This window comes from Lolium rigidum, chromosome 5, assembly GCF_022539505.1.
Source record: "Lolium rigidum isolate FL_2022 chromosome 5, APGP_CSIRO_Lrig_0.1, whole genome shotgun sequence".
Classification (NCBI taxonomy): Eukaryota; Viridiplantae; Streptophyta; class Magnoliopsida; order Poales; family Poaceae; genus Lolium; species Lolium rigidum.
Window position 1 is genome coordinate 36,165,217 of NC_061512.1, and position 72,089 is coordinate 36,237,305.

Sequence of the window (72,089 nt, forward strand, 5' to 3'; positions counted from 1 at the left end):
TTTGAATACGAGGTATAATCACTAAACAAGCTCAAAGGCTACACTAAGCACTTCATTACTTCACCCAAACTATGCTAAGCACACACATAAAATAGTTAGGTGCATTGGTTATCTTTATTCAAGAAAAGTAATTTCCTCTCATTACATATGTAATTAATACTTTACATTTAGTTCTTGAGAAAAATAATCTCCTCTCATTGAAATCTTCTTAAGATTTAACTTCTCAAATAATCATACATGAATTCATATTGACCAAAGTCAAACATTCATTATCATTATTTGAGAAATGATTTAAATGAGGTAGATCACCTCATACCATTTTTATAATTCCACAAATGCTTTAAATCTCCAAATATTCATATAGGAGTGTTTGGACCAGGGGTGCAAACATCACATGAATTCATTTGGTTACAAGATTTAAATGAAGGGAAATCCTCCATATGATTTACATAATAATTTTGGGACAATATCACTTACTAAACTAGCCATATTGTCCATTAATTAATCTAGGGAATGATCATGCAAAGTGACCACACCATTTTCTTGCCGAAACAAATAGTGTAAGTCAAATGTGAACTATTGGAGGTGGAATCATTCAAATATCTATTTTGGTTGATTTTTAATAATTACTCTAAGGCAGAAAAATCACTGTCTTGTTTATTTTTCCAATTTAATTCTATGATAGATCTAGGGTTCAAACCAGTGGCATTGTGTAGATAAATTCCTAAGCTTTCCAAATATATAAAGTTTGTTAAATTTGGCCAAGCCAAACAGATTCTATGAATTTTCAAAGTTAGGTCCAGTATTGAAATTGGTTTAAATTTATTTAAACAAGATTTAACTAAAAGGGCCGGCGGGAAAAGTTAACGGGCCAGGTTTTTAAACTAAAGGCCTGCTCAGCCCAACAGCGCATCCAGTGCGAGTGGGCCGCCTAACAGCGTGGGTCCCGCATGTCAGCGGCTCTTAGTACCCGAAACGGTATGGAGCATTGCGGTGCGTTGGATTAGAATGAGATCGAACGGCACAGGGCCGTCGTTGTCGACGGCGAGAGAGGGGCTCGCCGGCGACTCGGGTAGGGGGTCGGAGGCTCACCTGGGCTCTAGCTAGGGTCAGGAAGTGTGCGCGGTGAAGTGGTGGACGACGGCAAAGCTCCTGGTACCGGCGGCAGCTCCAGGGGCGGCATCCTTCTCCGGCGATCGTCGGCTACTGTGGGCGGCGGCGAGCTTGCAATTGGGAGCGTCTTGTGGCTAATCGAGCATGGTGAGGTGCTGAGGAGGTCGAGGAAGGAGAGGGGAGGGTGGTGGTGTGAAGAGATGGTCGGGGCGAGGCCTCCTTTTATAGGCGCGATGGTGGCCGGGGTGCTGCGGTAATGGCGACAAGGGCGCGGCCGCTCCGGTCGGCTAGAGGGCTAGGCGACGATGCGGGCGTGTTCACGACGTCACGTCGAAGCTACGAGCGTGAACGGCGCGGCAAGGGGACGCGTAGGGTGGTCGGGGCCGTGCACGTACTGTCGCGGCCGCGGCGGGCGCGTTAGTCCTCTCCGGCGACCGTGGTTGCCAAGGCGTGACGCCAGTTTGTCCGGCGAGCTCCGCGTGGCGAGGAGGGTACCAGGGCGCGCGGGTTTGGTCTGGGTACGGCGAGGTGCTGCGAGCGACGCGTGGCCGTGTCGCGTGCGGCCGTGCACGGTGACGTCGCCCATGCCGCTCGCGTCGTACCTGGGGCGTACTAGGCGCGACCGTGGCGAGTCATGGCGTCGTCCTCGCGATCAAGGGCGCGTACGGGGAGATCCAGGAGAGCGTCGTCGACGTGTTTGGCATGGTGGCGTGGGCTGCTGTGGAGAGAGGAGAGGGGAGGCGTGCCGGTGGCGAACGTGGCCGGCATGGCCATGTCCACGCCATGTTTGGCCTCTCCTGGTGTTTCCTTGGCATGGGCTCAGTGTAGGGGTGTCCAAGGGACAATGCTAGGGCCAGTGATGGTCAAGTGGTGGCCTGGTTTGATCATTTTTGAAAAATGGGGAATGTTACATTTGTTTCAAAGTCTCATCTTCTCTTGATCATATCTCTTGATCCAAACTGAATTTTGTGTGATGCCCTTTACAAAAGTTGTTCACCTTGTTGTCTACTTGGATGACATGCAAAGATCTGACTTTGTTTAGTTTAGAAATTTTGAAATAGAGAGGCTCAAAGTGGTGACCAGAATATAAAAGTCAGAAATGACCATTATCTCATGTGGTCACATTTTAATTTTTGAATTTGGTTTAAATGGTATATTTTTTATTCTCCAAGTTGTAATTACTGTTTAGTATCATAGTACAAGTATTGGTGAAGATCAAATGGGTCTATGGTCAAATTTACAAATTTGACATAGACCATATGTTAGGGTTTTTAGGATTTTATTAATATTTGATTTCTTTCTCTTTTTGATTTATTTGTTTGGTGATCATCACTTGATCACTCTAGGGTTTTGGAATTCATCACATACACAAAATAACAATCATCATGGCATATCACTCAAAATACACAAGTCCTATGCAGGGCACTATATGCAATTTGAAAAGTTTTTGTTGGTTCTCAAATTTGGTCTCTGGAATTCTTCTTTCTCTTTTATTGAAATTTGAGGTGTTACAGTCGGCGAAGGGAATGTTGACGAGGACAGTCTGCATCTCATCATGGAGTCCATTCAGGAATCTCTCCTGCCTCTTCTCGGTGATGTCGGTCTCGTCGGGGGCGTACCTTGACAGTGTAAGGAACCTTTCGCGGTATTCTACCACCGTCATCCTGTCTTGCTTGGGTTCACGGAACTCATCCCTCATCTTCTTCATTAAGCCTGGGGGCACATGGTACTTGCTGAACTTGAGCTTGAAATCTGTCCAAGTCATGACTTGACCTCCGTTCATGGCACGGGTGCTGGTCCACCAAGCTCTTGCTGGTCCTGCTAAGTAGTGCGTGGCAAACAGCACTTTCTCATTGGCCTCTACTCCAGCTACTTCTAGGTTGTTTTCCATGGTCTGCAGCCAATCATCAGCATCCAAGGGTTCTTCGGTCTTGCTGAAGATAGGTGGGTTGGTGTTCTGGAAGTTCTTGAGCTTTGTCCCAGGGTGATCATGGTTGCCATGGCCATAATTGTTGTTGGCCAGCTGTTGCAGCGCTGCTATGTTGGCTTGACGTTCAGCTCTGTCAGTCTCCCTGTCTGCCATCAGGGTTTGCAGCAGTTGCATCATTGCATCCGGATTCGCGTTGTGATTCGGACGAGCCATCTGAACAGGTAGACAGATAATGAGATAAGAGGGAATTTCTATGGCTTGTTTGGGTGAGTTGAAAATATGGAAAACTTGAAATCTTTCGTGATAACACACAAACATTCATTCATTCATTCATCACATATTACAAGCTAACACACCCATGGTTTTAAGAACCATTCTTCTCATGCTACGATACAAAGGACGGGATACAACTCACACCTACATAAGTGATCTAGTGCAACTACTCCTCAACATCTACATCCACATCGATCGGGATGATTCCATCCTCTACGGCCTCCAGGAACTCGTAGTCCTCCTCCACGGTGAACCCGTCCTCCTCAAAGTCGTCATCGTCAGTCAGGAAGGCTCCTCCTCCCTGAAGGTCGATACCTCCATCATCATCCTCCATCTCTCTCAGCTGGTCCTCTTGGGCCTTGACAGTGATCTCCAAGGCTGCTATCTTGGCGCGAAGGTGCACGATGGTAGCATCCTTCTTGGCACGCTGCAAGCGGAGCGACTTGTGGTCATGGTTGAGCATCTTGATGGCATCGGCGTGTTGAGCCAAGGCCATGTGAGTCTGGTTGGCGTAACCACGGGAGTTATCCAGCTCCTTCTGAGTCTGGAACAGCATGTAGTCCAGATGGTCCACATGCTGCCTCAGCTCAGGGTGCATCTACACCTCCATGGGTGCTCCAAAGGAGTCACGCCTTGCATGGTGAGCAAAGCGAGACGGAAGTATCACCATCACGTTCTGTCCGCACAGATGTGCAAGTGATTCCTGAAGAGCACGAGCGAGTCCGTCCATCCAGCTGCTTTCCCTGAAGGAGAAGAGGATCCTCTCAGAAGTAGGAGGCTCCACCTTGCCCCTCAAGTCAGCGCTGATAACCCACTGAAGCTCCCCTCCGTGCTGGTCGTTGACCTCGACTCCGTGAAACTCGGGGTGTGGGCGCCCAAGGAAGTCTGATAGGGCGTCAAGGTCCCTCTCGAAGATCAAGTCACCGCCGTTCCGGAGCTGGTAAAACTTGACGTTGGTCGGCTCCATCTGAAAGTGAATTGGATGAGCAAGTTAGAGAGTGAACAAGTGTGTCAAAATTTTAAGTACTTTTATAAGGAAGAGCATGGCATATCATTTTAAACAAATCTCAAGGAAAAGAGTGTGTATAAATTTTTGCAAGTATTCACTTTAGTTGTTTTTGTGAAACTAAATTTTTCATAACGCCCGTTCTAAACTAGGGTCTCCTAAGGTCAAACAATGGCTCTGATACCAACTTGTCAATGACCGGATTTTTAAGTCCAGATGCCTATTATGTCATTCATCGCAATCCCAGGAATATTGTTGTTGCGAGGCATAATAGTTATGTATCACAGTCATCATTCATTACAAACCATGTTGTCTTACAACTTGAATCACATGATCCATATTACACAAATAGTTGATCTATTGATCAACGAACAAACACAAGTTCATAGCGGAAGCGTAAAGATAAATGGACTCTCTAGTCCACAGGCCAACGCTTGATGTCAGAAGACTCCTAGTTGTCGTAGGCGTCCTGCTGGTCATCTCCTTGGTAGTTCTGTTCATCTTCATACTCTGGCCATTTGAATAGCCAGGGACAAAGCCGTGAGTACTTTAAGTACTCGCAAACTAATACTAGTGTAAGTGCTAGCAATTCTAGTAAGGGGTGCTAAGCTCTAGTTTATTTGCATAAAGCCAATTTTAGTTCCCAAGTATTTGATAAAAGACTTATTCATGTGCTAACTATCTCAAGTGGGAACATTAGTGTCATTCCCACAACTCAAGTTGTGATCCAGAAACCAGTCACCAATTCACCATTCATTTCACCAACATTTTCAAGACTCTGACACTAGAAACTATATGGCTTTTCCAACTGTCCGTAACCGTGGACACGGCTATTCGAATAGGTTTACACTCTGCAGAGGTTGTACACTTGTGCCACAACATTTGATTTCATCCGTCGGGAGAACCCCGAATCATCATAACACAGTACGCGGATCATCAACCATAACCTTTCATTTACAAACCCTAGTATGAGCACCTCTCCCCATGAGCTTGGCCTCCCAGTGAAGACCAACTCGTCAACTCGGGAACTGCACAGGGCTTGGCCGTACAATTCACCACAATTCACATCATTTCTCAACAACGGAGGCAGCCTCGGCATAACCCCTATGATGTGTGTTCAGAGGGAACCCATACTAAGATACATAAATTTCTAGTTACGCCCTTACCCATAATCAGGTATTGTGGGGGTACTCAAGAATTGGAAAGGTATCGCATCCAAACCAACATCAGTTTTTAATCAAAAATCACTATCTTCTCTTGGTCATATTCACCTTCAAAATTCATTCAATGGAATGCATCATCATTCCAAAGTTTCAATTTTATTTCAAGTCACATGTTCCCATCTAGAGTAGTCAAGTTTTAATATTAGCACTAGCAACTAGTCATGAGGGGTGCTAGCTACTTGTAATGCTTGTTAGGCTAAGTTTGATACTCTTGTAGTATTCTAGACTTAGACCAAGGTTAACTATAAAAGGAAACTTAAATATTCAAAATTGAAAACTTGAAAAGTAACACTTGGGATGGGTTCATGAAGCATAAGAAAAGATGAGTGTGCCTTGCTCTTGATAGAGCTTTGCACTTTGCAAAAGTATTAGCTTGCCTTGGTAGTGGTCAAAGTTCTCCTCTTCCTCCTCTTGATAGCAACCTTCCTCTTCCTGGTATTCTCCGGTACTAGCGTCTAAATTTGAATACGAGGTATAATCACTCAACAAGTTCAAGAGCTATACTAAGCACACACATAAATCACACAATATTCTAGCATTACCACATTGCCATCATGTTGGTTGATATGGTTTTATTCTTAAGAAAAATAATTTCCTCTCATTATATATGTAAATGATAGTTTCCTTTTTGTTCTTGAGGAATAATTTCCTCTCATTGAATCTTCTTAAGATTTAATTTCTCAAACAATCCTACATGAGTTTAGGTTGACCTAAGTCAACCCTTCATCATCATCATTTGAGAAAATGATTTAAATGAGGTAGAGTACCTCATACTATTTAATAGTTCTCAATAAGATTTAATATCACCAAGTATTTTATATGAGGGTATTTGACCAGTGGTCCAACTTCATAAGAAAGTACTTGGGACAAGATTTAAATGAAGTAGTCTATTTGAAGTCCAAAGTGCATAGGCCTTACAACCGTTTCGCGGCCCAAGTCCCGTTGGGCGGCCTAACTTGATTTTGGGAGTAGCAGCCCTAGAACGAAAATGGACCTATCGGACGTGAAAAAGGCCTTTTAACGGGAATCGTCGCATGTTCGGGAAGGAGATGGTTGTTGGTCTGTTAGATTCTCCGATCGGATTGCTCACAAGCTCAGATCACTGTGGATAGGCCATGCTGATTCCATTATACTGTGTTTGTATTTTCAGCAGTAAGCAATAACAAATACGGAGTATATTCTTATATGCATAGAAAATTTATATACCTAATATAAAGCAAAAAAGTTTTCGCCGTCCGTCCGACGTTTTGCAGTTTAGACCCTCATAAATTTGCAAACCAACCCGGAGTACAGTGCAAAGCTGGCTTTGTGCTCGTAAAAAACCAAGTGGGCCTGAAACGCCGCCTCCGAGCACGACTACCCTAGACCTACGCACCTCAATCAATGTCCAACGGTGACCAGAAAACCTTCATCCGAGCGCAAGTCCTACGCGCGTGGTACGTACCGTGCCAGAGTCGAAGTCTATCGCCCCCTACCCGAAAATAATTAGCCTGCTTGGTCCCTGTTCGGGTGCAGATCGAGACCTCTCTGGAGCTCCACGACGGCATGCAGTCAGCCGATCCCACCTCTCTGGAGCTCCACGACGGCATGCAGTCAGCCGATCCCACCTCTCTGGAGCTCCTCCTCCTCACCAAAACAGCCGACGACCCAACGCCGCCGCTCCGTCGGAGACAGCACTCCACTTCCTGGACTCGCCAAATCGCTCGCCATCGTGGAAACCTTGCTGAAGCCCCTGGGCATCGCCCGCCCAGTCTCGTGCGTGCCGTCCTCGCGCGCGTGGTCTCGTGCGTACTGCTCCTACGCGCCGCACGCCCGGGAGTGGACCGGGTTGTCGTCGGTGGCAGCGAACTTTGCGGTCCTGGAGGAGAGGCCGGTCGCAGGCGCTGCCGACCATGGAGTCCGCCCCGAGTGGTTTCACGTCACGGCGGTACCGACGGCGAGGGCCAGACTGCCAGGGCTAGGAGGGATACGAGGAATTCGATGACCTCCTTGCCACCGCCGCTGCCCCAAGCCCAGGCCGCCGCGCCGAGCTCATCCTCCTGCTACGCGGCCGTCATTCCGAGACGATCTGGATGCGTGCTAGGAAGCTAATGTAGACCCTACGGGCTGCTGCGATGACTCGGCCGCATCGTCGGTGGTGTTGGAGTAAACCACGTCAGGTGCGCGCGTGTGTGCGTGCTCGTGAGTGGCACAGGTCCATGATCAAGTTGTTAGCTAGCTCCTTCTCGCACGAGGCGAACCGCTGGCGAAGCGGTTCGCTGTGCTCTTCTCCCACTGCACTCGTCTCCACGCTTCGGTGGCTACGGTGGCCCCCCACGGCCTCGACCTTCAGGCACAACTCTCCTCTGTGGCGGAGGGGGAGCTTCGCCGGGTCCTGCAGCACCTCCGCGCCACCCCTCTTCGGGAGGGCCCGGACCTGAGGCGTATAGCCTCTCCGATCGCGCCGCTCTTCAGCACCCGGCAGGCGTACCGGCTTCTCTCGCCCGTTCACCCGCAGGATGCTTCTGCCTGCCGTTCGTGGGCCTTGCGCCTCCCCACGAAACTGAGGATCTTCGCCTACCTTGGCGACATCGACCGGCTGAGTACTCGGGCTAACCTGTTCTACAAAAGTTGTGCACCTTCGGATGTGTGCGCGGCTTGCCCGCAGGTTGAGACCCGTCGACACCTCTTCTTCGACTGCTGCCTCGCGAGAGAGACTTGGCGCTGCCTGGGGTACGGATCCCCCCGGGGGCCTTTTCTATCTGGGAGTTCCCGTCACCCCTTCCCATCCCTACCCCGGCCGGTTTGGCACGCCGGTGTGGCTGCCGTCCTCTGGGGGCTGTGGAAGGCCCGGAACGATCTTGTCTTCAATGCTTGCACTCTTACATCGGACGTGGTGCTTCGGAGGTTTTGCGACGACCTCACCCTCTGGAGATGGCGGTACCGGCTAGATGATAGAGCCTCCCTTGACCAGCTCCCCCCCCCCCGTCATCCTCGAAGAAAAAGTTGTTAGCTAGCTTAGTGGAGTTTGTTAGCTAGCCCATGCAGGCCGATGTGTTTGTGTGTGGATGGCTGGTGTGGTGTGCGTGCATGTAGGTCGTCAGTTAGTGGCAGGATCAGGTAGTTGCCTGTGTGCGTGCGTGAGTGTAGGTGGTTAGTGGCTTATGCACAGGTCTTGCCTATATAAGGGGCTAGAGTGCATGGCCGTGGGTGTGGCGAGAGAGGCAGATAGAGAAGATGTAGTCTCCGATAGGCTTAGCGGGGTTCGTGCACCGGCCAGGAAAACTATGTGTCTCCACTCCATCGTCTCCTTCCGTTCGTTCGTGCGAGTGAGGAAGAGCAAGGTGCAGCCGAGGTGCTGCACCAACAGGCGGCCGCCGCGAGGGGCTCCGCAAAACTTCACCCGCGGTTTTGTGAACGAGATAGCCGCGAAGGTTCCGCTGCATATTGGATATCTGCATCTATTTAATTTCGACATGATGACTGGTATCTCTGGTCATGGATATCAACTACTTCATCGGTTAGGCGAGGATGCGAGGCTACGAGTATTTTCTCAACGATTTCGACGATGAGGCCTTGAAGGAGGAGGAGATCTGGGAATCCTGCCGGTCACCATCTCTCGATATTAATTGCCACCGGGGCGGAGCCAACAGGGTGGAAGGGTGAGACCAGCCCCACCCTAAGATTTGGCCCAGCCCCATATGTCTTATATAGAAAAAAATAAAAATAAATACAAAAGCCCATCTAAGTAAGGTCTGCCCCATCCTAACGAAATGGGTGAGGATCCTGGATGTGCCTGAGCTGTACCGTAAGAGGGGTCTTGTTACGGAATTGGCGAAGGATATTGGCGAAGTGATCGCCATTGATATGAACAACAATGGCTCGGGGGAAGGTGACTTCGTCAGAGCGAGAGTCTGGATTGATGTTCGAAAGTGCCTAACACGGTTTGTTTCTTTCAAGCCGGAAGAAGGGGAGCAGGTGATCATGAAAGTTAAGTATGAGAAGATACCGTTGTTCTGTGCGATATGTGGCTTTCTCGGGCATGAACAGGAGGAATGCGGGTCGGGAGTACACTCTCCTGGTAGAGTGAGTTTTGGAACCTGGATGCTGGCTGACACGCCCTGGAATCGGGCTCGAATTCATGGCAGAGGTGACAGTCGGCAGGCTGGGGGTGTGATGCATGGGGCCAGGCAGGAGATGCCGCAAGGGAGAGGAGGGGGAGGCCGGTCTGGGCGCGGCAACAGGGACGCTGGGCGTGGCCTTGGAGGTGGAGCGATATTTGACAGTCGCAAACGTTCGTCCACTGATGCAAGTTTGACGGAGGTGAGCCCTGTTAAAGAGGCTACAGGTGGTACAGCAGCTACTGAGGTCTTGATGCTGACTTGGAAGGAGCCGGGGGTCATAGCGGAGGGGGGCCAGGGCGGAACGCAGAAAAAGTTGGACTTTGGTGGCAACGAGGGGGAGAAGCTCTATGCCCCGAGAGAGGGCACACCGCCTCCACCACCATCTGCACGAGAACAAAAGCGTTCGAAGAAGCAGCCTGCCTTGAAGAAGAACACTACCGTGACTGGTCCGGCGGCCTCAGATGTGGGTCGCCAGTCCCAATGAGTGTTTTGGGAATTAACTACCGTGGTCTGGGAGGTCCTGCGGCAGTCCGTGATCTCCGTGTGTTGGCGGAGAAATATGCACCGTCCTTGCTCTTTGTCGTGGAGACCCAGCTTCAAAGGGATCGGGTGGAGTCTTTAGCTCGCAGTTTAGGTTTCAATAAAAGTTTCGCAGTTAGTAGTGTAGGCCGCAGTGGCGGTCTGGGTTTGTTTTGGAATAATGATGTAATAAAGATCGAGATTTTACCCTATTCTCAGTACCATCTTGACACTGTGGTTACGGAAGAGGGGAAGGACCCCTGGCGCCTCACTGTGGTATATGGTGAAGCTCAGGTGGATGAGCGCCACAAAACATGGGACATGCTCAAATATATCCGCGGTTCAAACGACCTACCATGGCTCTGTATTGGTGACTTCAATGAGGTGCTGCACCGTGAAGAGCATATGGGTGTCAATGAGCGGAGCTGGGCGCAAATCGCGGGTTTCCGTGATGTTGTGGATGTCTGTGGTCTGTGTGACTTAGGCTACAGAGGGGTCCCTTGGACCTTCGAGAAGAAAGTGGCGGGCGGCTCCTTCTGCCGAGTCCGCCTTGATCGTGGTTTGGCTACGCCGACGTGGTGTGAGAGGTTCCCGGAGGCGGAGGTGCACCACCTACCGGCCTATGCCACCTCGGACCATTTACCTATCTTGCTGAAATTGGATCCGAGTAGCGAGCAGCATGCACGTCGACGCTCGGCCTTGTTTCGGTACGAGGTGATGTGGGAGAACCATGAGCAGTTCTCCGATTTTCTGGCGGACTCCTGGAGATCGAACAGGAGCAGAAATGCATCGGAGCTGAGAAGCAAACTAGAGGGTGTTTCTAGGCAGCTGACCGTCTGGAACCGTGAGACCTTTGGCAGTGTCCGTCATCAAATCCGCACGCTTCAGCGAGAGCTGGGCGAGCTAAGGTCACGGCCGGGTAGACATGGTCCATCATACGAGGAGACAAAAATTGTGGAGAGACTTGCGGAGCTGCTGTCCTGTGAGGAGGTCATGTGGCGCCAACGGTCTCGCATACAGTGGCTGTCTGAAGGAGATAGGAATACGAGATTCTTTCATCTGCGAGCTAGTCAGCGGAAGAAGAGAAATAAAATCTCGGAGCTGATCAACCAAGATGGTACAGTGGTAACTGGTGAAGGAGAGATGGGACGTGTTGCCAAGGATTTCTACCAGCACTTATATACTTCAGAGGGTGTGGCGAACATGGACCAGGTGCTGAACTGTGTCCCAAGAAGGGTCGGGGAGGCGATGAATAGGAAGCTGGACGCCCCTTTCACGGCTAAGGAGGTAAAGGACGCGTTGTTTGAGATGTACCCGACGAAGGCGCCGGGCCCGGATGGTTTCCCCGCGCATTTTTTTCAGCGCCATTGGGACGTCTGTGGCGATGAGGTTACTATGGCTGTCCTTCGAATTCTAAAGGGACAGGATACTCCGGAGATCATCAACAAAACTTTCATTGTTCTGATTCCGAAGGTAGCAAGTCCGAAGGAGCTTGGGGAGTTTCGCCCGATCAGCCTGTGCAATGTGATATACAAGGTAGCATCCAAGGTTGCTGCGAACAGGTTGAAGGGGGTCTTGCCAGAGATCATATCAGAGGAACAGTCTGCCTTTGTGCCTGGTAGATTGATCACTGATAATATCATTACTGCCTATGAATGCCTCCATTTTATGAAGCGCTCGAGAGCCAAGAAGGACCGGTTCTGTGCGCTGAAGTTGGATATGCGGAAGGCGTATGACAGGGTGGAGTGGCCATATCTGGAGGCGATTATGCTCCGACTTGGCTTCAGCTCGGCATGGGTATCGCTTATTATGCGGCTCGTGACGACAGTATCCTTCTCGGTCCTCTTCAATGGAGTACCGCAGGAGGAGTTCCGGCCTTCGAGGGGGATTCGCCAGGGAGATCCCATCTCCCCTTATTTGTTTCTGTTGGCAGCAGAGGGCCTTTCGTGCCTATTAAAATCACAAGATCATTCATCAGCGCTTAATGGTATTCAGGTGGCCTCTACAGCTCCGGCTGTGAACCACCTCCTTTTTGCAGATGATAGCCTGCTGTTCTTCAGAGCTTGTTATGAGGGAGCTGCGGAGGTAAAAGAGGTTCTGACAAGATACTGTGATGCATCGGGTCAGAGAATTAATATGGACAAATCTTCTATCTTTTTTAGCAAGAGATGTCCAGCGGCAATAAAAGAAAGTGTCAAGACGGAGCTCGATGTTAACAGGGAAACGTTGAGTGAGAAATATCTAGGAATGCCTTCAGGAGTAGGCCGGTCCAAGAATGGGGCCTTTAAATACCTCAAAGATAAGGTTTGGAAGAAGGTGCTGGGTTGGTTGGAGCAATTGTTTTCTGTGGGCGGAAAGGAGATTCTCATCAAATCTGTCGCGCAGGCTGTGCCAACCTTCTCAATGTCCTGTTTTAAACTACCTCAGGGGCTGTGTGATCATATCAATGCCATGCTGCGGAAATTCTGGTGGGGCAGCAAGGATGGAAAAAGAAGAACAAGTTGGGTGTCATGGGAGAAGATGACCCAACCGAAGTATATGGGAGGGCTGGGGTTCCGCGACATCGAACTCTTCAACCTCTCTCTTCTCGCACGCCAGGCGTGGCGTCTCCTGCAGGAGCCGGCCTCGTTAAGTGCAAGAGTGCTTAAGGCGGTGTATTTCCCCCATACGGACCTCCTGTCGGCATCGTTGGGCACACATCCGTCCCAGATATGGCGGGCGATCCTGGAAGGGCGGGATACCTTGAAGCTAGGCTTGATTCGCAGGATTGGAGATGGTTCCACCACTGATGCGTGGCGCGATAACTGGCTGCCGAGGGATTCTCGGCTCACCCCGGTGGCACCAATCAAGGCGGATGCTCCAGGTCTAGTAAGTGACTATATTGACCGCAGCACGGCTGCGTGGAATGTGGAGAAGCTTCAGGAGTTTTTCCTCCCCATGGACGTGGAAGTAATCAGAGGTATCCCACTATGCATGCGGGTGCAGAATGATTTCTGGGCTTGGCATTTTGAGAAGTCTGGAATTTTCACTGTCAGATCAGCTTACCGAGTTTTGGTTACGGTTAAAAAGACTCGGGAGGATTATTTTGAACGGCGACCAGCGGCGTCGTCGCCTCAGGTGGAAGAGAGGGAATGGACAAAGTTGTGGAAATGCAAGGTACCATCTAAGGTACGGATTTTCTTGTGGCGGCTGGCTCACTGCTCCCTTCCCACGGGAGATGTCCGTCACAGAAGAAATATGGCTCCTTCTCCTTGTTGTTCGATATGTGGGCAGGAGGACTCATGGCGCCACTCACTCATTGAGTGCAATATGTCGCGGTGTGTGTGGGCCCTTACAGAATCAACCATCGTGGAGCATATAAGTCTCACGACAGAACCTTCGGCTAGGCAATGGCTGTTTGTCATGATGGAAACTCTCAGCCAGGACGAGTTCGTGCGTATGGTGATCACCCTTTGGGCGTTATGGCATGCGCGGCGAAAGGCGATCCATGAGGAGATATACCAGAGCCCTTTATCGACGCATTGTTTCATCGAATCGTTCATAAAGGACCTGGGTGAGTGTGGGAACAAAAAGGTGAAGACAACGGGGGGTGGACAGCCAGCGGTGCCGCGTTGGCTTCCTCCTCCGAGTGGGCAGCACAAAATCAACGCTGATGCAGCTGTTGCTAAGACGAGGTGCAGAGGCTCGGTGGGCGCTGTTTGTTGGTCGCCGGAGGGTGTGTTCCTTGGGGCGTCAGCTGTGGTGTTTGAGGGCGTCATGGACCCGGGGTGCCTCGAGGCAATGGCCTGTCGGGAGAGCTTGGCGTTGGCAGCGGATCTGGATATTGGCGACGTGATGGTTGCCTCGGACTGCATGGAAGTGGTGCAGGGGCTGTTGGGCTCTTCTCTTGGGCGGTTCAGTCACATTACCAGGGAAGTTCAGATCATGGCGAGGCGGAGAGGAGGCGTCTCCTTCCGTCATGAAGGCCGGAAATCCAATACCGATGCACACAATCTTGCTCGGATGGCGACGACGCTCCCAGCTGGACGCCATGTGTGGTTGGGTTTATCCCCTGTGGGTTTTAGTTTTCATGTAATGAGAGAGGTCCATGCATCTTAATGGACGGTAGTTTTCTCCTCAAAAAAAAAAAAAGCCAACCACGATATCTGGATGGCTTTTTTAATCCAATTTCCAGTGATTTGAAACACAACGCGGTGTTGTGCTAGCTACTTCATCCTCATCGATTGTCTCCATCCTCGTCTCGATCGGTAATTCACTCGCCTCTCGTACACAGCAGACACAACGGCATAACAAGACCCGGACAACATCAATCAGTTCTGATTTTTCCCGTGTGGTATGGGCCATGGAATGGAACCACTGCAAGATTATCGGTGTAGATGTTGATTGCACTTGCAGACATCTTATTTATGGTCAGAACATGATCCCTCAATCGATAGAGTTTCAGGCATGAGCTAAGTCGAGATACTCTCTGGCGATAGTCGTCAAAGTCACTGAAGAAGGAACATGTTTGTCTCTGTTGTTTTCGTGGATGGGTCTAATCAGCTAAAGGTTTAAACTGGCTTCCTTGCATAATAATGGCAGGACAAGCACACATCCCTAACACAGCGGATGTATTAAGGTGTAAAGCTGAGCAGTAGATGTTCAGAAAATCCTCTTGCAAATTTAATATGTAAAAATCAAAATATGGCGATCAATACTGGGATTGGACATCAGTGCTCAGTAACGCCTCCTCCGGGCTGCTAGCTCACCTAAAATCAGTGAGAACTTTCTGAACTCCATCAGCTGCAGTTGTTGCTATTGCAGTCAGACAAATCACTACGCAGTATGTGCCATCATATTGGATAGTTTGTTTTCTACTTTTTTCTCTGTTTGCACAGATTATCAAGTGAACTTACTCCCAGTTCAACATAATATGATATGTGCAAGAGGAAGTGATTCAGAAAATGATATACAACTCTACACAATACAATAAAATTCATATTTTGTGTAGCTTCACGATCTTCCACCGGAAAGTTCCCGAACTTTTTCGAACCCCGAAAAATAACTTGCCTTATATGAATCTTATTCTCCGGACCATTCCGGACCCCCTCGTGATGTCCTAGATCCCATACGAGACTTCAAAAAATATTCAGTCTCCAACTCATATTTCATATCTACTATACGACATCGAACCTTAAGTGTGTCACCCTACGGTTCGTGAACTATGCGGACATGATCGAGACACCTCTCCGATCAATAACCAATAGCGGGACCTGGAGATCTATAATGGCTTCCACATATTCAACGATGACTTCGTAATCGAATGAACCATTAAAATACGACACTGATTCCCTTTGTCGCGCGATACTTTACTTATCCGATGTTCGATCATCGGTATCTCTATACCTAGTTCAACCTCGTTACCGATAAGTACTCTTTACTCGTATAGTGGTATGTCATCCCTTGTGATTTTGTCACATGCTTGCTAGCTAATTAGATGACACTAGATTTAGATGTGCGCCTTGGCGCACGATCCTGTGAAATTCATGTTCTTTTCTTATGAAGATAAATACATTGGACTAAGGCGTTTCAAAAAGAAGTGCATAAACAACTAAGCACGAAAAAGACGTTTCAAAAAGAAGTGCATAAACAACCCAACACGAAAGAATGACAAACACTGAAAGATAACATTGCAATAACATTCAAATCCAATGGGGCAAATAAGCATAACAATCTTACTATTGTTTGTTGTTATGGTTCCAAGTAAGTGACTAATAATATAGGCATGCACAATTATAGCGAAGCTCCTACTTGCTTCTACTTTTGTACTACACCAAGCACAAGCACGGAGCAAGATTGCTATAACAAACCAATATTCAGATACGGGAAATATTCACATAGACCTCATTTTTTGCTATAAGTTTAGCAGAACAATTATTAATTTTATTTTCTGGATACAATGAAAAATTATCAGCTTATGAAGAGGAGAAAACAGGAAAAATATGTTACGTACAGATACTAATACATGGTTCCAAAATAACACAGAGGCATCTCATCTGGGTTCACAGAGAGTTGTTCCATTATTTACATATAATTCGGACAAAACATTAAACACGAATGATTCAGATTCAGTCATATATAGAACAAGTCCCTATGGTCTTGAGCATGTCATGTGACTCCAGCGCTTATATTGATTAAGATCAGTAGCCACAACCTGTGTGTCATCCAAGGTGCTGCAGTTTGGAGTGAGGTTCTGAGAAACTATCTTGAATGCGATGAGTGAAAACCAAGGAAAAAAATAGCGCGCTATAACAAAATAACGTCAGCTGAAAAATAGGCTATTAGCGTGCTATAGCTCACTATAGCGCCGAAATGATGTAGCGTGGCATGTCCAAAAACGCTACAGTGTGCTATTAACGCCGTAATAGCGCGCTATTTTTTTTCATGGTGAAAACACACACAATATTCATGTAGCTACCATAGGATCTGGCAACTTCTTTCAGCTTATTGGACTTCTCTTCATGTTTTGATCATTTTCTTTTATCTGCCAGAAGGACCTGGCTCGCATTCTTCTGTTTTTCCAGCTCAGCGTAGTTCAAGTCCTTCCGGACATTTTCGACAGTCTCCATGTATCAGAATGCTTGGACTGCAACCAAATTTTGGGGCGCAGCATAGCGCGGGCCCTGCCTTTCGCTTTGGTTAAATGAAAAGAAAAAGGCACCGTTTCATTTTATTTGGTACATAGAAGAAGTATACGCTAACAAAGAGAACCAAAAGAACACATAGTTTGTACATCTGGGTCTGCTAGTCAGGTGAGTAGTCACATAGAAAAGAATATGGAAGTTACCTAGAATTAATATATCTACAACCTTTCTGCATCGGCTAGTCAGTGAGTTTTTTATACTCACCAAACCACATCAGACTGAAAAATGAAGGTGTTCTACTCATCAGGAAGCAACAACAAATGGGAGAACAGTCAGATTTGTCTAAAAAAACACTAACCTCAGACTGGAGCTGTTTTAGTAATCTCTAATTGCAGACCAGAAGCAAAAAAGGCAAAGACAAAAACTATTTGAAGGAAGGATATGGAGAAGTATAACCACACTAAAACACCGATTGTGTATAGATGCTCTTTATGAAATGGTTGATATGCACAACCAGTCTTAAAACCTAAGCTCCAGATACTTGCACAAAGCCCTGTAAACATTTGTATCTCGTGAAATGTCTTCGACACTGCACAATGGTGTAATGAGTTTGAGTAAGAATTTACCACTGGCTCCTTTTTATTTCAGGCAGTGAAAAGATAAATAGCTCAGACAACTGGCAAGCTCGATCAGACAGTCGCCGTTCCCTAAGCAATTAGCTTCCAGTATTTCCTCCCTCTTAAATGTAATGAAGTGATGACCTTAAACGGTCAGCCTTAGAATCACACAGTAACCTTGCAACTCCTGGAATTAAACCAAGAGAGGGTGGGGATAAAAACAACATGGCCGCCTTTAGTTCATGTGAAATAAACCTACATCAAGCTCCCAGAGACAATTTTTTCAGAAACACATAAATAATCCACTTAGCTTTTGATCAAACTCCGAACAAACAATGTTTTACAGTCATTACTTGGCTTTACACATGCACCTATCTACAGCCAGTACATCCCCAAGAGTAAGAGGAAAGACAGTAATGCCAAGGGTAACAGTATCTCTCACAGTTGACCAAAGCTCATTCACATGTGCAAGGCCATATGAAAAATTTGAACAACCAACTGATCCCAAAGTATGACAATTTTGTTGCAGTGGTTCGTGAGCTTGCATATCTTCTGCTTGAGACCAATATTTGGTGGAAGATCCATCCCAAAGTATTTCAACTACGACAACTATTACGGAATACCACTGCCAAACAACTAAAGATAACATGGTGAACATCAGAGAAAAACTAACAAAGAGGAGTATATGTACCTTCAGCATTAGTTTTCACCTTTTCAAATTTTATTATAATTCCCCAGGATATTATAATATCAGATTGCAAGAAAGGCAGACCATATTTTGGCGAAAGTACCATATCACGGACATGCCTCTTTAAAGTTTTATACTGTTGTAAGAGATCATAATAATCCTTCACATTCTCCTCACTTCCAATAATTATGGATTTTCTCTCTTTTTCCAGTTCTTCCACTTGCTTCTGCGAAAATATAAACATAGAATGTTTGAAGTTCCTTCCAGGATATAATGCTTTACTTTAGTAGAAGGATTTTTTTGTGTTGGTAATAGTTCTTTTGATGGAGACCAAAGGCACATGCCCGACATCTCAAGTAAGAGTAGGCTCGTGCTGGGCTTGGTGGGAACTCGCAGCCTGCACCACAACCAGAAAAAACCTATTAACCCATGTGGACAATTCATCAAACACCTAGCAAGCAGTATGAAGCTAGAGAAAACCCATCCAAAGAAAATCAGATCAAGCTGCAGCAAAATCATTAGGAAGTGGACTCCACAGTAGTACGACAAATATTCATATGGTACCGACAAAAATCCCAGAAATTATCAGAGCAGAACTATTAAATATGTACTTCCTACCTCCATGTGCTTCCTATCCTCCATGTCCTTCAAATAAGGTTGAGAGAAAACCAAGCCATTAATCCTTCTGTGTGAAGCACAAAAGCAATAAAATCCTGATATAGAATAAAGGAGAATATGAGAGGCAGCGCGAGTTATCACAATGCCAGGATCCATGTGAACCCTAAGATCCAAGCACCGGTTGGCATCAAATCGAGGCGGTGAAAGGCAGCAACTTCAAATAACATATACGTACTACAAAATTCATTCAGATGTTTGACGGATACAATGGCTCTAGACATAAATGGAAGAAGTGCATACACGAATGATTAATCTCTTCCTTTGAAGACAATGTGACATACTGATATAGAATAAGTCCTGATATAGAATAAATCAGTGATAAAGTGTGCTGCAATTCATCATGGCTCATGCTAGTAGTACAAATAAAAAATTACCTTCTCAAAGAAATAGTATCTCCATCTAACACTGATAGCAAAGCAAATTTAACCAAAATCACCTGCAAGATTCATAAGACCTTTGTAATGCAAAACTCATAATTTGTCAAACATGAGAATTTTCATTTATCCATGCTAAGCATCAAAAAGATATAGTTAATAAGAAACATGACAACAAAGGTAGTTCTAATAGGAATAAAAGGAGTTTCTCAAAAAAATAGGAATAAAAGGATGGTATCAAAGAGGCAACCTCGTACCTATCAAAGAGGCACCAACCAACAAAATAGATGATGATTGACAAAACCTTCAAACACAATTTAATAGCTAGAACATTTAGTCTACAAGATGGGATTCTGTTCATGTCAAAGTCTACATGGAAAATTTTATACAAATGATTTAATTGTAATGCTATACGCATGTAAGTAAGCATAGTGGGCAGTAAGCAGTATGAATACCCTTTAGTGTTTTCTTATGAATGTTGAATCCTAGTGGAAGAGGAGAAGGGAATCAAAATATGTAACAGGATCGACAGTCAAATCTCTATGAGTTCGCAAATAGACCATATTAGAAGGTGGCATTCTGTTGTGGTATAGAACACCAAAAGCATTGAGAAAAAAGGCTTCATATAATTGATGAATTAACTTAGAATATAATAATATATATGTATTATAGAAAAACAAACATCAGCGCGTTTCTTAGATGCTCCACACAATTTAATAGTTGGATCCACACAAAAAAAAAACTCACTGAAACAAAGAATAACTGAAAACCAGGCTACAAAATAATCTGGTTCCTTCTCTTTTTACTTGGACAGACAAACATGAATATGAGCAACCCATATTAACCTATCTTTTTCATCCATATGAAGAAAGAAAAAGACAAACCTGATCAATTGGAGTACAAATACTGCATCCATACCTACGGCACTGGCAAGGACATAATTGATGTTTCATTGCCAAAATCTATCACATAAATCTGCGCAAAACCTACACAACAACCAGAAATATTATCCAAAAAGAACACTGACACATCTTGCATCATATGTTATACGCACAAGAGATGAAGCCTTTCCACTTAAAATCTAAAATACGTGGCTTCTCTTATGAGCAGTAATTTCAATAAGATGCTGCTAATGAAGATAGGAGTAATTTCGTGGATCAAATAACGGTGGCAAGTAGAGAAGGGAAGTGATTGTGTTCTTACATGGAAGGATAAAGAGCAGATCTTGTCCGTGGCGACGCCAATGAATCTGGTGAAGGAGAAGATGACTGATTCCCACACAAGGGAGGTAGTCCCAGGCTCACAGCTTATTGCGGGCGGCTCATGTACAATGACTGACCAAAATGAATAGCTCCATGGTAGATGCCGGTGTCTGCAACAACTACAACATAAAAAAACGCAAAAAGACAATTTGATGACTCATAGACATATCATCAAACAGTTGGCTTGCGTAGATTTCTCTAGATTGTTACACACAAATGGGGGAGGGGGAGAGGCAACCTGAAAGAAGAGGCAGAGGAGAGCACTGCATCATGGACATGGTTGGCCGTGTTCTTCCTCCATACCGGCGATTGCACCGAGCTGAACGGGGCAGGGTCTCGATGGCAGAGCTCCAAGGGAAATCCATGGTGGCGGCCCTTGCCTCGTGGCTGTGAGGGCGGCGCTGCTACTGCTTGCGCTGCGAGGATCCGCTGAGACGACCATGGTGGCCCTCACTGCCGCCACTCCTCCGTGCTCACCTCGTTGCCGCTTCCAGCACCGGCATGCCATGGAGAGGCTTCCGCATCCGTCTCCTCGCCTGCTGACTCGGGGAAGAACACGAGGGAGCGCGTCGGGATGGGGAGAGGGCCATCCATGTTTCTTGTGCCGGCATGGATTAGCAGCGTGAGGCGGAGGTGGAAGAGGGCCGGCTATGTAGTGATGACGGGAAGGGGAATTGAGAGGAGGACGGAGGAAGAAACGAGGCAGAGGTGCTGCGCGGCAGCCGCCTCTCGTGAGGATGAGGAGAAACGGAGGGGCGCGGGTGCTGCTAGGGTTTTCACCGCGGGCTACAACTTTTATATCACGCGGTGAAATCAAAGCGACGGGCAAGATTCTGTGAAGGCACGATCGAACGGTCAGTCAATTCGGATTTACCATGTGGCGCCATGAGCTCCCCTCTATTATAGGTTAGATTCCATCGAGAGGTCCCAGAGTATATCTATCCGTCATTAGGACGGACAAATCCCACTCTTGATCCATGTGCTTCAACTCATACTTCCAGAATACTTAATCCTATCATTATAACCACCAATTTACGAAGTGGTGTTTGATGTAATCAAAGCATCCATCTGGTGTAAGTGATTTACACGATCTTGTGATCGAAGGATTAGGTTACTATGTATCGAAAGCTTATAGCAAGACGAATTTAATGACTTGATCTTATGCTATGCTTACTATGGTTGTGTGTCCATTACATCATTCTTCTAATGTCATAACCTTGTTATTAATAACATCCAATGTTCATGATCAGAAAACCATGATCATCTATTAATCAACAAGCTAGTTTAACAAGAGACTTAGTAGGGACTCTTTTATGTTTACAAAACACATAAGTATTAATGTTTCCGTTTAATACAATTATAGCACGAAATGCAAACATTTATCATAAACACAAAGATATAATAATAACCACTTTATTATTGCCTCTTGGGCATATCTTCAACACTAAAGCCCTGGCCTCTCAAACCGGTGCTATTGCACCCTTTAGTCTGGATTCGTAGCACAACCGGTGCTAAAGCTCCAAGCAGCTCAAACATAAGCCATGTTTTGTACTAGTGAATTGTCCGATTCGTATTAGCATAGCCATAATTCTGATGACAACAGGATAATAAGCCCCATGTGAGTTGAGATGCCAGCTCATATCTTCACTATTCTAGTGCTTTTATTAGACTATCACTCTAATATTTTGTTTGAATGCATCTTTGTTTGTTGGGCACAACATATTGAAATCACTAAGAGCATCTCCAGTCGCGTCCCCCAAATGATCGCGGACAAGAAATGGAGAAAAAAGTTGTCCAGTCGCGTCCCACAAACCTAAATAGCGCCTCATTTTGTGTCCGGCATCCCCGGTAGAGACTCTGTGCATAGAGTCTCTACCGGGGATGCCGGACACAAAAACAGCGTCCACATGCATGCATGTAGCCCCTAGTCCCCACATGCCATTTTCTTTCTCCACACTTTCTCTCACCTACTTTTCCCACATGAGGTGGTCCCCTCTATTAAAATGCATGTATCTGGACGCTGTTTGAGGTACACGGCTGCAAAGGGTCTTTTTTTGGTACAGATTTTCTGTCTCTTTTTGTCCGGCGCGGTCCAAAGCGTGCCCCAAATCATTTATGCCGCGTTTTTTGAGGAACGCGACTGGAGATGCTCTAAAGCAGGTCAAATGGCATATGCGTTGAGCAGGCCCCAAGATGAACAACGTTAAAGAAATGTCATTAAAAACAAGATTAGCTGGAAGAGATCGGATCAAATTAAGATGGAACCGGCCTACTCAACTGATGGTGACCGACACGCACTCTTAACACGAAATTAAAGAAGTTAATCTCGTTGTTTGTTCACGGTAGAAATACAATTTTATTTTCCGGCCCACATGCAAGCATGCTCGCTCTCTATATATATATGTATACTTTTTTTTTTGACAGAATTTATATATGTATACTGACCGGCTAAGCATCCAGTCCACAACACAGCCAATTTTGCAGTCCATCCATGGCGAGCAACTCACCAGCTCCAGTAGGCCCAGTCCCATTCCTGGACACTGAGAAGGACGACCATCAGGTGGGCTCCGATGTTCCTCCTTTTCCTTTGCCGGACGACCATGAGCATGAGGTCGTCGTGGTCTCGGAACTGCCGAGCAAGCTGCTGGCCGGCATCCCGCAAATCAGTCTCCGTCGCTACCAGGGCTTCTGGCTGCCGGAAAGCTGGGTCCCGGCCGCCGTCTCCATCCAGCGCCGCTTTAAGCCTCGTCCCGACGACGTGATCATCTCTAGCCTTCCCAAGTGTGGTACCACGTGGCTGGTCGCGCTGGCGTTCGCCACCATGGCCCGCCATGCCTACCCGCCCAGCGGCGCCGACCACCCGCTCCTCCGCCTGAACCCGCATCAGTGCATCCCTTTCCTGGAGGGCGTCTTCCTCGGAGGCCGCGGCCGGGAGGAGAGGCTGGAGGCGCTTCCTTCCCCGCGCCTCGTCAACACGCACATGCCGCACGCCATGATCGCTTGCTGCAGCAGGGTGGTCTACATCTGCAGGGAGCCCAAGGACATGGTGGTCTCCATGTGGCACTACCTCCGGACCGTTCATCCTCAGCTCTCTCTCCAGGACACCCTGGACTCCGTCTGCGGTGGCGCCAGCAGATGCGGGCCGTTCTGGGACCACGCACTCGGCTACTGGCGCGCCAGCGTGGCCACGCCGGACAGGGTGCTCTTCCTGCGTTACGAGGAGCTGCTGCGCGACCCCGCCGGCAACGTCAGGAGGCTGGCGCAGTTCGTCGGGCAGCCCTTCTCACCGGCGGAGGAGGAGGCCGGCGTCCTCGGCGACGTCGTCCGGCTGTGCAGCCTGGACAACTTGCGGAGCCTGGAGGTGAATAAGACGGGGATCGTGGGCCCGCTCCTCAAGACGCCGCGTAAGGCGCTCTTTCGGAAGGGCGTCGTCGGTGACTGGGTGAACCACATGACGCCGGAGATGGCCCGTCTCATGGACGACGTCGTCGCCCACAAGCTCCGAGACACGGGCCTCCACTTCAAGTGATATAGCTACGGATTACTCGACTACTAGTGTATCCATCCGATCCAAGCCGGACGAAAAAAAATTGATTGCAAATGTATAATAACAAGACGGGGAATTTCTTTTTCCCGCTATATTATATATTGAAGCCAAACAGATATGGATTTGGATGCAATTTTTCTTATATTTGGAGTGCACTGTATTTCGTGTCAACGTCTATAACAGATATGGATTTTTCTTGCAAAGATCAAAATAGTGTTCTCTGCATCTTGGCATTTTCTAGATAATCGGTGTTTTGCAGCAATGTCGGTAGGCGGGGACGGAGGTGGACTTTATTCTTGGTGGTGATCTTTTGTACCAAGTCTTGATTTTTGGGGTAAAAATCCTGGGTCTCATCTTAACTGGTTGTACCTGGCAATGACGAATGTTTGTTCATCTCCTCGTTAAGTAATTTGCTAAAATTCAGTCGAACTTTCTTCCAAGTGAAAACATATGATCTACTATCAAGCTACAATGGTGTTTGTGCAATACTCCTTTCTTATAGGCGTCGTTCTTGGAGAACTACTTTTACAGTTTGGGTTGGCCTCTGGTGGTGGTAGTACATGCTGATGCGCTGATCAGGTCGACGGGTTTATCCCTTTTGGTTGTATGTATCCTTATGTCTCGACTAGCTATTGATACTATGTTGTTACAGATACCGGATGTAATTGATATCTGCCTGGTAATAATATATTCTCTTTATTGCAAACGAAGGAAGTTGTAGCTGCCGTTGGATTCATTGACGGTGGATATTGGGATCGAGGCACGCCATGCCTTGCAAAGAGCAAGTCACTGGATTTCTTGTCCTTCATAACTCAGAACTATGCTTCGTCGCCTTGCCAGCCAAATAGCGGCTATTTAAAATCATGCTTGATCGTCTTGCCGGTGACAGTGGTACGCAAGATGGAGAGCTTCTTGTCATCCGTCTGCACGCCGATAAATCTGCAGGTACAAACACATCCCTATTCGATGATCTGCAAGATTTGATGGACGGAGTTAATTCCATGCGTGGTGTGTTTTGCAGTTCATTGACGTGGCATACCACGTCAAGGTCGAGCGGGCGGCGGCTGAGGAGAAGATTGTACTGAAGGGGATCACCGGCCAGGCGCGCCCAGGAGAATTGCTGGCCGTGCTGGGCCCCACCGGGAGCGGCAAGTCGACGCTGCTTTCCATCCTCGGCGGCCGCCTCTCCGGGCACCACCTGGGTACGGTGCTAGCAGACGGTCGGCCGCCGTGCCGCGCCGTGCGGCGCCGCACGGGCTTCGTGGCGCAGGACGACGTGCTACACCCGCAGCTCACCGTCCGGGAGACGCTGGTGTTCTGCGCGATGCTGCGGCTGCCGACCTCGACTCCTGCCGCCGCAAAGACGGGCGCCGCCGAAGCTGTGATTGCCGAGCTCGGCCTGGGAGCTTGCGCCGACACCATGGTGGGCAATGGTGTTTCCGGCGGCGAGCGCAAGCGCGTCAGCATCGGCCACGAGATGCTCGTGAATCCGAGCCTGCTCATCCTCGACGAGCCCACATCCGGGCTCGACTCCACAGCCGCGGTCCGCCTGGTGTCCACGATCTCGGCGCTGGCTCGCAAGGGCCGCACCGTGGTGATGTCGGTGCACCAGCCGTCGAGCCGCCTGTACCGCACGTTCGACTCGCTGTTGCTGCTCGCGGAAGGTAGCTGCGTATACCACGGGCCTGGCGGCGACGCATTGGAATACTTCGCGTCATTGGGCTTTGCGCCCGGCTTGCACGTCAACCCGACAGACTTCATGGTCGACCTTGCCAATGGTGCTACTTCACTTTCTTCCCGAGCCCTCTGCAAGAGGAAGGAATCACTCACAACGCGTTTGCGTACTCTACTGGTTGTGCAGGCTTCGCTCAAGAAGAGTACAGCGATTCCGCGGCGGCGGACGTGGGCAGTGTGAAGCAGTTGTTGATCTCGTCCTACAACAGGGTGCTCGCCCCCAAGGTGAAGGCCGCCATCAATGTCGCAGACCACGCCGGCGACGGCGCGCATCAGCAGCAAGAGCCGCCGAGCTTCACGAGCTGGACGTACCAGTTCCGGACCCTCCTCCTGCGCAGCCTCAAGCAGCGACGTCACGAGACCTTCACCTCGCTTCGCATCTTCCAGGTAATTGCGGCGGCTGTGGTGGTCGGGGCCATGTGGTGGCGGCTAGCGCCGCTGGGGGTGGAGGACAGGAAGGGCCTGCTCTTCATCGTCCCAATCTTCTGGGGCTACTTCGCCTCCCTCAACGCCGTGTTCGAGTTCCCGCAGGAGCGGCCCGTCCTGGCACGCGAGCGCGCCTCCGGCATGTACGCGCTCTCCTCCTACTTCATGTCCCGCATGGTCGGGGACCTGCCCATGCAGCTCGCTCTGCCCACGGCCTTCACCGTCATCGTCTACCTCATGGCGGGCCTAAACCCGGCGCCATCCGCGTTCGCGCTCACCCTCGCCGTTATCCTCAGCTACGTGCTCGTCGCCGAGGGTCTCGGGCTGGCCGCTGGTGCCGTCATGATAGTAGATGCCAAGCGCGCGTCGACGTTGGTCACGGTGATCATGCTCGCCTACATCATCAGCGGCGGCTTCTACGTGCAGCACGTGCCGGGGTTCATGGTGTGGGCTAAGTACACCTCCTTCACCTACTACTGCTACCGCCTCCTCATCGCTGTGCAGTACAGCGGACACCTTAAGCGCCTGCTACCGTCGGAGGACATGGACGGCGAGGCAAGCATCGGTATGTGCATTATCGCGCTCCTTGCCATGTTCTTCGGGTACCGGTTGCTCGCCTTCCTTGCGCTACGCCATATCAGGACCTGATCAATCTTTCGCTCCGGCCGCATTACCTAGTGCTCAACTTGAGTATGCATTATTAGAAGGGTGTGACTATTTCTCGTCGACCGATAACTGACTTCGTTCTCAGTTCTCAGTTATATGATGTTATCAAGTTTCAGAGTTGCAACTCATGAGTAGCACGAATCACGAAGCAAATTTAACAGTTTGGAGCAACTTTTTCGGATTTACTAGTTCTTAGTCAAGTTTTGTACCGTCTGATTGCATCGTGAATATTTGTGTATGTGAGTTGCAAGTTGGTTTGCAACTGAAAGCTCGTTTGGTACCCAGGTATTCATTTCATCTTGTACCAAATAAAATGAATACAGGAGTTCATTTCATTTGTATTTGAATTCCAAAAACACACACATGTTTGGCTGCCACATGAATTTGCCAATGACTCTAGAATTACAAATAGAATTGCTACATTATCACATTTCCATGTGAGCATCAGATGAACTGCAACAAGTATTTTTCATAACTTTTTGAACTCAAAACATACATTCTAATACTAAAACATAGTTTATCATCCAAAGTATGATTCAAAACATAGAGCCATGTCCTAGTCCATGAAACATAGATTAATCAAGATAAGAAATACAAGTTCCAAAGTTTCAATAAGTTAAGCCAGTTGCAAATGGCTGCTACATCACAAATTCAGATCTAAATCATGTGTTTATCTGCTTGAGCACCCACTTCTTCTTAACTTCTGATCATCAGCAACAAGAACATCATATATTGCCAACTGCTGATCACTTCCAAACCTGGTATGTCACCAAGAATAGCGCTAATTTCCTCAGGAGATGTTGACTGGGATTCTAAAGTCTTCTTGTCTCCAAGTTTTTTTACAGTACTCCCTACATACCCCATGTGTGTCACTGAAACTTGAAATAAAAAATACAGTAAACACGACAAAATATTAGATATTGATACTTTTTTCAAACAAAATATGACATTTGGCAGATCATGCAGAATATCGGCATGTTAGGCACATCTAGGAGTGTGAGCAAAATGGGCAAGCACATGACATTGCTGTTAAAAAAAGAAGGCTGCCCTGACGTGAGGTGGCGGGATTCTACCGACATAAGCACGTTAGGAGTCGTCACAACAACATATGCCAACGTGCATGCTCAGATCATGTCCATAATTAATAATCCCTCCGATTCGACGAATAAGGCGTTCTTAATTTACGTGTTTTTTGTTTGATCAAAAATTACTTCAAATATATAAAAATTGTTGGTATGAAATTAGCATCATTAGAAAGTACTTTTTAATACGAAAAAGAGCACAACCCAATCTTAAGTTCAGACTATCAGCCGATAAAATGCACAAGTACAATAAAGACGCCTTGAGAGCTGACCATCTGTCACTACGGGAACCCGCCGCGGGGCCGACGGCCAGAATCTGTGCCGACGGCGGCCGTCGGCATATAACGCCACGCCGTCAGCCCAGGAAAGTGGCCGTCGGCACAGCTTGGCCGTCGGCACAGAACCTCCTAGGCCGAAGGCCGCCGTCGGCACAGCTCAGCCGTCGGCACACGCCTAGGTTGTGCCGACGGCACGCAACCTAGCCGTCGGCACATGGGCAGATGGTAGGGCCACTGACAGCCACCGACAACGGCGTCGGCAGGCCGGCAACGGCGTCGGACCGTGCCGACGGCCAGGCCGTCGGCACAGCTTCCCACTGTTTGGGCCGACGGCCAGGCCGTCGGCACAGCTTCCCGCCAATTTTTCCTCCAACATTCCCGCCATTTTTCCCCGCTCCTTCCCTCCCGCCATTCTTCTCGCGCCCATTTTGTCCCGCCAAGTTTTCCCGCCGTTTCAGCCGTCGTCGTCCTATATATAGCCATGTCTTCTCCACACTAACATCACCAGCAACATTTCTCTCCTCATCAACTCTCTCATCCAAAAAACACCACAGAATCCTCTGAGCTCAGCTGCCATCGAGATGGCTCCTCGTCGCCGTAGCAACACGGGCTTCATCGGCATTCGCCAGCGGGCTGCGGGCCATTTCGCGTCCGAAATCACCGCCGGTGGTGTGCGTGTGTGGCTCGGCACCTTCTACACGAAGGAGGCTGCTGCCCGCGCATACGACGTTGCGGCTTGGAGGTTTGGCCGGTCGCGCCACGAATTGAACTTCCCGGAGGTCGGGTCTCCGACGGAAGCCGAGAGTCTCTCTATCGAGCCGCTACTTCGCTCAGAGGGTGAAGCGCAGCGGTTCAGAGATGGCCAGCGGCGGATTGATACCACCGAGGCGGAAGAGCAGTTCATGGCACAGTGGCGCAGAGACCATCCCGGAGACGTCGCGGCCACGCGCGCATTATGGAAGGAGAAGCAGCCGTACATGAGAGAGAGGAGGGCGGGAAAGCGGCAGAGGAGGGCCGAATATGACGCGGAGTACGCCAAAGGAGAGGCGTCGACATGGGGGGAAAATGATGAACGGTGGTTGTCGAACCTCTCAAGTACCGCTTCAGAGGACACCCCTAGCGAGGACGAAGATTTCGAGAACTGATTAGTATGTGTGTGTGTCGAGTCCGTGTGTCTAACGGGTCATGTGTCGATGATGTCTACGGGTGCTTCTATTCTTGTAGACAGTGTTGGGCCTCCAAGAGCAGAGGTTTGTAGAACAGCAGCAAGTTTCCCTTAAGTGGATTACCCAAGGTTTATCGAACTCAGGGAGGAAGAGGTCAAAGATATCCCTCTCATGCAACCCTGCAACCACAAAGCAAGAAGTCTCTTGTGTCCCCAACACACCTAATAGGTGCACTAGTTCGGCGAAGAGATAGTGAAATACAGGTGGTATGAATAAATATGAGCAGTAGTACGGTGCCAGAAAATAGCTTGCTGGCGTGCAGTTGATGGTAGTAATATTGCGGGAAGTAAACATGCAAGTAGTAACGCAGCAGTAGTAACGCAATAGAAACAAGAATAAGCAGTGATAGCAGTATTTAGGAACAAGGCCTAGGGATTAGACTTTCACTAGTGGACACTCTCAACATTGATCACATAACAGAATAGATAAATGCATACTCTACACTCTCTTGTTGGATGATGAACACATTGCGTAGGATTACACGAACCCTCAATGCCGGAGTTAACAAGCTCCACAATAATGCTCATGTTTAAGTAACCTTATAGTGTAAGATAGATCAAAAGACTAAACCAAGTACTAACATAGCATGCACACTCGTCACCTTCATGCATATGTAGGAGGAATAGATCACATCAATATTATCATAGCAATAGTTAACTTCGCAATCTACAAGAAATCATGATCATAGCATAAACCAAGTACTAACACGGTGCACACACTCGTCACCTTTACACACGTGCAGGAGGAATAAAACTACTTTAATAACATTGCTAGAGTAGCACATAGATAAATTGTGATACAAACTCATATGAATCTCAATCATGTAAAGCAGCTCATGAGATTATTGTATTGAGGTACATGGGAGAGATGAACCACATAGCTACCGGTACATGCCCCCGAGCCTCGATGGAGAACTACTCCCTCCTCATGGGAGCAGCAGCGGTGATGAAGATGGCGGTGGAGATGGCAGCGGTGTCGATGGAGAAGCCTTCCGGGGGCACTTCCCCGCTCCGGCAGGGTGCCGGAACGAGACTCCTGTCCCCCGCATCTTGGCTTCGCGATGGCGGCGGCTCCGGAACTTTTCTCGTACCGTGGCTTTCTCCGTAAGGGTTTTCGACGCAGGGGCTTTATATAGGCGAAAGGGCAGCCTCGGAGGGGGCCCGGGGCCACCACACCATAGGCCGGCGCGGCCGAGGCCCAGTGCCGCGCCACCCTATCATCTCGGGGCCCACAGGGCCCTCCTCCGGCGGTTCTCGGGTGTTCCGGATGCTTCCGGGCAAAATAGGAACCCGGGCGTTGATTTCGTCCAATTCCGAGAATATTTCGTTACTAGGATTTCTGAAACCAAAAACAGCAGAAAACGAGAACCGGCACTTCGACATCTTGTTAATAGGTTAGTTCCGAAAAACGCATAAATATGACATATAATGTGCATAAAACATGTAGATATCATCAATAATGTAGCATGGAACATAAGAAATTATCGATACGTTGGAGACGTATCGGCATCCCCAAGCTTAGTTCTGCTCGTCCCGAGCAGGTAAAACGATAACAAAGATAATTTCTGAAGTGACATGCCATCATAATCTTGATCATACTATAAACATATGTAATGAATGCAGCGATCAAAACAATGGTAATGACATGAGTAAACAACTGAATCATAAAGCAATGACTTCTCATGAATAGCACTTTCAAGACAGGCATCAATAAGTCTTGCATAAGAGTTAACTCGTAAAGCAATAATTCAAAGTAAAGGCATTGAAGCAACACAATGGAAGATTAAGTTTCAGCGGTTGCTTTCAACTTGTAACATGTATATCTCATGGATAGTTGTCAATGCAAAGTAATATAATAAGTGCAATATGCAAGTATGTAGGAATCAATGCACGGTTCACACAAGTGTTTGCTTCTTGAGATGGAGAGAAATAGGTGAACTGACTCAACAATAAAAGTAAAAGAATGGCCCTTCGCGAGAGGAAGCATTGATTGCTATATTTGTGCTAGAGCTTTGATTTTGAAAACATCAAGAGAGCATAAAAGTAAAATTTTGAGAGGTGTTTGTTGTTGTCAACGAATGGTAGTGGGCACTCTAACTACCTCATCAACCAGACTTTCAAGAGCGGCTCCCATGAAGGACGTTATCTCTACCAGCAAGGTAGATCATCCCTCTTCTCTTTTGTTTACACATGTACTTTAGTTTAGTTTTTCTTTATTTATGGATGACACTCCTCCCAACCTTTTGCTTACACAAGCCATGGCTAACCGAATCCTCGGGTGCCTTCCAACATTCACATACCATGGAGGAGTGTCTATTTGCAAAATTAAGTTGCTTACCGATGAATCAGAGCAAAACATGTGAAGAGAATTATTAATGAAAGTTAATTAATTGGGGCTGGGAACCCCATTGCCAGCTCTTTTTGCAAAATTATTGGATAAGCGGATGTGCCACTAGTCCATTGTGAAAGTCTGTCCAACAAGATTGAAAGATAAACACCACATACTTCCTCATGAGCTATAAAACATTGACACAAATAAGAGGTAATAACTTTTGAATTGTTTAAAGTTAGCACTCAAGCAATTTACTTTGGAATGGCGGAGAAATACCATGTAGTAGGTAGGTATGGTGGACACAAATGGCATAGTGGTTGGCTCAAGGATTTTGGATGCATGAGAAGTATTCCCTCTCGATACAAGGTTTAGGCTAGCAAGGTTTATTTGAAGCAAACTCAAGGATGAACCGGTGCAGCAAAACTCACATAAAAGACATATTGTAAACATTATAAGACTTTACACCGTCTTCCTTGTTGTTCAAACTCAATACTAGAAATTATCTAGACCTTAGAGAGACCAATTATGCAAACCAAATTTTAGCATGCTCTATGTATTTCTTCACTAATAGGTGCAAAGTATATGATGCAAGAGCTTAAACATGAGCACAACAATTGCCAAGTATCACATTATCCAAGACATTTTAGAGTTACTACATGTAGCATTTTCCAATTCCAACCATATAACAATTTAACGAAGAGGAAACTTCACCATGAATATTATGAGCTAAGAACACATGTGTTCATACGAACCAGCGGAACGTGTCTCTCTCCCACACAAGGATGAACTTATTCAGAGAACTAAGATAACAAAACAAAAATAAAAGCACACACAGACGCTCCAAGTAAAGTACATAAGATGTGACCGAATAAAAATATAGTTTCAAGAGAAGGAACCTGATACTTTGTCGATGAAGAAGGGGATGCCTTGGGCATCCCCAAGCTTAGACGCTTGAGTCTTCTTAAAATATGCAGGGATGAACCACGGGGGCATCCCCAAGCTTAGAGCTTTCACTCCTCTTGATCATAGTATATCATACTCCTCTCTTGACCCTTGAAAACTTCCTTCACACCAAACTTCAAGCAAACTCATTAGAGGGTTAGTGCATAATCAAAAATTCACATGTTCAGAGGTGACACAATCATTCTTAACACTTCTGGACATTGCACAAAACTTCTGAAAGTTAATGTAACAAAGAAACTCATTCAACTTAACAAAAGCGGCAATGCGAAATAAAAGGCAGAATCTGTCAAAAACAGAACAGTCCGTAAAGACAAATTTTAAAATGGCACCAGACTTGCTCAAATGGAAAAACTCAAAACTAATGAAAGTTGCGTACATATCTGAGGATCACGCTCGTAAATTGGCAGATTTTTTCGAATTTTCTACAGAGACTTGTGCCAGAATTCGTGACAGACAGACAATGCTGTTTCTGCGCAGCGATCCCAAATATAACATCAACTTTAACATAGAAACTTTACTTGGCACAAAAACATGATAATGAGAGGTTGCTACAGTAGTAAACAACTTCCAAGACTCAAATATAAAGCAAAGTACTGTAGTAAAAAAACACATGGGTTATCTCCCAAGAAGTTCTTTCTTTATAGCCATTAAGATGGGCTCAGCAATTTTAATTTTGCACTCGCAAGAAATAAGAGTTGAAGCAAAAGAGAGCATCAAGAGGCAAATTCAAAACACATTTAAGTCTAACATGCTTCCTATGCATAGGAATCTTGTAAATAAATAAGTTCATGAAGAGCAAAGTAACAAGCATAGGAAGATAAAACAAGTGTAGCTTCAAAAATTTCAAGCACATAGAGAGGTGTTTTAGTAACATGAAAATTTCTACAACCATATTTTCCTCTCTCATAATAACTTTCAGTAGCATCATGAGCAAACTCAACAATATAACTATCACATAAAGCATTCTTATCATGAGTCTCATGCATTAAATTATTACTCTCCACATAAGCATAGTCATTCTTATTAATTGTAGTGGGAGCAAATTCAACAAAGTAGCTATCAAATATAGGAGGTATATTGTAATCATAATCAAATTTATCCTCCATAACAGGTGGTAACAAAAGACTACTATCATTATAATCATCATAAATGGGAGGCATATCATAATCAACATAAACTTTCTCCTCAATACCCGGAGGGCTAAAGAGATCATTTTCATCAAAACCGACCTCCCCAAGCTTAGAATTTTCCATAGCATTAGCAACAATGGTGTTCAAAGCATTCATAGTAATAACATTCCCATTAGCATGCATATAAAGTTCCATGGGTTTCTTAATTCTTTCTTCAAACACATCATGTCCTAATTCAAGATAAAGTTCATAAAGATCTCTCATATTTTTGTTGTTTTCCATTATGCCCAACTAGTGTAAACAAGAAACCAAATGTCGCAATTGCGTAGTCTAAAGGAAATAGCTTCGAGCACACACACACAATGGCGCCGTAAAAGTATCATGCACTCGGAACCGAAGTATGAGTGCCTTTTACCTTTCCTCCCCGGCAACGGCGCCGTAAAAGTGCTTGATGTCTACGGGTGCTTCTATTCTTGTAGACAAGTGTTGGGCCTCCAAGAGCGAGAGGTAAAAGATATCCCTCTCATGCAACCCCGCAACCACAAAGCAAGAAGTCTCTTGTGTCCCCAACACACCTAATAGGTGCACTAGTTCGGCGAAGAGATAGTGAAATACAGGTGGTATGAATAAATATGAGCAGAGAGTACGGTGCCGTAAAAATAGCTTGTCAGCGTGCAGTTGATGGTAGTAATATTGCGGGAAGTAAACATGCGTAGTAACGCAGCAAGTAGTAACGCAGTAAAACAAGAACAAGCGAGTGATAGCAGTATTTAGGAACAAGGCCTAGGGATTAGACTTTCACTAGTGGACACTCTCAACATTGATCACATAACAGAATAGATAAATGCATACTCTACACTCTCTTGTTGGATGATGAACACATTGCGTAGGATTACACGAACCCTCAATGCCGGAGTTAACAAGCTCCACAATAATGCTCATGTTTAAGTAACCTTATAGTGTAAGATAGATCAAAAGACTAAACCAAGTACTAACATAGCATGCACACTGTCACCTTCATGCATATGTAGGAGGAATAGATCACATCAATATTATCATAGCAATAGTTAACTTCGCAATCTACAAGAAATCATGATCATAGCATAAACCAAGTACTAACACGGTGCACACACTGTCACCTTTACACACGTGCAGGAGGAATAAAACTACTTTAATAACATTGCTAGAGTAGCACATAGATAAATTGTGATACAAACTCATATGAATCTCAATCATGTAAAGCAGCTCATGAGATTATTGTATTGAGGTACATGGGAGAGATGAACCACATAGCTACCGGTACAGCCCCGAGCCTCGATGGAGAACTACTCCCTCCTCATGGGTGCAAGCAGCGGTGATGAAGATGGCGGTGGAGATGGCAGCGGTGTCGATGGAGAAGCCTTCCGGGGGCACTTCCCCGCTCCGGCAGGGTGCCGGAACGAGACTCCCGTCCCCGGCATCTTGGCTTCGCGATGGTGGCGGCTCCGGAACTTTTCTCGTACCGTGGCTTTCTCTCGTAAGGGTTTTCGACGCAGGGGCTTTATATAGGCGAAAGGGCAGCCTCGGAGGGGGCTCGGGGCCACCACACCATAGGCCGGCGCGGCCGTGGCCCGAGCCACGCCACCCTATCATCCGGGGCCCACAGGGCCCTCCTCCGGCGGTTCTCGGGTGTTCTGGATGCTTCCGGGCAAAATAGGAACCTGGGCGTTGATTTCGTCCAATTCCGAGAATATTTCGTTACTAGGATTTCTGAAACCAAAAACAGCAGAAAACAGGAACTGGCACTTCGACATCTTGTTAATAGGTTAGTTCCAGAAAACGCATAAATATGACATATAATGTGCATAAAACATGTAGATATCATCAATAATGTAGCATGGAACATAAGAAATTATCGATACGTTGGAGACGTATCAGTCGACCCAGTGTTAAATGCTTTGTTCGTGTGTGGGTTTAGTTTTTTAAGTGTTTTGGTTTGTGTGTGAGTAGTGTAGTTTTTAAGTGCTTTCCTTCGTGTGTGGGTGTAGTTCTTTAAGTGCTTTGGTTTGTGTGTGGTCTAGTTCTTTAAGTGCTTTCGTTTGTGTGTGAGTCTAGTTATTTAAGTGCTTTGTAACGTGTGTGGGTCTCAAGTTCTTAAGTGTATCATTATTGTGTGTCGTCAGAAATCGAGCATCGGAGGGTGGAAATGGTCCCAAAACTCAGGCAGATTATAGACTGTAGGGGTAAAATCCAGGATCTGTATGTGGAAACTCCTGGTACGGCTAAAAGGAAGCCTATTTCATGGTAAAGTAAGCCCAACCTATGGTTACCATGTACATATGTCCTAAACAAACCAAAGCAAATAAAAAAATCCATTGTTACACCGTCACACAGAGAAAGCTATAGGGGTAGATCTGCGGGGTCCCCGCCCTAGGGTTTCCGAAGATACAGATCGGCGGAGCGTCGGAACCGCTTAAAAACTTGCATATGTCCCTAGCATATGTGCACAAGTGTGATGTAGGGTTTGGCTAACCTTGCATGTACCCGGCGTTGACGATTTTCGCAGACATGGGCCAGCACTTGGTGAAAATCCAGGATCTGTATGTGGAAACTCCTGGTACGGCTAAAAGGGAGCCTATTTTATGGTAAAGTAAGCCCAAGCTATGGTTTACCATGTACATATGTCCTAAACAAACCAAAGCAAATAAAAAAATCCATAGTTACACCGTCACACGGAGAAAGCTATAGGGGTAGATCTGCGGGGTCCCCGCCATAGGGTTTCCGAAGATACAGATCAACGGAGCGTCGGAACCGCTTAAAAACTTGCATATGTCCCTAGCATATGTGCACAAGTGTGATGTAGGGTTTGGCTAACCTTGCATGTACCCGGCGTTGACAATTTTCGCAGACATGGGCCAGCACTTGGTGAAAATCCAGGATCTGTATGTGGAAACTCCTGGTACGGCTAAAAGGGAGCCTATTTTATGGTAAAGTAAGCCCAACCTATGGTTTCCCATGTACATATGTCATAAAAAAACCAAAGCAAATAAAAAAATCCATTGTTACAGCGTCACACGGAGAAAGCTATAGGGGTAGAGATCTACGGGGTCCCCGCCATAGGGTTTCCGAAGATACAGATCAGCGGAGCGTCGGAACCGCTTAAAAACTTGCATATGTCCCTAGCATATGTGCACAAGTGTGATGTAGGGTTTGGCTAACCTTGCATGTACCCGGCGTTGACGATTTTCGCAGACATGGGCCAAGCACTTGGTGAAAATCCGGGATCCGTATGTGGAAACTCCCGGTACGGCTAAAAGGGAGCCTATTTTATGGTAAAGTGAGCCCAACCTATGGTTTCCCATGTACATATGTCCTAAACAAACAAAAGCAAATAAAAAAAAATCCATTGTTACACCGTCACACGGAGAAAGCTATAGAGGTAGATCTGCGGGGTCCCCGCCCTAGGGTTTCCGAAGATACAGATCAGCGGAGCGTCGGAACCGCTTAAAAACTTGCATATGTCCCTAGCATATGTGCACAAGTGTGATGTAGGGTTTGGATAACCTTGCATGTACCCGGCGTTGACGATTTTCGCAGACATGGGCCAGCACTTGGTGAAAATCCAGGATCTGTATGTGGAAACTCCTGGTACGGCTAAAAGGGAGCCTATTTTATGGTAAAGTAAGCCCAACCTATGGTTTCCCATGTACATATGTCATAAACAAACCAAAGAAAATAAAAAATCCATTGTTACACCTTCACACGGAGAAAGCTATAGGGGTAGATCTGCGGGGTCCCCGCCCTAGGGTTTCCGAAGATACAGATCAGCGGAGCGTCGGAACCGCTTAAAAACTTGCATATGTCCCTAGCATATGTGCACAAGTGTGATGTAGGGTGATACGTCTCCAACGTATCGATAATTTCTTATGTTCCATGCTACTTTATTGATGATACCTACATGTTTTATGCACATTATATGTCATATTTATGCATTTTCTGGAACTAACCTATTAACAAGATGCCGAAGAGCCGCTTGTCTGTTTTCTCGCTGTTTTTGGTTTCAGAAATCCTAGTAAAGAAATATTCTCGGAATTGGACGAAACTTTCGCCCAGTGGTCCTATTTTTGCACGAAGCTTCCGGAAGACCGAAGACCTAACGAAGTGGGGCCACGAGGCGGCCGGGAGGGTGGCCGGCGCGGCCCAGGCCCCGGCCGCGCCGACCTACCCCCGGGCCCCTCGTGTGGCCCCTCGCGTTGACCCTCCGCCTACTTAAAGCTTCCGTCGCGAAACCCCCAGCACCGAGAGCCACGATACGGAAAACCTTCCGGAGACGCCGCCGCCGCGAATCCCATCTCGGGGGATTCTGGAGATCGCCTCCCGGCACCCCGCCGGAGAGGGGATTCATCTCCCGGAGGACTCTACACCGCCATGGTCGCCTCCGGAGTGATGAGTGAGTAGTTCACCCCTGGACCATGGGTCCATAGCAGTAGCTAGATGGTCGTCTTCTCCTTGTTGTGCTTCATTGTTGGATCTTGTGAGCTGCCTAACATGATCAAGATCATCTATATGTAATTCTATATGTTGTGTTTGTCGGGATCCGATGGATAGAGAGTACTATGATTATGGTGATTATCAATCTATTGTTCATGTGTTGTTTATGATCTTGCATGCTCTCCGTTACTAGTAGAGGCTCGGCCAAGTTTTTACTCTTAACTCCAAGAGGGAGTATTTATGCTCGATAGTGGGTTCATGCCTCCATTGAATCTGGGACGAGTGACGTAAAGTTCTAAGGTTGTGGATGTGCTCGTTGCCACTAGGGATAAAACATTGATGCTATGTCTAAGGATGTAGTTGTTGATTACATTACGCACCATACTTAATGCAATTGTCTCGTTGCTTTGCAACTTAATACTCGGAGGGGGTTCGGATGATAACCCGAAGGTGGACTTTTTAGGCATAGATGCAGTTGGATGGCGGTCTATGTACTTTGTCGTAATGCCCAATTAAATCTCACTATATTTATCATATCATGTATATGCATTGTTATGCCTTTCTCTATTTGTCAATTGCCCGACCGTAATTTGTTCACCCAACATGCTTTATCTTATGGGAGAGACACCTCTAGTGAACCGTGGACCCCGGTCCTATTCTTTACATAGCATACAATTCTACCGCAATTGTGTTTACTGTTTTCTTTGCAAACATCTTCCACTCGATACGTTTAATCCTTTGTTACAGCAAGCCGGTGAGATTGACAACCTCACTGTTTCGTTGGGACAAAGTACTTGGGTTGTGTTGTGCAGGTTCCGCGTTGGCGCCGGAATCCCCGGTGTTGCGCCGCATCACATTTCGCGACCATCAACCTTCAACGTGCTTCTTGGCTCCTACCGGTTCGATTAAACCTTGGTTTCTTTCCGAGGGAAAACTTGCTACTGTGCGCATCATACCTTCCTCTTGGGGTTCCCAACGAACGTGTGCAGTTACACGCCATCAAGCTCTTTTTCCGGCGCCGTTGCCGGGGAGATCAAGACACGCTGCAAGGGGAGTCTCCACTTCTCAATCTCTTTACTTTGTTTTTGTCTTGCTTTATTTTATTTACTACTTTGTTTGCTGCACTAAATCAAAACACAAAAAAATTAGTTGCTAGTTTTACTTTATTTATTGTCTTGCTCTCTATATCAAAAACACAAAAAAATTAGTTACTTGCATTTACTTTATCTAGTTTGTTTTATTTACCGTTGCTAAAATGAATAACTCCTGAAAATACTAAATTGTGTGACTTCACAAATGCAAATAATAATGATTTCCTATGCACACCTATTGCTCCACCTGCTACTACAGCAGAATTCTTTGAAATTAAACCTCGCTTTACTGAATTTGGTTATGAGAGAACAATTTTCTCGGTGTTAGTTCCGATGATGCTGCTGCCCATCTCAATAATTTTGTTGAACTTTGTGAAATGCAAAAGTATAAAGATGTAGATGGTGATATTATTAAATTGAAAGTGTTTCCTTTCTCATTAAGAGGAAGAGCTAAAGATTGGTTGCTATCTTTGCCTAAGAATAGTATTGATTCATGGACTAAATGCAAGGATGCTTTTATTGGTAGATATTATCCTCCCGCTAAAATTATATCTTTGAGAAGTAGCATAATGAATTTTAAACAATTAGATACTGAACATGTTGCTCAAGCATGGGAGAGAATGAAAACTTTGGTAAAGAATTGCCCAACCCATGGACCGACTACTTGGATGATCATCCAAACCTTCTATGCAGGACTAAATTTTTCTTCGCGGAATTTATTGGATTCAGCTGCTGGAGGTACCTTTATGTCCATCACATTGGGGGCGGCTACAAAACTTCTTGATGATATGATGATAAATTACTCTGAATGGCACACGGAAAGAGCTCCACAAGGTAAGAAGGTAAATTCTGTTGAAGAAACCTCTTCCTTGAGTGATAAGATTGATGTGATTATGTCTATGCTTGTGAATGGTAGATCTAATGTTGATCCTAATAATGTTCCTTTAGCTTCATTGGTTGCTCAAGAAGAAAATGTTGATGTGAATTTCATTAAAAATAATAATTTCAACAACAATGCTTATAGGAACAACTCTGGTAATAACTATAGGCCATATCCTTCTGCGTAATGATAATGGTAGATATGAGGTAAGGATGCTAGTAATTGAAAGATCCACTAAAAACTTTATGCAATCACAATATGAGCAAAATCAATCTGGTTTACTAAAACCATGAATGAACAATCTACCTTGTTAAGAAATATAGGAAATCAACTTGAAAACTTGAATAGAGGAAATTTAGCTTGCAAACTAAAATTGCATACTATCGCTTCTAGAGTCTCATAGACATGTCTCCGCATCACAATCTTCTTTAATTAATTGAAAATGGCTGCCTAAACCTGATGATATTGATAATAAGATTACTACTACAGCAAATGCCATCCAAGTTAGAATTAATGAGAATATAAGATTAATGGCTGAACTGCGTGCTAGGTGGGATAGAGAAGAAAATGAAAAACTAGCTAAAGAGAATAATGTAGCTAAAGTTTGGACTATTACCACCACTAGTAATGCTAATTCTTCACATGTTGCTGCACCTCCTACTATCAATGGTAAAATAATTGGTGTTGGCAATGTTTCTACTCCTAGTGCAAAGCGTACAAAACTGCCTCGAAATTGCTAAAACTGCTGAAACCGCTTGTGATAAAACTGCTGAAATTTTTTCCAACCTTGGGAACAATGATCCCATTGCTGTAGCTCATAATGATTTAGATTTTGATGATTGCCACATCTCTGAAGTTATAAAGTTCTTACAAAAACTTGCTAAAAGTCCTAATGCTAGTGCTATAAATTTAGCCTTTACAAAACATATTACAAATGCTCTCATAAAAGCTAGAGAAGAGAAACTAAAACTTGAAACTTCTATTCCTAGAAAGTTAGAAGATGGTTGGGAGCCCATCATTAAAATGAAATTCAATGACTTTGAATGTAATGCTTTATGTGATCTTGGTGCAAGTATTTCTGTTATGCCTAAAAAGATTTATGATATGCTTGACTTGCCACCATTGAAGAATTGTTATTTGGATGTTAATCTTGCCGATAATGTTAAAAAGAAACCTTTGGGGAGGATTGATAATGTGCACATTACGGTTAACAATAACCTTGTCCCCGTTGATTTTGTTGTCTTGGATATCGAATGCAATGCATCTTGTCCAATTGTGTTGGGAAGACCTTTTCTTCGAACTCGTTGGTGCTGTTATTGATATGAGGGAAGGTAATATTAAATATCAATTTCCTCTCAAGAAAGGTATGGAACACTTCCCTAGAAAGAGAATGAAGTTGCCTTTTGATTCTATTATTAGAACAAGCTATGATGTTGATGCTTCTACTCTCGATGTTACTTGATTTGCACTTTCGCGCCTAGCTGAAAGGCGTTAAAGAAAAGCGCTTATGGGAGACAACCCATGTTTTTACCTACAGCAATTTTTTGTTTTGTTGAGTCTTGGAAGTTGTTTACTACTGTAGCAACCTCTCCTTATCATGTTTTTGTGCCAAGTAAAGTTTCTATGTCAAAGTTGATGTTATATTTGGGATCGCTGCGCAGAAACAGCATTGCTGTCTGTCACGAATCTGGGCACAGTTCCCTGTAGAAAATTCGAAAAAATCTGCCAATTTACGAGCGTGATCCTCAGATATGTACGCAACTTTCATTAGTTTTGAGTTTTTCCATTTGAGCAAGTCTGGTGCCATTTCTAAATTCGTCTTTACGGACTGTTCTGTTTTTGACAGATTCTGCCTTTTATTTCGCATTGCCTCTTTTGCTATGTTGGATTTATTTCTTTGATCCACTAATGTCCAGTAGCATTATGCAATGTCCAGAAGTGAAAATAATGATTGTGTCACCTCTGAATGTGTGAATTATTAATTGTGCACTAACCCTCTAATGAGTTTGCTTGAAGTTTGGTGTGAAGGAAGTTTTCAAGGGTCAAGAGAGGAGAATGATATACTATGATCAAGAGGAGTGAAAGCTCTAAGCTTGGGGATGCCCCCGTGGTTCACCCCTGCATATTTTAAGAAGACTCAAGCGTCTAAGCTTGGGGATGCCCAAGGCATCCCCTTCTTCATCGACAACATCATCAGGTTCCTCCCCTGAAACTATATTTTTATTCAATCACATCTTGTGTTCTTTACTTGGAGCGTCGGTTTGTTTTCGTTTTTGTTTTTGTTTGAATAAGATGGATCCTAGCATTCACTTTGTGGGAGAGAGACACGCTCCGCTGTTGCATATGGACACATGTGTCCTTAGGCTTTACTCATAATGTTCAAGGCGAAGTTTCTTCTTCGTTAAATTGTTATATGGTTGGAATTGGAAAATGCTACATGTAGTAATTCTAAAATGTCTTGGATAATGTGATACTTGGTAATTGTTGTGCTCATGTTTAAGCTCTTGCATCATATGCTTTGCACCCATTAATGAAGAAATACATAGAGCTTGCTAAAATTTGATTTGCATATTTGGTTTCTCTAAGGTCTAGATAATATCTAGTATTGAGTTTTGAACAACAAGGAAGACAGTGTAGAGTCTTATAATGTTTACAATATGTCTTTTATGTGAGTCTTGCTGCACTTGTTCATCCTTGAGTTTGCTTCAAATAACCTTGCTAGCCTAAACCTTGTATCGAGAGGGAATACTTCTCATGCATCCAAAATCCTTGAGCCAACTACTATGCCATTTGTGTCCACCATACCTACCTACTACATGGTATTTCTCCGCCATTCCAAAGTAAATTGCTTGAGTGCTACCTTTAAAATTCCATCATCCACCTATGCAATATATAGCTCATGGGACAAAATAGCCTTAAAAACTATCGTAGTATTGAATATGTACTTATGCACTTTATATTTTATTAAGTTGCTTGTTGCGCGATAACCATGCTTCGGGGAACGCCATCAACTATTGTTGAATATCATGTGAGTTGCTATGCATGTCCGTCTTGTCTGAAGGTCTATCATTTTAGTGGTTGGAGCATGCAAAATTGTTAGAGAAGAACATTGGGCCGCTAACTAAAGCCATGAACCATGGTGGAAGTTTCAGCTTTGGACATATATCCTCAATCTCATATGAGAACAATAATCATTGCTACATGCTTATGCATTTAAGAGGAGTCCATTATCTCGTTGTCCATGTTGTCCCGGTATGGATGTCTAAGTTGAGAATAATCAAAAGCGAGAAATCCGAAATGCGAGCATTCTCCTTAGACCTTTGTACAGTGCGGCATGGAGGTACCCCTTTGTGACACTTGGTTGAAACATGGCATGCAAAGATCCGGTAGTCCAAGCTAAGTAGGACGAGGTGCGGGCACTATTAGTATACTATGCATGAGGCTTGCAACTTGTAAGATATAATTTTCATAACTCATATGCTTTATTACTACCGTTGACAAAATTGTTTCATGTTTTCAAAATAAAAGCTCTAGCACAAATACAGCAATCGATGCTTTCCTCTTGAAGGACCATTCTTTTACTTTTATTGTTGAGTCAGTTTACCTATCTCCTTCCACCTAAGAAGCAAACACTTGTGTGAACTGTGCATTGATTCCTACATATTTGCATATTGCACTTGTTATATTACTTTATGTTGACAATATCCATGAGATATACATGTTACAAGTTGAAAGCAACCGCTGAAACTTAATCTTCCTATGTGTTGCTTCAACACCTTTACTTTGATTTATTGCTTTATGAGTTAACTCTTATGCAAGACTTATTGATGCTTGTCTTGAAGTACTATTCATGAAAAGTCTTTGTCATATGATTCACTTGTTTACTCATGTCATTACCTTTGCTTTGATCGCTGCATTCATTACATATGTTTACAAATAGTATGATCAAGATTATGATGGCATGTCACTTCGAAATTATCTTTGTTATCGTTTTACCTCGCTCGGGACGAGCGTAACTAAGCTTGGGGATGCTTGATACGTCTCCAACGTATCGATAATTTCTTATGTTCCATGCTACTTTATTGATGATACCTACATGTTTTATGCACATTATATGTCATATTTATGCATTTTCTCGGAACTAACCTATTAACAAGATGCCGAAGAGCCGCTTGCTCGTTTTCTCGCTGTTTTTGGTTTCAGAAATCCTAGTAAAGAAATATTCTCGGAATTGGACGAAACTTTCGCCCGTGGTCCTATTTTTGCACGAAGCTTCCGGAAGACCGAAGACCTAACGAAGTGGGGCCACGAGGCGGCCGGAGGGAGGCCGGCGCGGCCCAGTGCCCCGGCCGCGCCGACCTACCCCCCGGGCCCCTCGTGTGGCCCCCGCGTTGACCCTCCGCCTACTTAAAGCTTCCGTCGCGAAACCCCCAGTACCGAGAGCCACGATACGGAAAACCTTCCGGAGACGCCGCCGCCGCGAATCCCATCTCGGGGGATTCTGGAGATCGCCTCCGGCACCCTGCCGGAGAGGGGATTCATCTCCCGGAGGACTCTACACCGCCATGGTCGCCTCCGGAGTGATGAGTGAGTAGTTCACCCCTGGACCATGGGTCCATAGCAGTAGCTAGATGGTCGTCTTCTCCTTGTTGTGCTTCATTGTTGGATCTTGTGAGCTGCCTAACATGATCAAGATCATCTATATGTAATTCTATATGTTGTGTTTGTCGGGATCCGATGGATAGAGAGTACTATGATTATGGTGATTATCAATCTATTGTTCATGTGTTGTTTATGATCTTGCATGCTCTCCGTTACTAGTAGAGGCTCTGGCCAAGTTTTTACTCTTAACTCCAAGAGGGAGTATTTATGCTCGATAGTGGGTTCATGCCTCCATTGAATCTGGGACAGTGACGTAAAGTTCTAAGGTTGTGGATGTGCCGTTGCCACTAGGGATAAAACATTGATGCTATGTCTAAGGATGTAGTTGTTGATTACATTACGCACCATACTTAATGCAATTGTCTGTTGCTTTGCAACTTAATACTGGAGGGGGTTCGGATGATAACCTGAAGGTGGACTTTTTAGGCATAGATGCAGCTTGGATGGCGGTCTATGTACTTTGTCGTAATGCCCAATTAAATCTCACTATATTTATCATATCATGTATATGCATTGTTATGCCTTTCTCTATTTGTCAATTGCCCGACCGTAATTTGTTCACCCAACATGCTTTTATCTTATGGGAGAGACACCTCTAGTGAACTGTGGACCCCGGTCCTATTCTTTACATAGCATACAATCTACCGCAATTGTGTTTTACTGTTTTCTTTGCAAACATCTTCCACTCGATACGTTTAATCCTTTGTTACAAGCAAGCCGGTGAGATTGACAACCTCACCGTTTCGTTGGGACAAAGTACTTGGGTTGTGTTGTGCAGGTTCCGCGTTGGCGCCGGAATCCCCGGTGTTGCGCCGCATCACATTTCGCGACCATCAACCTTCAACGTGCTTCTTGGCTCCTACTGGTTCGATTAAACCTTGGTTTCTTTCTGAGGGAAAACTTGCTACTGTGCGCATCATACCTTCCTCTTGGGGTCCCCAACGAACGTGTGAGTTACACGCCATCATAGGGTTTGACTAACCTTGCATGTACCCGGCGTTGACGATTTTCGCAGACATGGGCCAGCACTTGGTGAAAATCCAGGATCTGTATGTGGAAACTCCAGGTACGGCCATACCGCATGTCCCGGCGGCCCCGTTTTGCACAGTTGGAGAAGTAAACGAAGTCATAAAATCGCGCGGAGCCGCGTGGCGTCATTTTATGTGTCCTAGCAACCACTGCAAAAGACGGAACTGGGATACGGCAATTATCTTGAAAAACGCTTCACGAACGAGGCTATCACGTCCGGAGTTCTATGACTTTTAGGGGAAATGAGTAGGAAACGGCCCGTTTCACCACATAGTTTGTCGGAACGAGGCCATATTTGGCACGTGCGTGGGCCCTAGGATGGTAAGCAAGGCCCGGTCGCGGATTTCCAATCCGAACCACGGGCGACGGTTTTTCCATTTTCGGGGTGCTGGAAGGGCTTTTTTTGTGAAGCAGCTACATGGTGCGCATTTCAGTATTGCGCGGGACCTCCACGCAGCGGTAGGATACCTCCTACGCACCACCTATCACATGCCATATGCGCGCGGTAGCCATCTAGGAATCCCTCCCGCTTCCTGCGGTGTCCCGCCGAATCCGCTGGAAACTGACCGGATTTGAACTGGGGCGACACTTTCCTTCGCTCAATAAATGGAGGGAAAAATGTTTTTAGGTCTATGACGTGTCATTTTATGTGCTAAATGTTTTCCTTTTCGCGCGTTGGCGGACGGGTGCAACCGCGCGCCCGGTACGGCCATACCGCATGTCCCGGCGGCCCCGTTTTGCATAGTTGGAGAAGTAAACGAAGTCATAAAATCGCGCGGAGCCGCGTGGCGTCATTTTATGTGTCCTAGCAACCACTGCAAAAGATGTAACTGGGATACGGCAATTATCTTGAAAAACCCTTCACGAACAGGGCTATCACGTCCGGAGTTCTATGGCTTTTAGGGGAAATGAGTAGGAAACGGCCCGTTTCACCACATAGTTTGTCGGAACGAGGCCATATTTGGCACGTGCGTGGGACCTAGGATGGGAAGCAAGGCCCCGGTCACGGATTTCCAATCCGAACCACGGGCGACGGTTTTTCCATTTTCGGGCTGCCGGAAGGGCTTTTTTTCTTGAAGCAGCTACATGGTGCGCATTTCAGTATTGCGCGGGACCTCCGCTCAGCGGTAGGATACCTCCTATGGACCACCTATCACATGCCATATACGCGCGGTAGCCATCTGGGAATCCCTCCCGCTTCCTGCGGTGTCCCGCCGAATCCGCTGGAAACTGACCGGATTTGAACTGGGGCGACACTTTCCTTCGCTCAATAAATGGAGGGAAAAATGTTTTTAGGTCTATGACGCGTCATTTTATGTGCTAAATGTTTTCCGTTTCACGCGTTGGCGGACGGGTGCAACCGCGCGCCCGGTACGGCCATACCGCATGTCCCGGCGGCCCCGTTTTGCATAGTTGGCGAAGTAATCGAAGTCATAAAATCGCGCGGAGCCGCGTGGTGTCATTTTATGTGTCCTAGCAACCACTGCAAAACAAAATAAAGAAATAAAAAGAAAAAAATAAAAATAAAAATAGAAATAAAAATAACCGCGTGGCGTCATTTTATGTGTCGCCACCCTCAGCTCCTCCACCCCGCGCGCTCAGCTCCTAGCAACCACTGCAAAAGTAAATAAAGAAATAAAAAGAAAAAAAGAAAAATAAAAATAAAAATAAAAATAGAAAGAAAAATAAAAATAGAAATAGAAATAAAAAAAGAAAAGAAAAAAAAGAAAAAAAGTGTGCCGACGGCCTAGCCGTCGGCACACGTAGGGTTGGTTAACTTGGTCGGGCCGACCGAGCACGCACGCACGCCCTCAACCGCCACCCTCTTCCTCACCGCGCCGCCACTGCCCTCCCCCAACCCCGCGCGCCGCCACTGCCCTCCCCCAACCCCGCCGTCCCTCCTCCTCACCGTCGCCGCCGTCCCATCCTCCTCACCGTCGCCGCCGTCGCCTCCTCCAATCCCGCGCGCCGCCGCCTCCCCTGCTCGGCCCCTGCCGCGCCCGTGCCTCCCCTGCTCCGCCCCTGCCGCGCCGCCGCCGCCTCCCCTGCTCCGCCCCTGCCGCGCCCGTGCCTCCCCTGCTCCGCCCCTGCCGCGCCCGTGCCTCCCCTGCTCCACCCCTGCCGCGCCCGCGCCTCCCCGGATCCGCCCCTGCCTCCCCATAGGTAATTTTTTTTTGCATTTTACTAATTACTTGTTGCAATTTGAAAAAAATAGCAAATAGAAACAAAAATGAAAATAGGAAATAGAAATAGAAATGGAAATGGAAAATAGAAATGGAAAATAGAAATGGAAAATAGAAATAGAAATGGAAAATAGAAAATAGAAATAGAAATGGAAAATAGGAAATAGAAATAGAAATAGAAATGGAAAATAGAAATGGAAAATAGAAAATAGAAATAGAAATAGAAATGGAAAATAGCAAATAGAAATAGAAAATAGAAATAGAAATGGAAAATAGGAGATAGAAATAGAAATGGAAAATAGAAATGGAAAATAGAAAATAGAAATAGAAATGGAAAATAGCAAATAGAAATAGAAATATGATTTTAACAATTTGAGTTTGTTGTTGTCTAAACAAGGCCGATGGCGTGACGACCCTGGGTCCCTGCTGCTTGACGCGATTCGAGACGGTCGCCGACATCGCCAAGGGTGAGCTAAAACTCCACCTCCTCCATATTTTTACATCACTAGATTCATTTTTTCAAGTAAAGTTGCGTAACCTAGGTGTCACTTCCCGTCCGCGAGCGTTACGCGGATAAATATGCATTAGTGGTCGGCATATTTTCAACCGTAACGCTTGCGGCATTTACGGACAAGTCGGCGGATGCGTAGTTGTCTACGTTTTCCATGTTCTACTCCGGCTCGACTCAGGATTTCGGCGGCGCTCCCCGTTGTTCTCCGGATGCACATCCTCTCGGTTTTTTGCCGAGACGTGTATCGGGAGAGCAGCGGGGAGGTGCTGCCGAAATTCTGACTTGGACCGGGGTAGAGCATGGAGAACGTAGCCAACTACGGATCCGGCGGCTGCTAGGAGCCCACCTAGTAGAGATGTAGGTTGATGCATGCGTTTCGCCCGGTAAAATAAATAAAAATATGATGCATTTAATTTTATGGTACTATTTGTTGTTTGTCTCCCAATCAAGCAGAGGATGGCTGATAATGGGTGGATGTACAGTGGCCGTGCTAGTTCGACTGAAATGACAGAAGAGTGGGTATGGAAGACCAATTTATTAGTGAAGGAGTTAGCGCGTGGTTCAAAGTCAGGCATTCGTCCAAGTTGCCCTTGCACTCGTTGCAAGAGGCGTCATCGTCACAGAAAGGATGATATGACTAAACATCTTTGGTTGAATGGGTATATGCCTGATTACGTCACGTGTGTCGACTTTGCTCAGTACGAACGTGACAGAGGTGAGGTGATGAGGCAGCGAATCGATGGCAATGAGGACGATGGGATTAGATACTTGCTAGATGATCTCCACGATGCCTACATGCCGAATCGCCGGAACGAGGAGGAACCGCCGTGAACCGGAGGAACCGCCGTAACCGGAGGAACCCGAGCCTACCGCAAAGGCCTTCTATGATATGATGGCTGCGGCTAAGAGGCCTCTATACGAGGGTGCAAAAATTTCTCAGCTCGATGCCATCGCGCAAGTACTAGCCGACAAGGCCCGGTTCGACAACGACCCGTGCATGCTTTGAAAAAATCTGGTAACAGTTGGTAACATGTTGCCCGAAGGCCATTGTCCGCCTAAAACCATGTATGCAGCAAAGAAAATGTTGAAAGCGCTCAGCATGGATTATGTGAAGTATGATTGTTGTCCCAAAAACTGTCTTTTGTTTTGGAAAGAGTTTGCGGATGACAAATATTGTAGCAAGTGTGGGTCCTCTAGGTATCATGAGATAACCAGAGCTAATGGTGAGAAGGTGCAGACAAAAGTCGTCGTGAAGATTCTTCGTTATCTCCCGTTCATAAAAAGAATCCAACGGCTTTACATGTCCGAGGAGTCAGCCAAACAGGTGACGTGGCATAAGAACGGGTTGAGATTCAAGGACGAGGAGGGACGGCTAAACATGGGGCACCCATCTGATGGTAAAGCATGGCGTGAACTTCGATGCAAAACACCCCGATAAGGCAAATGATGCTCGGAATGTCGAATTGCGATAGCAACCGATGGATTCAATCCATATGGTATGTCAGCATACGCGTACAGCTGTTGGCCCGTGTTTGTTATTCCGCTCAATCTCCCTCCCGGAGTCCTTATGCAAAGGAAGACCATATTCCTGTCGATGATCATTCCAGGGCCTGATTACCCGGGGAAGAATTTGAGTGTATTCATGCAACCGCTTGTGGATGATTTGCACCACTCTTGGCACCATGGGACCTTGACATACGACCGAGCAACGAAGACAAACTTTGTCATGAAAGTTTGGTTCCAATATTCCATGCACGACCTACCTGGGTACGCCCTATTTTGCGGGCATTGTACAACTGGTAGGTTTCCATGCCCAGTGTGCAGGCACCGACTGGAGTTCATTTGGCTGAATGCGGGTCGCAAATATGTCGCATTTGACAAACATCGAAAGTACCTCAAAAGAGGGCATCGGTTCGGAGGAGACAAAAAGAACTTCACAAAGGGCAAAGTTGTGCGTGAAGAAGAAACGATACCAAAGTTCAATGGTGAAACTGTTGATGGTGAGCTACGTGCTCTCCAGCGTAGTAAAGAACCCGGCAAAACATATGTGGGATATGGTGAGACACACAACTGGACTCACGTGCCAGGATTAACGCAGCTCGAGTATTACAAGGATCTCGAACTTCCCCATAACATCGATATGATGCACACCGAAAAGAATGTCGGGGAGTCGGTTTTTAACACCGTCCTGAACATTCCTGACAAGACAAAGGATAATGTCAAGGCTAGAGTCGATGTTGAGAATCTGTGTGACAGGCAAAGACTACACATGCATCCTCCTGAGGGCAATCGAAAAAATTGGGTCAAGCCGCATGCCAACTACGTGCTTGATAGTCTCCAGAAGAAGGAGGCAATGATGTGGCTGAAATACGCCGTTATGTTCCCAGATAGCTATTGTTCGAATATGAGTAAGAGAGTCAATCTTACAACAGGAAAAGTAAACGGGCTCAAGAGTCACGACTATCATATATGGATTGAGCGGCTGATGCCGGTGATGGTTCGAGGGTATCTCTCTGAGCATGTCTGGCGAGTGCTTGAGGAGTTGAGCCATTTCTTCCGCACGGTCTGTGCTAAGCAGATATGTGAGTCGGTGATTGAGAAGTTGCATGATCAAGTGCCGGAGTTGTTATGCAAGTTAGAGATGATCTTTCCACCAGGTTTCTTTACTCCGATGTTACATCTCATTGTGCATCTTGTGAACGAGGCACTCTTGGGTGGACCGGTGCAGTATCGTTGGCAGTTTTGTATTGAGAGAGAGTTCAAGTATATTCGAAACAAATGTGGCAACAAAAATAAGATTGAAGCATGCATAGCTGAGGCAACTATCCTTCGGGAGATGGCAGACGCCACGACAACATACTATGTGGATGATGTTCCCACTATGCATAACCCGATATCTCGATACAATATCGACGAGCCCAAGCATAACCCCAAGCATATGCGTTGAGCAGGCCCCAAGATGGACAACGTTAAAGAAATGTCATTAAAAACAAGCTTAGCTGGAAGAGATCGGATCAAATTAAGATGGAACTGGCCTACTCAACTGATGGTGACCGACACGCACTCTTAACACGAAATTGAAGAAGTTAATCTCGTTGTTTGTTCACGGTAGAAATACAATTTTATTTTCCGGCCCACATGCAAGCATGCTCGCTCTCTATATATATATGTATACTTTTTTTTTTGACAGAATTTATATATGTATACTGACCGGCTAAGCATCCAGTCCACAACACAGCCAATTTTGCAGTCCATCCATGGCGAGCAACTCACCAGCTCCAGTAGGCCCAGTCCCATTCCTGGACACTGAGAAGGACGACCATCAGGTGGGCTCCGATGTTCCTCCTTTTCCTTTGCCGGACGACCATGAGCATGAGGTCGTCGTGGTCTCGGAACTGCCGAGCAAGCTGCTGGCCGGCATCCCGCAAATCAGTCTCCGTCGCTACCAGGGCTTCTGGCTGCCGGAAAGCTGGGTCCCGGCCGCCGTCTCCATCCAGCGCCGCTTTAAGCCTCGTCCCGACGACGTGATCATCTCTAGCCTTCCCAAGTGTGGTACCACGTGGCTGGTCGCGCTGGCGTTCGCCACCATGGCCCGCCATGCCTACCCGCCCAGCGGCGCCGACCACCCGCTCCTCCGCCTGAACCCGCATCAGTGCATCCCTTTCCTGGAGGGCGTCTTCCTCGGAGGCCGCGGCCGGGAGGAGAGGCTGGAGGCGCTTCCTTCCCCGCGCCTCGTCAACACGCACATGCCGCACGCCATGATCGCTTGCTGCAGCAGGGTGGTCTACATCTGCAGGGAGCCCAAGGACATGGTGGTCTCCATGTGGCACTACCTCCGGACCGTTCATCCTCAGCTCTCTCTCCAGGACACCCTGGACTCCGTCTGCGGTGGCGCCAGCAGATGCGGGCCGTTCTGGGACCACGCACTCGGCTACTGGCGCGCCAGCGTGGCCACGCCGGACAGGGTGCTCTTCCTGCGTTACGAGGAGCTGCTGCGCGACCCCGCCGGCAACGTCAGGAGGCTGGCGCAGTTCGTCGGGCAGCCCTTCTCACCGGCGGAGGAGGAGGCCGGCGTCCTCGGCGACGTCGTCCGGCTGTGCAGCCTGGACAACTTGCGGAGCCTGGAGGTGAATAAGACGGGGATCGTGGGCCCGCTCCTCAAGACGCCGCGTAAGGCGCTCTTTCGGAAGGGCGTCGTCGGTGACTGGGTGAACCACATGACGCCGGAGATGGCCCGTCTCATGGACGACGTCGTCGCCCACAAGCTCCGAGACACGGGCCTCCACTTCAAGTGATATAGCTACGGATTACTCGACTACTAGTGTATCCATCCGATCCAAGCCGGACGAAAAAAAAATTGATTGCAAATGTATAATAACAAGACGGGGAATTTCTTTTTCCCGCTATATTATATATTGAAGCCAAACAGATATGGATTTGGATGCAATTTTTCTTATATTTGGAGTGCACTGTATTTCGTGTCAACGTCTATAACAGATATGGATTTTTCTTGCAAAGATCAAAATAGTGTGTTCTGTGCATCTTGGCATTTTGTAGATAATCGGTGTTTTGCAGCAATGTCGCCAGGTGGACTTTGTTCTTGGTGGTGATCTTTTGTACCAAGTCTTGATTTTCGGAGTAAAAACCCTGGGTCTCATCTTAACGGGGAGGGGGATTCTCTCCTCTTTCAAATCTTCTTGAATCTCTGCTGCCCGTTGGATTCATTGACGGTGGATATTGGGATCGAGGCACGCCATGCCTTGCAAAGAGCAAGTCACTGGATTTCTTGTCCTTCATAAGTCAGAACTATGTTTCGTCGCCTTGCAAGCCAAATAGCGGCTATTTAAAGTCATGCTTGATCGTCTTGCCGGTGACAGTACGCAAGATGGAGAGCTTCTTGTCATCCGTCTGCACGCCGATAAATCTGCAGGTACAAACACATCCCTATTCGATGATCTGCAAGATTTGATGGACGGAGTTAATTCCATGCGTGGTGTGTTTTGCAGTTCATTGACGTGGCATACCACGTCAAGGTCGAGCGGGCGGCGGCTGAGGAGAAGATTGTACTGAAGGGGATCACCGGCCAAGCGCGCCCAGGAGAAGTGCTGGCCGTGCTGGGCCCCACCGGGAGCGGCAAGTCGACGCTGCTTTCCATCCTCGGCGGCCGCCTCTCCGGCCACCACATGGGTACGGTGCTAGCAGACGGTCGGCCGCCGTGCCGCGCCGTGCGGCGCCGCACGGGCTTCGTGGCGCAGGACGACGTGCTACACCCGCAGCTCACCGTCCGGGAGACGCTGGTGTTCTGCGCGATGCTGCGGCTGCCGACCTCGACTCCTGCCGCCGCAAAGACGGGCGCCGCCGAAGCTGTGATTGCCGAGCTCGGCCTGGGAGCTTGCGCCGACACCATGGTGGGCAATGGTGTTTCCGGCGGCGAGCGCAAGCGCGTCAGCATCGGCCACGAGATGCTCGTGAATCCGAGCCTGCTCATCCTCGACGAGCCCACATCCGGGCTCGACTCCACAGCCGCGGTCCGCCTGGTGTCCACGATCTCGGCGCTGGCTCACAAGGGCCGCACCGTGGTGATGTCGGTGCACCAGCCGTCGAGCCGCCTGTACCGCACGTTCGACTCGCTGTTGCTGCTCGCGGAAGGTAGCTGCGTATACCACGGGCCTGGCGGCGACGCATTGGAATACTTCGCGTCATTGGGCTTTGCGCCCGGCTTGCACGTCAACCCGACAGACTTCATGGTCGACCTTGCCAATGGTGCTAGTACTTCACTTTCTTCCCGAGCGCTCTGCAAGAGGAAGGAATCACTCACAACGCGTTTGCGTACTCTACTGGTTGTGCAGGCTTCGCTCAAGAAGAGTACAGCGATTCCGCGGCGGCGGACGTGGGCAGTGTGAAGCAGTTGTTGATCTCGTCCTACAATAGGGTGCTCGCCCCCAAGGTGAAGGCCGCCATCAATGTCCCAGACTGTTGTGGGTATACTTCATAGGTGTACCATCGACAGTGCCTAGATCCGGCAAGCCCGGGTGGCCCACAGACGGTGATGAGGCATGTGGCCCATCGGGCGGCCCGAGTCGTTGTTGATCATGAAGGAAGAAGTCCAGCCCAGGATCAGCAGGCCGGATCCGTACCGACATAGGAGTAACCCGGATCCATGGAGGCCCATGAGGAACCCGGATCCAGTACGACGTATATGGAAGGCGGATCCGTGGCGTGCACGGCAAGATATTGTACCGTAGTTAGGCTGTCTGTAATCCGGCTAGGACTCTCCATGTAAACCCTAGATCCGTGCGCCTTTATAAGCCGGATCCCGGGAGCCCTAGAGGCACAACCACAACTCATTGTAACAACGCGAGAGCCCGGATAATTCCGGACAAGCAGCGGTAGGCCTCGTCATCGTGCGGGTGTTCCGAAGTCTGGGTAACTCGCGTACCACCGTCCCGTGTGCACTCCGCCCTATGGCCCCTACTTCTTTTCCCCCTCGTGAGGATCCCTCCTCCGAGGTACCGTCGATTAGGCAACGACAGTTGGCGCCCACCGTGGGGCCTGCGGCGTCTGGAGGCCGGAACCGGGAGGGTTCCGCCATGGGAAGCTACGACGACACCATCGCTGTGGGGCGTGTCCTTTACGCCGGAAATCTGCCGATCGTCCCTCCGGATGAGTGTTGGATTCCGGCTAAAACCGACCCCGTCAAGCTCTCCATCGTCCCGAGTTGGCGGCATACACATCTTCATCGGGGAAACCGTCGATTCCGACGGAAACCCACCGGTAAGTAGCGCTGACGCGACCGCCGCTGAGCGGGACGCAGTCGCGAAGATCCGATCTGAGACGCTGGAACTTGCTAGCGAAGATTCCGCCTTAGATCTGGAAAAATCAAAACCCACCCAATCCGCCCCTAAGCAGGAAGTAACGGTGGAAGACCAATGCAGATCCGTCTGGGTCTCCCAGGTGTTAGAGAAGCAAAGGTGTCACTTCGTACACTTCTTGGCCCATACCGCCGGAACCGCCCCTCATGAAGTCGGAGCTGGTCCCGCGCAGGTTGAGGCCCCGGAAAACAACGCTGCTCCGGATCAGCAGGAGGCTGTCGGAGAAAGCGAGACTCCGGCTGAAGAATCAATCTTGGGAAATCTAAGCCCAATTTTCGGAGACTCCCCGTCCACGGAATCTGATGACTTCGTCCGCAAGCTAGGGGAGTATGGTTTCAGCGATCAGCCTGAAGTCAACTCCGCCCAGCCAAAGCAGGTACTTGCAACAGTAGCAGCGCTCGGAGAAGGCGGATCAGAAGCGGCAGACACTCAATCCGACCCCCAGCCCTCTCACCATGGATCTCCGATGTCGCGGGAACGGCCCCGTAGGGATCCTTCCTCGGAGAGCCTCCTGTCGCCTGAAGAGATAGTTGCACAAGCACGCATGGATTTGGTCGCAAAATCAGACGTCCTCAACAAGCCAATAACTCCCGGCGATGCCGCGGATCCGGAGGCTTTAGAGGCCACCGAGAAAGGAGATGCTGGCCACGGCCAAAAAGTTTGCCAATACCGCAGCTGCTATATTGGATGAGAGGGAAGAAGCCGCACTGATCATGGATCGTTTTGAGAGACAGGATCGCGAAGTCACCGCAACGCTCGAGCAAGTCAAAAGTATGAGAGCAGAGTGGGAGGTGAAAATGACCTATGCACAGGCGGAGGCTGATAGAATCGTCAGAGAAGCAATCCCTCCCCGCAGGATCAACTTCGCAACCCCTGCTGAACAGCAGCCGCTCGCTACCCCGAAGGACAACCTGGCAAGAGCTGCAGAAATTCTGAAGAAAAGTGACGAGGAGGTTGACATCAACTACTTGCGCACGCTCGTCGCTTCAGCGGTTAAACAGCAAGCAAGGCGGATACTTCGCGCAAGTTGGAATCCAACCCGGAGCATTGCGTCTCCACTGCGCGAAGGACGCCCGCAACGATCGCCATCGAGATGACGAGTCGCGAACCGGATCCTCGGAACGCGGAAGGAAAGCCGGGGAACACCCAAATCCGATCCCCGTACCATCAAAGACGCCTCCGTCGGATCCGAGAAAGGGAAAGGATGCAATGTACTCCGGACGAGACAAGTACCGCAACGCCTCTCCTCCGCCTAATGGTTACCCGCGTCCCCCTCGTCGTCGCGGTCCAGCCGGAAACACCGAGGCCTCAAGGGCATGGTGGAATTATTATCCGCGACATCGTGATGCCTTCCGGAAGCCGGAACGGGGAGCGCACGCCGGAGCCTCGCTGGAATCAGAACAATGATCGTGAGCCCGAGCCGAGGAGGAGCCGGAATGAGGAGCGCGACCCGGAGCCCCGCCGGAGCCGGAACGACCAGGGCAGCCAGCGTCATGGCGAAGGCAGCCACGGGAGCCGGAGCCGGCACCGGGAGGGCCGGGGAGAATCTGCGAGGCGGAAGCGAGAAGGTCGGATCGGCCCCTCGCGAGGTCTCCTCACCACCACCTAGCGGTGGCGGTGGAGGTGGAGGCGGAGGCGGTGGCCGGAGATCTCGCTCTCGCTCAAATTCCCCCCGACACGGCTCGCGCGACGCGCGGGAACGCCTCAACGAATACAGAACCGACTACATCGGACCAAAGTGCTTTGGCAGGATGATTCGAGAGGAACCAAAGCCAAGGAGCTCCCTCAAGTTACCCGGAAACTTGAAGCATTATGATGGCACCGAAAGGCCGGATACCCGGATTGAGGATTACTACAATGCGGTAACCTTCGCCGGAGGAACCCCTAACATCGCTCGCCGCATGCTCCAGGTTATACCTTGTAGGACCAGCCCGGATCCGGCTCGGCGACCTCGAGAAAAACTCCATCTTTCTGCTGGTTCGACCCGAAGACCGCTTTTGAGAAACACTTCGGGGCACCTACAAAAGACCTGCCACGGCAAGCGACTTACAAGCTTGTATCCGGAAGAAGGGAGAAACCTCAAGAAACTTCCTCACACGATGGTTGGCATGCGAGGAACGAGTGCGAAAACGTCGATCACACCACTGCCATGTACGCCTTTATTGGTGGACTGCGAGAGAGGAGGATTGCTGAGGCATAAGCTTACATGTTTGGCTAACGCCAACAAACTGACTTTGGATGAGATGATCTCCATTGCCGGTGATCACACTGCCGCCGATGACGACGCGGGCGGTGATATCGCAGCTACAACAATCCCCTGCACCAGACAAAAGAAGAACCGTGATAACGGTAACAACGAGCGGCCACAAGCGCAAAAACCCCGATGACCGGAAGAGTGGCGGATCCGAGATGGTCGCCATGGCGTTCCAACGCGGAGGTTCGGGAGGCGGAAGAGGACGCGGCCGTGGAGGCGGAGCCGGCGGGGGTCGGCGGCATGGCACCGAGGTCACCTGGCTGGCGGATCCCGCGCCCCGCAAACCTACGAGGAGTACGGAGACATGCCCTGCCTGGCCCACTTGGATCCGGCTACGGGAAGTCCACTCACACCAACCGCAAGCGCAAGTGGGTCAACGACCTAAAGAACGACCCGGAGGCGAGGATACAAGCGAGCCCGGAAGCACCGCCCACGCGGCAAAGGAGGCAAGGGCAAGAACAAGGACAAGGAGGAGGACGAGTTCCGAGGCGATGGACGAGGATGATAACTCGCCGGATCCCAAAGCCGGATCCGCAGGAAAATCCAACCCCTTCGAGAAAAAGAGCGTGGGGGCTTACCACACCTTCCTCGGAACACCCACAGTCCGTGCTACAAAATCAGCTACCCGGATCCTGAACGCCACAGTTCCGGCTGTGCCGCGATATGTCGAGTGGTCGGAAGTTCCATGCACATTTGACAGGGAAGACCATCCCGCCATTGTGCCAAAAGAATACTACGCCTTGGTTGTGAGTCCCCGCATAGACGGGTATGACTTCTCCAAGTGCCTCATGGATGGCGGAGCCAGCTTGAACATCATGTACCTGGAGACTCTGGAGCGAATGAACCTCACCAAGGAACAGCTCAAACACAGCACCACTGAGTTTCACGGCGTGGTTCCGGGTAAGAAGGCGAACTCCCTCGGCAGCATCACACTTCCCGTGGCTTTCGGCGATGTTCATAATTTCCGCGAAGAGAAGATCACGTCCGAAGTTGTGCCCTTCAAGAGCTCCTACCATGTCATCTTCGGCAGGCCCACCTACCACAAGTTCCACGCAAGGGCGTGCTATATCTACAACAAGCTCAAGATGCCGGGTCCCAATGGTATGATCACCATAACCGGAGACTACAAGAAGGCTCATGAGTGCGAGTTGGGCGAAGCCGCCTTCGCGAGTCTGTCATATCCGGAGAAGAGCTGAAAGGCTACGGGGCCGCGGTGGATCCGACCGAGATGCAAACCACCAAGAAGCGAGATCTCCGAACAAAAAAACTCCTTCAGGGCCGCGATTGAGACCAAGAAAGTCAGCTTCAAGGAAGATGACCCTAGCAAGCAAGTCTCGATCGGAGCCAACATGGACCCCAAATAGGAAAGCGCGCTCGTCGAGTTCCTCCGCGCTAACATGGATATCTTCGCATGGCAACCTTCTGACATGTCCGGAGTACCTAGGGAACTCGCCGAGCACTACCTCAACATAAATCCGGGGGCTAAACCGGTGAAGCAAGCTATGCGACGCTTTGGAGATAAGAAGCGCCACGCCATAGCAATGGAACTAGCAAAGTTACTAGAAGCAGGTTTTGTAATAGAAGTTATCCACACCGATTGGGTCGCGAATCCCGTCCTTGTACCCAAAAAGAACACTGAAATACTAAGAATGTGCATCGATTACTCTGGCTTGAACAAGCATTGCCCGAAGGATCCGTTTCCCCTGCCGCGCATTGACCAAGTCATTGATTCGACGGCGGGGGCGGAACTTCTGTGTTTTCTTGATGCGTATTCCGGGTATCATCAGATCCGGATGAAGGAATCCGACCAAAAGGCGACTTCATTCATTACCCCGTTTGGCACTTATTGCTATGTTACTATGCCTTTTGGTTTGAAAAACGCAGGTGCCACCTACCAACGTACGATGCAGCGATGCTCGAAGGACCAAATTGGCCGGAACGTGCACGCCTACGTCGACGACATCGCGGTCATGACCCGGAAAGGATCCGACTTGATCAGCGACCTCACGAAACCTTTGAGAATCTCCGCCGGTACAAGATGATGTTGAATCCGCTGAAGTGCGTCTTTGGCGTGCCAGCCGGGAAAACTCCTTGGCTTCATAGTCTCTCACGGAGGCATTGAGGTTAACCCGGAAAAGATCAAGGCAATCCTGTGTATCAAACGGCCAACTTGTCTCAAAGATGTGCAACGACTAGCTCGGTTGTGTCGCAGCAATCGGTAGGTTTGTTAGCCGTCTTGGCGAGAAGGCGCTACCTCGCGTACAAGTTGCTTGAAGAAAACGAGACAAATTTATGCGGGACGACGCACGGCGACGCAGCTCTTCGAGGGTTGAAGGAAATACTTACCTCCCCACCTATCCCGGCAGCCCCAGCAGAGTCAGAGCCAATGCTCCTTTATCTGGCGGCTACCAACAAAGTCATCAGCCTCGTCATCGTGGTGGAGCGAAAGGAGGAAGGTCATGAATACGACGTCCAAAGACCTGTCTACTACATAAGCGAGGTGCTGACGGAGTCAAAGCAAAGATACCCTCACTTTCAGAAGCTAGCTTATGGAGTTTTCCTAGGCAGCCGGAAGGCCGAGACACTATTTCCGGGAGCACCCGATGCACGGTTGTGAGCAAAGCTCCGCTGTCAACAATTCTCAACAACGCCGACGCAACGGGACGAACAGCTAAATGGGGCATCGAATTATCCGCCTTCGACATCGCTTACAAGCCAAGGACTGCGGTCAAATCCCAAGTCTTGGCGGATTTCGTTGCGAGATTGGACGAAGCTCCGGATGCAAGTCCGGAGCCGGAACCGAAACGTGGGTCATGCACTTCGACGGATCCAAGCAGCATCAAGGCTCGGGAGCCGGAGTCACCCCGAAGTCCCCTACCGGAGAAGAAGCTGCAGTATGTTCGCGAGATCCACTTCGAAGCTACAAATAACATGGCGGAATACGAGGCTCTACTGCACGGACTGCGCATCGCTAAGGAAATAGGGATCAAGCACATCATTTGTTGCGGAGATTCCGACCTGGTGGCACGGCAAGTAGCCGGAACACAGGAACGCCAGAAATTCCGTCATGGCGGCCTACGGAGACGAAGTTGACGAGATCGCCAAGAGCTTCCTCGGATACGAAGTCAAGTACGTCAGAAGAGACGACAATACAGCGGCAGACATGCTATCCAAGCTCGGATCCGGCAGAAAGCCAATTCCGCCTGGAATTTACCTAGAGCATCTCCGGATACCCTCTGTGAAGGGCGCTAACCCGGAAAACCCAGAAGTGGCCGTGTCTCCGGCTAAAGAGGTATTGGCTACCATTCCGGCTTGGACACAGCCTTTCCTGGACTACCTCATCGATCAAAAGTTGCCGGAGGACGAGGTCCTCGCACGCCAGATCATCAGACGAGCACGATCCTACACAATTGTCGATGGACAGCTCTACAAACGAAGCGCAACAGGGGTGTTTCTCAAATGTGTCTCCAATCAAGATGGCATTGAAATCCTCAGAGAGATCCACGCGAGGGACTGCGGGCACCATGCCGCTCCCGGGTCACTCGTTGCAAAAGCTTTTCGGCTAGGCTTTTATTGGCTCACGGCTAAAGAAGATGCTGATAAGATAGTCAAAACCTGCCGAGGTTGTCAGTACTACGCTACTCAACCAAACGCTCCAGCCCAAGAGCTGAAGACCATACCTATCACCTGGCCATTTGCGGTCTGGGGGCTCGATATGGTTGGTAAGTTAAAAAGATCATCTCCTGGTGGTTGTGAATACCTCCTGGTCGCTGTTGACAAGTTCGGCAAGTGGATCGAGGCCAAGCCGGTGAGAAAAGCCGACGGTGCTACGGCACTAAAATTTGTCATCGACCTCGTAATGAGATTCGGCATCCCGCACGGCATAATCACGGATAATGGCACAAACTTCGCTCGGGGAGAATTGAAGGATTATTGTGAGACAATGGGGATTCGATTGGACCTTGCATCCGTGGCTCACCCACAATCCAATGGTCAAGTTGAAAGAGCTAACGGTCTAATATTATCGGGAATCAAGCCACGCCTTGAAGAACCGCTGCGACGAGCAGGCTGGAGCTTGGGCCGATGAACTAGACGCTGTCTTGTGGAGTTTGCGAACTACCCCTAACAGGTCAACAGGGTTTACCCCTTTCTTCCTGGTATACGGATCCGAAGCCGTGATTCCCTCCGATATCATCCACGATTCACCGCGAGTTTCCGCCTATACTGAAGAAACAGCTGACGAGGCCAGACAGCTATCTGTGGACCTGATCGAAGAAGCTCGGAACCTTAGCTGACCAGCGCTCCGCCATCTACCGGCGAAGCTCCGACGCTATCACGGTCGTCGAGTTCGGAAACGCTCCTTCATGGCCGGAGACCTGGTCCTCCGCCTTCGACGAGTGAAAGACCATAAGTTGCAATCTCCATGGGAAGGACCCTTTGTCGTCGACAAAGTGCTTCATAACGGATCGTACTACCTTGTCGATTTCCGCGAGCTGAGGGATAGACACTGCTAACTGGCGCCCGAAACGCAAGCGTGAGGATCCGGATGACATCTACGATCAAACAGATCGCCCTTGGAATATTGCACCGCTACGTCCTTTCTACACTTAGCATATTTTCCCGAGTTACAAACTCCGTAATAGTTATACATGATCAATGAAATAAAGCTTATGGTTCACTCTTTGAGTCTTTTACCTCCTTTACTTGTTCATTTTAGATCGTGTATGTTTTTTCCGACTAAAACCGCAGAGCTGGATGTTTTCCGCCTAGGCGTGTATAAAAGTTGTGATTTCTAAAATCGTCCTTTAGGACGTAAGCTTAAGTTTTCTGATTAAGTTGTTATCTGTTGCGAACTCGTGGATTCCTAGTAGCGATTTCCGGCACCTATGCCTGGGGGCTTGTTTCCGCGGTTATGGACGGATTGCCATTGGGCTTCGTCGCTGCTGGCGAGCATCTCCGGCTAAGGTTTTCCGGCTCGCGGAAGGTCAAGCGGGCAAGCCGGAAAATAACGAGATCAGCACTTGCTTTCCGACATAAAACGAAACATGCACATAATATTAAACGGATAGCAGGATAAGTGTTTCCGCCCCATGCATAATCGTTTCGTTCCTAGCTACTTAAGAATTTAAAGTCTTATTACAAACCCTCGTTGGGGCCAAAATGATGCATTGTTTTTCCCGCAGGAATAAAAGTTATCACTCCCCCTTAGCCGGAGAAGTCTTGTCCTCTGGATCTTGTTCCTTGGCGCCTTCGGCCGGAGAAGACACATCTTCTTCACTTTCTTTTTCAGAAGCAGCAGCGCTGGTCTTGGGTTCCTCTTGGGGAGTTTCCTTGGAGCTGGTCCAGGTAAATTGGGTTCCGGATTCCGCAGGTCGCGCCTTGGCAGCAAGCTCCTTCTGAAGTTCCGCTTCTAAGGGCTCGTCCGCAGGAAGAACGACCTTGTCGTAGAATTCCTCGTGCCGGATCCAGCGCGCGATACGGGTGTTGTAGCCGCTCACTGCATCCAGTAGCGCGTTGACATCCGCATCCGGAGGAACGCCCGTGGTCACTTCATCAAGATCAAGATCCGGAGTATGTGCCAGGCACATGGTTAAGGCCATTGCAGCTGCGCCTCGGGCTGAGGATGCTTGCAGATCTGTCACCAGTTCCGGCAGGATATCCATCTTCCTAATAAGTTTCCGGACGTCGCAAGTGCGGCTCCTCTTGATGGATAAGTTGTAACATATCTTGCGGGAGGCGGAGATAAGATCTTTGCAGTCATCGCCTGCAAGTTGAAGGAGGTCGTCACGTGGGTACAAATTCCGGCGCTCTTCCGAGTACCCAAGCGGCTCTGCACAAAACAGTCAGGATATAAGCATACAGTTTTGAGCATAAAGTAAAACGTCGGAGCAAATATCTGGGCAAGGTGCTAGTACTGGTACCCAAGATGTTCTCATTGAGCAAGTCCCAGTGCTGCTCCGCCGTCCGCATAAATTTCCGGAGTCCGTCAATCTCTTTTTGCTGCCTCTTGATGGTCTCGCTATCAGCATTCTTTTTTAGCACCAGCTCGCCCTTTTCCCTGATATGCTCGGAGTTTTTCTCCGCCAGCTGCTTTTCGGCTTGCTCCCTCTTAAGTTCCGCCTCCTTTAGCTTCGTCTCCAATTCTTGGTACGAGGAGCGCAGGTTCTCAAGTTCGGTTGAGGCTGTAGCAAGGGAAGAGGATGCGCCTATAATGGTATAAGTTAACAATAAGTTCAAAGTCGGAAATTGGTTAATGACGAAGAAGGCGGAAACCAACCTTGGGCGTCCGCCAGTTGCTTAGCCAAATCTGCATTCTCATCCTTCAGGGTCCGGATATTTTCCGCCTGACTAAGAGTAACGCAGCGCTGCAGGGCAATGTTCTTGTGCAACTCATAGTGCAGCGCTTGCTGTTCCTGTAAAATTTAAACAGTGCAGGAGTAAAAAATTCCGCCTGTAGCAGTGGTTTCTCTTAAAAGCATCATTGCCGGAACCTTTCCGCCATAATGCTTGGGGGCTACTTGGTTCATTCTAAAAAACTTTCCCGGAAGTAATCTTTCTCTAAGCATCTAAGCGCTAACTACTTTTTCAGTTTCCGCTTACATGCTTGGGGGCTACTGGGGAGTACCTTTTGCTTGCAGATGAGTTGGTCGCAGAACTGGCCAACATTTTTCTTGAAGTCTTGGATTTCCGACGTCCTGGAATCAGGTTTCCCCCAGGCGTTGTTCAGCATGGCGTTAAGCAGGTCTTGTTGAAGCTCCCACTTTTCCGCCTCAGTCAGCTTGTTGAAAAATTTAGTGGCATAGGCCTTTGGGGTGGAAGTGGTGTCAGCCGGATCTCCAAAGTTCTTCGGGAAAACGACCATGTCGCCAGCGCCTTCCCCGGCTTTCTCGGAAGAAGTTACTTCCACCTCTCCTTGTACTTGTTTTTCCGCCTCCTCTTGGGCTGGGCCTTTGGCCTTAGGGCCTTCATCGCCCGCATGCTCGCTGCTAACCGGAATTATTTCCGGTGGAGTGTTTGCAGCAGGTGGGGGAGATGGATCCGCCTGAGGGGGCGACGGTTGGGGAGTTGGGTGGGTGACGCTTGGTGGAACTGGGGTAGAGGGACCAACAGCCGGAGATTTCTTCATATATTTTGTGATGGGCTCTTGGCTGGTGGTCCGCGTGGCAGTGATTTTCGGATTCCTGCGAACAAATGAAAGGGTTTAGACAAGAGATAATTTCGTTAAGTTAAAATCGCGTCATGACTCGGAAACTTACGGGGCGCCGGGGATGATGGGGCGCGTGCCTTGGCCAGCCGTTGAGAGCATCCTTATACGAGCACGCTCCGCTTTCCTTGAGTCTAGCGGAGGTGGTTTTACCGTCTTCGGTTTCTTGGCGGAGGCCTCGCCGCTAGCTCCGGCTTCAGAGCCGGAAGCCTTGGCGCGGGGACGCTTTGTAGGTCGAGGGGCCGCCTTGCGAGGTGCCTCGTTCCTCTTCCTCCTCATCGTCATCCGGAACCTCCTCCGCCGTGTCTTCGGTGACGGGGACGCGGAGAATGGCGCGAAAGTCTTCCTCCGCCAAAGTGTTGAGCTGGAAGGAAGATGGATAAAAGTTAAGTTAAACATCTAAAAACTTGTGAAGTTTGAAGCACTGAAAGGAACAAAGCTTACCGGAGGACACTGGTCGTTTGTAAAGATGTCTTTGGTCAGTTCCGGGACTTGTTGGCCCCTCGGAATCTTCACCAGCGTCTTGATCCTTCTCTTCAGAGAATCGGCCGGAAGGTCGTGGCGGGTTACTCGGAGAAGATCATCCGCCCCGGTATAAGCGCACATCAGGCGCGCGTTGTAGCGTAGAGGCTGGATTCTCCGAGAAAACCAGCTAAGTGTGAGCTGGGCTCCGGTTAGTCCGTCGTGGACTAGCCAGGAGATTCTCCGCGCAGCCTTCTCCAGAATTGGGGTCTGGGCGAGCGAAGGGACGAAGCTCCAGCTTGCAAGCTCTTCCGGAGGTTCGTTGACAAACTGGGGGAGGCCTTCATGGACTTTCGGAACCGAGGCGTTCCTCTCATAAAACCATCCGGCGTTCCAGTACCGGACGGATTCGTGCGAGTCATGAGGAGGGTACATGCGGCTAGGGCGGAGCATAAATGTCATGCTTCCGCAGTTCACCATAGCTTTCTCCTTGGTTTCTTTCTTCACCCGGAAAAAGAACTGCCACAACTTGACGTCTGGCCGGATCCCAAGATGTCCTTCGCAGAGAGTCACGAAGTTGGACAAGAGAAGGTATGAATTCGGGCAAATGTTGTGGGGCTGGAGCCCGTAGGTGTTGAGGATGGAGAGAAAAAATTCCGAACAAGGGAGTGAAAGTCCGCGTTCCACCCAAGCCTTAGTCATAACGGCTTCTCTGGTTTCCGGCTTGGGGACGACGGAATCACGTGTGAAGCTCCAATGTGAGGAGATCATTCCTTCGTTCTGGAGCTCTCTAAGCTCCACGTCTGTGGTTTCGCAAGGCCACCATTGACCCCGTTCTCCTTCGCGGATCCGGGCCTTGGACGCCTTCTTGTTTTCCGCCTCCTGCACCTTTGCTGCCATCCAGAGCTTGACCCTCGAGTTCTTCTTGGAGCTCTTGGAGGGTAGGAATCCGGCTTGGAGCGGTGCTTGAAGATGCGGAAAAAGGTTGAGCTAGTCTGATGTCGGAAACATACGGTGGTAGGAATGATATGGGATCCGGGCATATGGGTTCTATCTGATTGGGATCCGGGCTACTCGAAGAGCTACCAGTACAAAGTGACGATTCGAGTGGCATGCTTCCGGCTGCACCCATACAAAGTGTTTGAGTACCCGGATCACTAAGCCTATCCTCTACACTAGGTTGTCTTCTACAAGGCCGGCGTACTTACCGCTAATGGCGCGGTGGCTCGACGGAGCTCCGGCGGAGATGAGGTCGCCGAACTTGAAGGAAAACGGCCCGCGTGACCACGAATCGGCGGCGGAGCGAGTTTCTCGTTCAACCGTGAGAATCTTGGTGCGAGGGGAACCTTGGTTCGGCGGCGCGCGAAGTTCACCGTGGCGAAGATCACCGGAGTCGAGATCTGGCGAGCGGCGCTGGCGCGAGGAGGAAGACGATGTGGTGAGAGGGGGTGAAAGAATGATTTTTTACCGAGTCGCGGGGTATTTATAGGCCGCGCTCGGAGATTCGGGATCCGGATCCAACGGTGGAAACTGAACGGTCACGCCGTTGGATGGATGACACGTGTTTAGGTCAAATGCGGTAAAACGACGTGGAGGTAATTTAACCATGCACTCCCGAAAATTCCGGCTGAAGATTTGCGTCTGCGAAAATTTAGCGCGGGAAATAAGGAAGTTGTGCGCGGGAAATACGGAACTTCCGTTGTTGCGTGTGATCTGAAGATGAAGGATTTCCGAAGCCGTTTGAGTCTCTTAAGATTCCGGGTAAATAAGTTGTCTCTCATTCGAGCAGGGAGTAACCCGGAGATGTTCATTTGAACGTCGATGGATGAAGTCCCGCGGGGTGGGAGTATTTTCCGGCTATAAGTTGGAAAAAAGGAAAATGCAAAGTTGGAGCTCTTCAAGTTTCTCCGCGTTACCAACGTTTACCGGAGATTGTAATGAACCAGCAAGGTGGAAACTGCAGGTGAAACTCGGAGAACTCTGGGGGCTACTGTTGTGGGTATACTTCATAGGTGTACCATCGACAGTGCCTAGATCCGGCAAGCCCGGGTGGCCCACAGACGGTGATGAGGCATGTGGCCCATCGGGCGGCCCGAGTTGCTTGTTGATCATGAAGGAAGAAGTCCAGCCCAGGATCAGCAGGCCGGATCCGTACCGACATAGGAGTAACCCGGATCCATGGAGGCCCATGAGGAACCCGGGTCCAGTACGACGTATATGAAAGGCGGATCCGTGGCGTGCACGGCAAGATATTGTACCGTAGTTAGGCTGTCTGTAATCCGGCTAGGACTCTCCATGTAAACCCTAGATCCGTGCGCCTTTATAAGCCGGATCCCGGGAGCCCTAGAGGCACAACCACAACTCATTGTAACAACGCGAAAGCGCCCGGATAATTCCGGACAAGCAGCAGTAGGCCCTGTCATCGTGCAGGTGTTCCGAAGCTGGGTAACTCGCGTACCACCGTCCCGTGTGCACTCCGCCCTATGGCCCCTACTTCTTTTCCCCCTCGTGAGGATCCCTCCTCCGAGGTACCGTCGATTAGGCAACGACACAGACCACGCCGGCGACGGCGCGCATCCGCAGCAGCAAGAGCCGCCGAGCTTCACGAGCTGGACGTACCAGTTCCGGACCCTCCTCCTGCGCAGCCTCAAGCAGCGACGTCACGAGACCTTCACCTCGCTTCGCATCTTCCAGATAATTGCGGCGGCTGTGGTGGTCGGGGCCATGTGGTGGCGGCTAGCGCCGCTGGGGGTGGAGGACAGGAAGGGCCTGCTCTTCATCGTCCCCATCTTCTGGGGCTACTTCGCCTCCCTCAACGCCGTGTTCGAGTTCCCGCAGGAGCGGCCCTAAACCCGGCGCCATCCGCGTTCGCGCTCACCCTCGCCGTTATCCTCAGCTACGTGCTCGTCGCCGAGGGTCTCGGGCTGGCCGCTGGTGCCGTCATGATAGTAGATGCCAAGCGCGCGTCGACGTTGGTCACGGTGATCATGCTCGCCTACATCATCAGCGGCGGCTTCTACGTGCAGCACGTGCCGGGGTTCATGGTGTGGGCCAAGTACACCTCCTTCACCTACTACTGCTACCGCCTCCTCATCGCTGTGCAGTACAGCGGACACCTTAAGCGCCTGCTACCGTCGGAGGACATGAACGGCGAGGCAAGCATCGGTATGTGCATTATCGCGCTCCTTGCCATGTTCTTCGGGTACCGGTTGCTCGCCTTCCTTGCGCTAGGCCATATCAGGACATGATCAATCTTTTGCTCCGGCCGCATTACCTAGTGCTCAACATGAGTATGCATTATTAGAAGGGTGTGACTATTTCTCGTCGACCCATAACTGACTTCGTTCTCAGTTATATGATGTTATCAAATTTCAGAGTTGCAACTCATGAGTAGCACGAATCATGAAGCAAATTTAACAGTTTGGAGCAACTTTTTCGGATTTACTAGTTCTTAGTCAAGTTTTGTACCGTCTGATTGCATCGTGATTTGTGTATGTGAGTTGCAAGTTGGTTTGCAACTACGTTTTTCAGTGGCAAGTGGGATTGCAACTGAGAGCTCGTTTGGTACCCAGGTATTCATTTCATTTTGTACCAAATAAAACGAATACAGGAGTTCATTTCATTTGTATTTGAATTCCAAAAACACACACATGTTTGGCTGCCACATGAATTTGCCAATGACTCTAGAATTACAAATAGAATTGCTACATTATCACATAGAACTGCAACAAGTATTTTTCATAACTTTTTGATCTCAAAACATACATTCTAATACTAAAACATAGATTATCATCCAAAGTATGATTCAAAACATAGAGCCATGTCCTAGTCCATGAAACATAGATTAACCAAGATAAGAAATACAGGTTCCAAAGTTTCAATAAGTTAAGCCAGTTGCAAATGGCAGCTGCTACATCACAATTTCAGATCTAAATCATGTGTTTATCTGCTTGAGCACCCACTTCTTCTTAACTTCCGATCATCAGCAACAAGAACATCATATATTGCCAACTGCTGATCACTTCCAAAGCTGGTATGTCACCAAGAATAGGGCTAATTTCCTCGGGAGATGTTGAATGGGATTCTAAAGTCTTCTTGTCTCCAAGTCTTTTTTACAGTACTCCCTACATACCCCATGTGTGTCACTGAAACTTGAAATAAAAATATAGTAAACACGACAAAATATTAGATATTGATACTTTTTTCAAACAAAATATGCCATTTGGCAGATCATGCAGAATATCGGCATGTTAGGCACATCTAGGAGCGTGAGCAAAATGGGCAAGCACATGGCATTGTTGTTAAAATAAGAAGGCTGCCCTGACGTGAGGTGGCGGGATTCTACCGACATAAGCACTTTAGGAGTCGTCACCACAACATATGCCAACGTGCCTGCTCAGATCATGTCCATAATTAATACTCCATCCGATTCGAGGAATAAGGCGTCCTCGTATTACGTGTTTTTTGTTTAATCAAGAATTACTTTAAAATATAAAAATTGTTGGTATGAAATTAGCATCATTAGAAAGTACTTTCAATACGAAAAGAGCACAACCCAATCTTAAGTTCAGACTATCAGCCGATAAAATGCACAAATACAATAAAGACGCCTTGAGAGCTGACCATCTGTCATGTAAACTCTTTTCTGTCGTTTAATCAATCGGACACTTGCACAAATTTTGAACAAAAAATGCCGAAGTGCTTATAGGATTTAGCACTGAAGTTTATCGAATGGAACTACTAAAAATATAACTACTGTATGTCCACAAGAACAAAAATTCAAAGGTTTGTTTTAGAGGATTTGGGAAAGCCTCAAGATGATGGTTGTTGGCCACGGTAGATGTCGTCAGGCATGATATTGAGAATCTAGTATGTTGTTCGACGCCACATATTGAGGTCACAAGATTCAGTGGGACGTGTATTTGTGAACGTAGTACCGTTTTACATTGTTCAATAGCAGTAAGAAAGAGCTCACACGAAATCGAACTGCAGAGCGCTGCGCCGCTGAGCGTAGATCACTATCCGGCCATGGCGAGCAGAGTACGCCCATGCCCATCGGCAAGGAGTGGCGCTACAACGCCTCGAGGCTCGGGCAGCCAGAGATGACATTGTCGACCTAGCAGGGGCGACGCGCGTGGGGAAATGCGGAGGGCTCTCGCGACTTTGGCGACGCGGGGTGAGCTGCCGCCGCCGCCGGCCTGATCTCCCCCGTCCGGCCTCCTCTTCCTCAGCTGAGCCCAGATCCTGCATCGCCTGCTCCTCCTCTCCCCTCCGAGCCAGGCTTCATCCTGGTGCCGCTCCTGAAGCTCCGCCCCGACGTCCGCCGCCTCCTCCCGCTGGTCCACCGCGCCGGAGCTCGTCCCCGTCGGAGATCCTCGTCGGCCGCCCGTCCTCGCCCTACACGACCGTTGGCCGCTCCACCCGATTGCAGCATGTAGCTGATGGGGCTGCCCACGGAGCAGCGGCCTTTGAGGCAACGGTGGACGTCACACCGCCGCCGCGGTGTTCTCCCTCCGCCGGCCGTCTCTGCCTCTGCCGCATCAAGCACCGGCCTCACCTCGACGTCCTCACCCCGTGCTCGCTCCGCTGCCCTCGCTGTGGAGGCGTTCGGGCCTCAGGCAACCCTGTCCGCCGGGCCAACGTCTTTGCCTCCGGAGCCTGCCGCCGTGCTTGCTGCAGCCGCCCTCGCTCGCCGCAGGTCAGACCCAACCGTTGGTGGGCAGATGCGTCGTGCTCGTCGCTTCCGCAAGCCTGTGTTGGCGTATCCCGTTGCTTCTCGCCCTCCCTGTGAAGAGTTGTGTGATCCTGCCGTGGTGGTTGAGGGTCTCGGATGCCTGTCGCTGCCGCCGCTTGAGGTGCTTCCCCAAGCTCCCCCACCGTCGTTGCCCGTCTTGAACGACGATGTCTCCCGCGTTTAACTGTTCCCGCGCGACGACGATCGTTCCCGTGCGTGGCCAATACATTGGCAAGTTTCGCCGGCGTTTCGCGCGCGCGGGAAACGACCTGCGCGCCAACGCCCTTTCCCGCCCCGCCGTGGCTATATATGGTGGACACCGGCGGGGGCGACGGGCACACCTCAAGCTAATCCATCCATGGCCGGGCAGAACCACAATTGGGAGCACGTTGTTCAGATGTGTCGCCACCTCCACCCGGAGGAGGAGGAGGAGGAGGTAGTCGCCGCCGGCGTTGAGGCCCAGCAGTTGGACCTGGAGGCGGCGGCGGCGGAGGTTTCGAAGGCGGTGGTGGAGGCAGCAGAGCGCGCGGAAGGGTGCCTCGCGGCGACCAGAGCGGAGATCGCTAACGCCATGGCCGAGCTCGCCGACGCCAGGGACGTGCTCGTGGAGGCGCGGGCGGCCATGGCGGCCCCTTCGGCGGACGCCGTCATCCACGACATCGCGGACGACGACCCCCCCGTGCCCAGCCGCTTTTAGTGCGGCGACGACCAGCGGGTTCTGCTCGCGTCCTTTGAGTCCCTGGCTGGGGACGCCCAACGCCGTCTGGCTTGGTTGGCGGAGGAGGAAGCCCACAGCTATGCGATGACCATGGCTCGGGGGTTAATGTGCTCCGACCTGGACTCGCTCCAGCGTAGGGGCCCTTCTCCCGCGCGGGTCGACCAGGAGAACCGGGAGCTGGCGGTCGCCATCGCCGCCAGGGACGAAGCGGTGGCGGAGGCGGCTAG

The 72,089-nt window shown here is 48.6% G+C and overlaps 3 protein-coding genes and 1 pseudogene across 3 annotated transcripts; all 4 read left to right on the plus strand.

Moving 5' to 3' along the window:
• The first annotated feature begins 22,900 nt into the window (after positions 1–22,900).
• On the plus strand, positions 22,901–23,938 carry LOC124655851 (cytosolic sulfotransferase 5-like). Its single transcript, XM_047194686.1, has one exon. The coding sequence runs from the start codon at positions 22,901–22,903 to the stop codon at positions 23,936–23,938; it is 1,038 nt and encodes a 345-aa protein (XP_047050642.1).
• A 918-nt stretch (positions 23,939–24,856) lies between these two features.
• LOC124651616 (ABC transporter G family member 25-like) lies at positions 24,857–26,764 on the plus strand. The gene is made up of 3 exons (XM_047190665.1): positions 24,857–24,901; positions 24,978–25,734; positions 25,818–26,764. The coding sequence occupies exons 1-3, from the start codon at positions 24,857–24,859 to the stop codon at positions 26,762–26,764; spliced, it is 1,749 nt and encodes a 582-aa protein (XP_047046621.1).
• Positions 26,765–51,875: 25,111 nt separating this feature from the next.
• On the plus strand, positions 51,876–52,913 carry LOC124655852 (cytosolic sulfotransferase 5-like). Its single transcript, XM_047194687.1, has one exon. The coding sequence runs from the start codon at positions 51,876–51,878 to the stop codon at positions 52,911–52,913; it is 1,038 nt and encodes a 345-aa protein (XP_047050643.1).
• A 590-nt stretch (positions 52,914–53,503) lies between these two features.
• LOC124651399 lies at positions 53,504–68,658 on the plus strand (annotated as a pseudogene).
• The last annotated feature ends 3,431 nt before the right edge of the window (positions 68,659–72,089 follow it).

Bases quoted from the DNA above. Each gene is read 5' to 3' on its own strand.
- LOC124655851 (XM_047194686.1), top strand. From the start codon at position 22,901: ATGGCGAGCAACTCACCAGCTCCAGTAGGCCCAGTCCCATTCCTGGAC.
- LOC124651616 (XM_047190665.1), top strand. From the start codon at position 24,857: ATGGAGAGCTTCTTGTCATCCGTCTGCACGCCGATAAATCTGCAG. The intron at 24,902-24,977 runs GTACAAACACAT...TGTGTTTTGCAG, and splicing joins GCACGCCGATAAATCTGCAG to TTCATTGACGTGGCATACCA. The intron at 25,735-25,817 runs GTGCTACTTCAC...CTGGTTGTGCAG, and splicing joins CATGGTCGACCTTGCCAATG to GCTTCGCTCAAGAAGAGTAC.
- LOC124655852 (XM_047194687.1), top strand. From the start codon at position 51,876: ATGGCGAGCAACTCACCAGCTCCAGTAGGCCCAGTCCCATTCCTGGAC.